Raw genomic sequence first — 72,089 nt, forward strand, 5'->3', positions numbered from 1 at the left:
CTTGGGGCTTGAAGCCCCAGGGACACCCCTTTTCTGGCTGCGGGGAAGCGGCCTTTTGCCGCTTCCCCGCAGCCCGAAAAGCGGCGGATTGGGGCCTCAGCGGCTGCCGTTCTGGCCGCTGAGGCCCCGCTCCGGCGTGGAAAGGGGCGGGGCCAGACCGCCCCAAATTGGCGGTCTATATCCCACCAATGAGTCTTGTAGAACCTTAAAGATGAAGAAGCACCAAACATCAAAGAGCAAATAGCCTCATACCACATCACCGAAGTGAAAGGAAGCAGGAAAAAAATGAAAAGACAGGTGCATAGCCAATGAAGGAAACTTGAGTTTGCAAGATTTTAGCAGAACTGTGGAAGAGTCATAGGGTTAGCATAAGTCAAAGCCAACTTGAAGGCAATTAAAAACAATATATGGTAAATGAGTCCATTAAAAATCAGCACAGTCATTATCACTTAACTTTCCCTGCTCATTTCCCTTTCATTACTTTTCCTATGGTGTAACTTTTTGTGTTGCTAACTTTGAAGGAGTTTCTTAGGACGTTAATTTTGTAAGTAACAAATATACCTTCTGTAGCCAAATGATGACTCATCCAGAATGAAGTTTTCTTTTATTACAATGGATGGTTGGGGAGCCTGTTTAAATATAACACACTGAGAATCACTGGGAGAGGGGAGTGCAGTAACTATGCTCTGATGATGCATGTTTCAGTCTGTATCAGTTGACTTTCAGCTTGATCTCTAAGTACTGGGATGTCACTTCCATTAATCTTCCCTTCAAAAACAAACTAGTGGATTGTATTTTCCAGCCACAACTTGCATAATTGAAGTACCTTAACTAGGGCATTGAAACTTCTGTTAAGTGGTAAGAAACATCCTCCTTAAAAGGAAAATAAACTGATCTCATGCTTCAGCTGCATGTTTCTCTTATCAGCATGAAAAGGTCATAGTATCTGAGATTCTCACCCCTTCATACACTTAATCAGAAATTTAATAGTCTGTTCATTCTGTAGAGACCTCCATTTTCACTGTTGACATCAGCCTCTCAGATATTTGTAGTTTTCAATCACACTAGTTGTTTGCATTGTTTCCTCATGGCATTATGCCTTTGTAAAAGTTACATGATGTAAGGCTATTCCTAGAATTGCAATGAAGATCACTGGCAGTTCTGTTAGAATGGCTTTCCTCCTAATAACAGTAATATTTAAAATTAAAATTAGAAGTGTAATTTGCAGTTGCGCCTGCAAACAATGGGTTTGTGTTCTGCTCCATGTTTCATTAGCAGCAATGCATTATGATGGAATGCTTAATGTCCACACTATTTAATTCAAGCAGTTTTACAGCACTTTGATTCAGTACTGCATATACAGTGTATTCAAGCAATAAGAAACTTGCTACTTCATTATCTCAAAGACTCAGGAGTTACTTCCAAAAGATACATTGAGGCTGAGCGGGTTTTAGTTTATGTTACATGAATTTTTGTCATTGTTAACTGCCCTTGATTTGTTTTGACTCATGGTGACCCTGTGGATGAGGCATCTCTAAGACCATGGAGATTATCATGTGAGGGATGGGGCATCATTGTCCTGTCCTGTCCTTCCTGCTCAGTCGTGGGGAGGACTTTCACACATGACCCAGCATTGACCCGGGAGGAAAGCACAAGTGAAAGTGATAGTGCAAATTACTTTCACTCACATGCACACTGAACCTATTATTCAGCCGTCCAAGAAGCATGAGTGAAAGTGATAGCGCAAATGACTTTCACATAAAAGCAGGCTGGAAAGTGCTTTCAGCTATTAACTGAAAGCACTTTCTACTGTCATTTCCATCTTCTGTAATAATGGAAGAACCCATTATTACCATCATGGCTGAAAGCACTTTTCAGCTCACTTTCATGTGAAAGTGATTTGCACTATCACTTTCACTCAGGTCACAGATGGGATAAGGACAGAGGAGCGATCTTATCCCTGTCCCATCTCTGTGTGATCATCTGGCCCCTGTCCTCTACTGCTCTGCTTAGGTCCTGTACTTTCAGGCCCATGACTCTTTATAATCTTGTCTAGTTCCTTCATAGCTGTCTTTCCCATTCCCAATCTACATTGTAACACATAACAAGTTCCTGGCTGACCACTGAGGCATGTCAGATGTTTCTGCTGATCTTTGCAACATTCTAAGAGAAAAGGTAAGAATGTCCTTTTCCCAGTCCATCAAAAATTAAGACATTCTTTTCCTTGGGACAGTACCATAGCCCAGATCAAGGGCAGAGCACATTTTTTTTTTTTTTGCATGCAAAGTTCCCAGGTCAGATCCTTGGAGTCTTGAGGCAAGCCTCAGAAAGAGGGAAGAGGAGAAGGAGGAGACAATATTTATGGATATCCTGCTTTTTCTCCTCTAGTCTGGGCTAGAGGAAGCAGGTGATCAGGTAGTAGATCTCTGAGGAGCAAGAAGATAGATATGCCAGGTTAAAGCAGGGTGAGGCAAGCCCCCCAAACAGCCAGCCTTAAACATGGGGTTACTGAGCATTGCACCAACTACCAGTTAGCTTGGGGTCACCATCACCATTGCTGTTTCAGGGCCTCCATCTTTCTTCATCCTGAGGGGAAGACCCTTCAGGGAAGAAGATGATGGAGGGGAGAAAGGTGCCGCACCACCATCACCAAAATGGTGCCTGTCTGCTAAGTCTGTTGGACTGAATCAAAAAACTCAACTGAGGAACAGTTGTGGCTCCTCTTACAACTACAGTACAAACAAACAAACAAAAAACAACAACATATCCACAGGGGAGGTACCTGCATTTTCACTTAACGACATCTGAAAAAATGTTCTCTCTGGACATTTTCTAGGTCCTCCAGTATAACTCTATGATCAACTTCTACCAGAAATCATGTATTTCAATAGGGCTATTCATGATTACACATGATTTCACCTTACCATGGTAAGGTCAAGAACTGTAGTGTACTTGGAACATATAGGGCATTTAAAGTGAAAGTCATTACAACAATCAGTTGCTTGAAGTACAGTCATTCCCCCTTATCCACAGATGTTTTATCCATGGATTCAAGCATCCATGGCTTGAAAATATTCCAAAAAAGTGTAAATTCCAAATAGCAAAACTTGATTTTCCATTTTATATAAGGGACACCATTTTGCTATGCCGTTGTCTTTAATGAGACTTGAGCATCCACAGATGGTGTCATGGAGGGTCCTGGAACCAAACCCCAGTGGATAACAAGGACCCACTGTAACCAATTGGTGAATGTGCTTTTTGTTTTTTAAAATATAATAACTCCACAATCACAACACAATAAAAAGAGAAACAAAATGTTATTTAATAATATTCAATAGTGAAACAGCACAGTGTTTTCTGCCTATTAAGAGTAAAGGAAGTTTCTCTGATCTCTCTCTTGGCACTGAGTTGTCTTTATTTAACGAACCAGGTCTTTTTACTTAATTATCAGTACAGCTGCAGGGAATAACTGCCAGTTTCAACTCTTAGACATAATATGGACTAAATGATGTCTCCTAATCAAGTTTACAAAAGCACAGATTACAACCCTGTTGAACAGTTTGTGTAGTTCACCAGATTACTTAAACTGATTGTTAAAACACTCAACAGGTATTAATAAAGGGTGGTTAAAATATGTTAAGGATTAACTAACCTTCATGATCTCAGAAGCATGCCTAACATCCCAATAAACAATGTATTAAGCGACAGAGGAAAGACTGCGAAAGAGCCAGATTTAATAACACTGCAAGCAAATGAGAATGTATTAGTTCAATGGGACCTTCTAATGACTGAGGATGGGTGTGGGTGTAATTAAATATAAATGCAGTGCCATCCTATTCAGTATGGCCAAATGCTCTGCAGGCTTTTAAGGTCTACTGTGTCTTTGATTAAAATGTCATTTCATTGTTTTCTGTTCAGTGAATTTGGGAGATTAGTGATGAACTGCAACTTAATTAGTCACTTTTGTTCCCCATGAGTAGCAAAGGATTTAATTACCAGTTTTCTTGTGCTTTTTCTCTTACACAAGAACAGCACTCTTTTATTAAAGAAGAAAGAACAAGGAGAATGAAGTTAACATCCACCCACACCCATCAGGGAGAGCAGAACTTGACTAATTAAGCAACTGTTAAGGGACAATTCATCACTACATCCCTCTGTGCTGCTAAACATGTAGAAATAAAATGTTCTAAATCTGCAAATGAGAGGTTTTTAATGAATGCTGTAGAGTGGGAGTGAAAATCACTCCAGATGTTGTTGGGTTGCAACGTTGAACATTCTTCACCATTAGATGTACTGGCAAAGACTGCTGGGAGTTGCAACCTGAAGGCCTCCAGAGGATCACATGATTCCCACCCTTGTTAAAGATATGGCAGATCTTTGCTGAACCATCACTGCTCAAGAGTAAACATATGATCTAGGCTATTGCAAAGGACTCACTGTGACAATATAGTATGTGCTATATAATACCATTTTAATTCAGCTATTTATTGAGAATAAGTGCTCATGAGCACTAGTGTGGAAACACCATTTCTCACATGAACTGATTTTAGCTAAGTTCATCAGTCCTATGCATTAATATGGCTAGGTTCTGTCCACAGTTCAGTGCACCTCAGTTTGTGGTTAATAGTCACAAAAAGCCTTAAGCAAGCTCCTTGCTTTATTCCTCTTACATTATTTTATATTATAGCTTAGATCAATGTGCCTCCAAATTGTGTCTGCCAAGCCTGAGCAATCATGTTTTGGGCTTTAAGAGTTTAGGAAATATTATTCCAAACACAGTGACCCAAAGACATTTGTGAAAGATTGAAAGATAGTAATGAAGCTGTTTATTCAACTGTAGCCTCAAAACCATGACAGGTTGGCTAGCTGTGATTGCCAGATGCCTGCTGTAAGCAGTGCCTGTAGAAGAATATAAAGCACATGCATATTTACTATACTATATAACTGTGGTCCTGAAAGCTCCTCATTTCTACTGGCATACCAGAGCATATATTATTCAGTCATATATTTGTATCAGCTGTTCATTGTAAATAAGGAACTTTAAAAAATATTTTCTCAATAAGTAACAAGAGTAGTAATAAGGAGAGGGTGATGAGATTTGGATTTAAGTAACACCCCCCCCCCCATTTGTGATTAAGAAGGATTTACTCAGGTCACAATAATCAGAGCCAGTTCTACCACTAGACAGAGTGATGCAACTGCTTTGGGTGGAAGATGTTGGGAGGACAAGAATGGTAGGTTCCAAAGCTGTTCCTTCTGAACCCACCAGCACGGCATTGCCCTCTCATGGAGGACAGTGTTGTACTACACCCATCCTGCACTCACTAAACTACTCTTTAGCTGTTGTATCTCACTGCCAGTGACTCAGTTGGTATCTCAGTCAGCTTCTGCAAATGAAGTGGGTTGCCATCATTCCCTTCGCCTCAAATAGCAGAATATCTTGGGTCAGTCCTTACAGAAATGCAGTGATGTTGTATTGTGTCCATGAGAACTGAACTCTGAGATCTAATATTCAGGAAAGAGTAGGCATGATATGTAGGCCCACTCTTGTATCAGATTCTTCTGTGCCACACTTCTTGCGTTGATATGTCCAGAGCCAGTTCATATTATTAGATTGATATGTCTCATCTGGACCACAGTGTTTTTCAGCTCTGCTCTCTTTTGAATCTGCCCTCGGAAAGCTGTTTTTGCCTCCATGCTCAGCCATGCTTTCTACTGTCCATTGGCTTGTCTGTAAATAGACAAGAACCTTCTCTGATGCTTTATGAAAGAAAGAGTGTCCCATTTAACACCAATATAAATCATATCTGCCAAACTGTTCAGAAGAATACTTAACAGAAACCTTCTATTTATGGAGCACCTCACTGTAGCAGTGACCAAAGGGTATTATTAAGGTGACAGCCAGTAGATAAATTGTTCTGAGATTATGAGCTTGATGTCAATAGATTACTTAGTAAAGAAATATAATTAATATATATAAGAACATGTCCTCTTGGCATTTGCCAGCTATTATTTCTATAGCTGATCTTTCTTACCTGTCACTATCAGTGAAGACATTGCCTATAATGATTCCAGAATTCTAAACATGAGATAAGAGATAAGCCGCAGAAAAATTAGAGATATGAAAAATAAGTAAACCTTGTAGTTAACAACTTTCTGGAATCAGGGACATGGTAGATGTCGTGCCAAAGGCTTTTTTTAAAATGGAAAGCCATTATAGTCCCATAAAAATACATGTATAATATAGGGGTACCATAACTTTTTTCCTTGTGGGGAGGGCAGATTTTAGACAGAAAAACAGCCAAGGGAAAGGAGCGAAGCAACTCTTCCATGTATCATTTTCAACACTTAAAGTGACATCCTTTTCAGGCTCTTTTTCAATAAAACAAAAGTGGAGATATTGTTGTAGATGTCTCCCATGGTATGTCTAGTATCCCCTAACATGACCACATACTGTCTCCTGGTAACTAGGTAGACAGAGAAAGAGAGAGAGAGAGAGAGAAGGAAAGATTGGAAAACAGAGAATTGTGAATGTGTGCAAAAGAAACACTGGCTGTTTTCTGAATTTTAATTATTTAGAATACTTAATATTTGAAGCAGTCATATTAATATGTTCATTGTATGGGGATACAAGAGGAACAGATACCTCTGTGTCCCCTTAAAGACTAATTAATATATTTTCTTATTATATTTCAGAAGTTAGACCTAACTTTGTCTAAACACCAGCAGAAGATATACCTAGATCTACTAGTTTACTCTAAATAATCAGTAGTAGAATGGCAGGAGTTTCTAACTCCAAAATATCCAGTAAGAGCAAAATGTAAAAAGCTTTCCTTCTCTATATTAATTTGATGAAAAGGAGCACTTGGTGGTGGAAACCAGGAGTGGATTTTTATGTGTTTGGTTATGGAACTATAAGAAACCACTACTGGAAAGCATGTCTAGCATTTTTAACTGGAGCTAACTAAAATCTTCATTCAGTCCACTTTAACTGAACTGTTTAATTATAGAGAGAGTGCTCTTTTTGTTAACAGTCCAGTTATAGGGAAATAGATTTTTAGCCAACTCCAAAAATTTCTACTTTAAATATACTGAAGCCTTTAAAGAAGGCCACTCAGCAAGATAAGGGCCAAAATGACGTTGACTTTTTATAAAACAGGATAATCAAAAAACTTTGTAAAGAATAAAATATAGCCATCAATAAGCACGAAGACTTGTTTCTTCTTTAGCTTGTGGTTTTGGAACTAATCTCAAATTTCCTTCAGACAAAGTAGATAATCAGACAGGGGATGTCTTGTCCTTTTCCATCCTTGTCCCGTTCTTCCCGCATGATCACGAGAAGGACTTTCACATGACGTCACTTTTATTCAAACATTGTCCCATCTGGAAAGTGTGATTGACCTTGATCACACAAAAGGCTTTCCGATGACATTGCACTGTTATTGTCCTGGCATTTTGTATTAATGGGAGTTAACACTGATGCAATTCCACTTCAATAACACGATAAGTGCGACGTTAATGAAACACTTTTATGCAATCAGGACAAAGATAGGAGAAGGATGGGAGAGTGATCCACTTCGCTCCTGACCCATCTTGTTCCCGGTCTGATAATCTCCCAAGATGAATTCACCCATCTGACTCACTATTTGTACCTACCTCTGGCAAGGAGACCTCAAGGTTCTAGTGAAAAATAAGTAATTGTCGTAAGTGTAAAGTCTGCCCATCTCTGTTCCATATGGACAGGGATATATATACTTAATGTTTCTATACACTAAATAGTAATAGAAATTTGATAAAACTGCTGAAACCTCCTTGGCTCCCTAGTTTTAGCAGTTTTATCAAATTTTTAAGGAATCTTGTTATTTGTAGTTTGCTCAGGTACTTAAAATTCTCTGCTAGAGAACTGTAGTGCTGTTCTTCAGGGAAATCAACAGGAGACAGCCAGGATAGAATTCAAAATATCTCATCAACCTATAAATCTCAGGATTACATAGGATTACTGCCATTACAATTAAAGTGGTCTGAAATAGTTGTAACTCTGCAATGTAAATATATTGTTAGATAAAAAGAAAAGCGAGGAAAGCAGTTCAGTTCTCTGTCTTCTTATGTACAACCAGAAAGAAGGAGATACAGGTATATCTCACTTAATGAAGTAGATACATTCCTGGACTATGCTTCTTTAAGAGAAAATTGGTACCAGAGACAGAAATAATATTGAAAGGTAAAGTGTAGATTTCAGTATTACCACAAGAAGAAGAATAGCAGTATCAGCACCAGCAGCAGTTCAACATGTTTCAACAAACAATTCATCCAAAATGAATCACATGTATGTGTGAAATGAAACATGTTGACCCTTCTGCAGATCCATTGAAGGCTTCTTGCATAAAAATATCCAGGGATGACTTTTCCATAGAATCACAGAATCAGAGTTGGAAGAGACTTCAAGAGCCACCAAGTCCAACTCCCTGCCAGGCAGGAATACACAATCAAAGCACCCCTAAAAGATGGCCTCCCAGCTTCTGTTTCAAAACTTCCAAGGCAGGAAACTCCACCTCATTCCAAGGTAGCATATTCCACAGTTGAATAGCTCTAACTGTCAGGACGTTCTTCCTAACTTTGAGGGGGAATCTCTTTTCCTGTAGTTTGAATCTGTTGTTCTGGGTCTTATTCCCTGGAGTTCCAGAAATCAAACTTGCTCCATCTTCAGTATGACATTCTTGCAAATATTTAAACAGGGCTATCATCTTACCTCTCAACCTTCTCTTCTCCAGGTTAAACATATCCAGCAAACTTAGCCACTCCTCATAGGACCCTTCACTATTTTGATCCTCCTCCTCTGGACATGCTCCAGCTTGTCAACATCCTTTTTTAACTGTTTGCCCAGAACTGGACGCAGTATTCCAGGTAAGGTCTAACCAAAGCAGAATAGAGTTATAGTATTATTTCCCCCGATCCAGTCATTATACTTTCAATCACATTGGCCTTTTTAGCTGTTGCATCACACTGTTGACTCATGTTTAACTTGTGGTCTACTAGAACTTCTAGATCCCTTTGATATGTACTGTCAGGTGTCACCCATTCTATATCATTTCATTTTTTTCTGCCTGTGTGTAACACATTACATTTATCTCTGTTGAAATGTATTTTGTTAGTTCTGAACCAGCTTTTTGATCTGTTAAGGTCATTTTACATTTTGATCCTGTCCTCTGAGGTATTAGGATCTCCTCCTAATTTAATGTCATCTGAAATTTGATACACATGACCTCTATTCCATCATCCTCCATGTTTGTTATTATTTCCACTTCCCTGACCAAACTTAGGCGCATCACAGATGGGCAAAAAGTACGTACTAGGTATGTACTAGGGTTAGGAAAGGGCGTCCTTTCCTGTACCTAGTACGTACAAAATGGCGGTGCCCATTCTACATCGGCGCCGTCATTGGGACATCACGACCGCGCCGCCTCCAAACAGAACAGCACAGAAGCGACATCCTGGTGCTGCATGAGGGCGCCTGGGGCGCCCTTTCCACGGCACTGGAAGGAGCTCCGAAATGGAGCTCCTTCCAGGTTTGTGTCGCTGGTGCAGCCTTTACACAGCTGCGCCAGCAACACAAATGAGAAAGGGGCCAAGCGGCCCCTTTCTCTTCATCCCCGCCGCTGTCGGGTAGCCTTGGGGCATGAAGCCCCAAGGACACCCCTTTCCGGGCTGCGGGGAAGCGGCCTGGACAGCGGCGGATCGGGGCCTCAGAGGCTGTCACTGTGGCAGCTGAGGCCCCGATCCGGTGGGGAAAGGGGCGGGAACAGGCCGCCCCAAAAGGGCAGTCTGTAAACCGTCTTATAGATCTATTTTTTAAAGATGCTGGGACAACTGATGAGGCAAACTTACCTGCTTTTCCTTTTTTTCCTCTCTGTTTTGTTGCCCATGTGTACTCAAGAAGGGATTTGAGAGGCAGCTGCTGTTTACCTTGCCTGTTATATGCAGGCATACACAGACACAATGGAATCGGTTCAAACTTTATTTCATTATTTAATACAGACTTAACACCAAGCATCTGTGTTTCTCTGGTCATCCTTCAGATGTCTCCCAGTGTTGCTGCTGCTTCTGCTACTACTAAAACCAAAACAAAACATCTAACTAGGCAAAGGATGAAGAAAAAAGGGATGAGATGGGACAGGTAAGACTGTGCAAAAGGAGCTTCACTTTCAGAGGCTTTGTTGAATGAGGTATACCTGCATAGTCATTCTGTTCATATACATGGTCTATACTTGAATTTTCCTGCCAGAAAATGGTGGAGCAAAAGTAAATTCTGGAACTCAGTAAAAGTTTGTTCTTTCTTTTTCAATATTTGTCCCATCCTAAACAGTAGCTCAAATTAAGACAAGCGTGTTTTTAGATATTGGTGAAAATTCTGGAGCCTGACAAAATTCTCTTTGAAATTCAGATATTTCACCTCAACTCTAACTTACTGAGCCTACAAAGCTACAATATCCATATCAACCCAAAGGTTTTATCTGGAAATAACCACCCCTGTCCAAATGGTGTCACTGTGACACTGTGTCCATCTGCCTATTTGCCTGCATTTCCAAGACACCTACCTATCTTTCTTCTAAATGCCAATTTGAATATAGGAAACAGCTCTCTCTATCAATTCTGGTTTGTCACAGTAGGATTACTGGCAGTTTGCTAAAAAAAAAAAGTGAGCAATATTAGTATCAACTAATACTCCAATTTCTGTTACTAACGCTTCTTCCTATGCTAGTTTAAGACTGTAAAACATAAAATGTAAAGGTTTTTTTGGGGGGGAGGAGCACACCCATTGGTGGTTTATCAAATTTATGTGTCAGTCAAAAAAAAAAATACCCAGTATGCAGTGTTTTTAAAAGAATGGACCATATGGTTTGAGTTACCTGAATTCCCTTCATTTCATTAGATTTTCAGCAACACTTAGATCTCCAGCAATCTTGAATCTGAAGTCAAATAGCCTGAAAAACCCACAAAAAACTAATCTTGAATCTCTTTTTCTTGCTTTCCAAAAGTTGAAACTCCCCTCCACACACACACACACACACACACACACACACACAATTTGTTAGGGGCTACATAGGTTTTTATCTTATAATTTGCATATTTGTGCATGTGGTGATTCACATAATTTGAAAGTGCCTTCACCTAACAGCACATAATACAACTGCTATTCATGTGAAGAAGTCACAAGACTTCTTCACATGACTTTGGAGACAAGACTTTGGAGAGGAGGAAGATTTTGCTATGGTGGCTCACCTTTGAAAGTGCTTGGAAGGAACTGTCCTGATAGAGAAAGTAAAGTGAGAACAATTTTACACCAGGAAAGAGATAGGAGCAATCACTGCTCAGTGTCAGAAAGCAGAATAAATAAATAAAAAAATTGCTGCATAATGTGTAGGGGGAAAACCACCACATTTTGATGTCTACGAATAATTTCCTCTATCACTGATATCACACACACACACGCACACGCGCGCACACACACACACACTCCCCCATATATAATTGACAGGGTTTTCACTTTCTCTTCTTCATGTTTCAATGATTCACAAAGCATTCTTTCAACCCATATAGATCTTTTCCAATCAATCTTACAGCACCAAATTATGCATATTTTCATCTACTTTTCTTTACAAAATATTTTTCAGCTGAAGATTATTATAATAATCTTCCATTGGATCATAGACCAATTTTTAAAAAGGCTACCTTATTTATTCACTACATATGGTAACAATCACTATTTTGGGGCTCAAGTGATCCAAGGGGAATCACTTAGAGCTAGGTTGTGAGGTCAATTTTTACATAACTATATTTTAATATTATCTGATACCTCAAATTCTAAATGAATTTAATAGACCATTTCCCCATTCTCTTACAAATTCTGTCATTACAGACAATTGCATCCTAAGGGATTAGAAAGCAGAGCGTAGAGGTGCTGGCAGTTTCTAACTGCAATAGTTTCAATAAGCAAATATGCCCACACAATCCAATCTTTTCAATTGCACTTTGAAAGAGAACAGAAAATTACTACACGCAATACATTCTCTGCTACTGGGTAAAATCCCAAGTGGCAGGCATCCGAGGAGCAATCTAAGAAAAAGCCTAGGGTACTGGGGACAAAAATGATTACACTACAAAATGAAACAGCTAGGTTTGTCAGATGTTTTTTCTGTCCTTGTTGAGAGCTGCATCTCCTACAGAATGCAAAAACTAAGGCATTCATGTTCTCCTCACTCTGCCATGAGGTGCTCATGGTTCCGTTTACTATGTTGTGATATCTGATCAGAATTTGGAAAAGTGCATTTTCAGGAAGTAGGAAATCACTAGGGTTGGCATCACCTGGTACAGTAACTCAGAGTGTCAACCTCCCACCCCAATTGACCCCCTCCCATGCCACACCATACAGAATCCTTAATACATTTGTTTATATACTAATGTTACTCATGAATCACAATCCCCATATATCACTGAATATAATGGTAATGATTGTGACAGAATCAACCAGCAAAATTAAAATTATATCTTTAACTTACAACATCATATGCACAGCCTAAATGTATTTAAAAGTGCATAGTTTCATGTGCTTAAAGTGAAAATTTGGTAAGATGTGATAAATTTTTAAAAAATTAAAAATAGTAAAAAAAAAAACTTTAAAAAATTAAAACATTAAACTTTAATTTAAAAAAAAACACCAAAAACCTGGGACCTCTCCTTTCTCCTCCCACTGACCCTCACCCCACTTTTAATGAGACCACAGCCTGTTTTTTTATGGGTTTTCGGGCTATGTGGCCATGTTCTAGCAGAGTTTCTTTCTGACATTTCGCCAGCATCTGTGGCTGGCTTCTTCAGAGACTGCTTTGCCTGGAAAAAGTTGGTTGTATATATACTGTGAATGCAGGAGTGATTTGCATGTGTATTGTTCTGTGTTAATGGCCGGCCTCAGGCTGGGAGGCTAATGCAAAAGAGGATTAATGTCTGCTAATTGGTGATCATTTTCTGATGGGAAAGCCCCTGACTCTGAATGGTTTCCCATTTGCATTTGCTGAGTCCTTATTTTGCTATTCCTCAGGACTGGTAGCCAAATTTTGTTCACTTTAAGGGTTTCTTCTTTCCGGTTGAAATTGTCCAGGTGTTTGTGGATTTCAATGGCTTCCCTGTGCATCCTGACATGATAGTGGTTGGCATGGTCCAGAATTTCAGTGTTTTCAAACAGTATTTTATGCCCAAGATGGTTAGTGGCATGTTCTGCTACTGCTGATTTTTCTGGCTGGCCCAGTCTGCAGTGTCTCTTGTGTTCCTTGATTCTTGTTTGCACACTGTGTTTGGAGGTCCCTATGTAGACTTGTCTGCAGCTGCATGGTATGCGATAAACTCCTGCGGCTGTGAGAGGGTCTCTCTGGTCCTTGGCTGAGCGAAGCATTTGCTGGATTTTCTTCGTCGGTTTGTAAACCATTTGCAGGTTATGCTTCCTCACCACTTTGCCTATTCTGTCTATGACTCCTTTGATGTATGGTAAAAATACCTTCCCTTTGAGTGGCTGCTTGTCTTCACGTCTCTGGGTTTTTTCTGGGCCTGGCAGTCCATCTGATGTCTGAGTTGGAATAACCATTGGCCTGTAGAGCCTGGTCCAGATGGCAGCTCAGGCCCCAATCCGTCAGGTAAAGAGGTGGGTGCAGGCCGCCCCAAAGGGGTGGTCTGTATCCCACCATAGCTATGTTTTTGAATTCCATGCCCCTTAGGGTATCACCAGGTGTAGCCCACTCAGTCCTACTGAAGACCCTGGCAAGGAACACAACTCCATCAGACCCTACAAGTTGTAGTCTATAGAACTAACTTTTCAGTGCTCTAAACTGATTCAGTACTACTGTAAGTAAAAGGGAAACAGAGAGACAAGGCAAGCAGAAAGGAGAGTGAGAATACAAAAGTATTAGCCAGATGGGTTCCCTTGCCAAGCTTATTCGTCATCCTTTGTCCTATGAAGCTGTGCATGGAAAGACATATGTGGAGGGATGGCAGCCCTTTTATCTCTTCTAATTCTGCCTCTCACCTCACACAGTGCTCCAGTTATGTTATGCCCCATGCAAAGGACTCTGGTTCTCATGCCAGGAGGACATCAAAGGTGGCCCCTCCACTGCAGTGGCATGCACTGCATAGGTCCTGGATGCCATACTAGACATAAAAGGGAAACATGGAGCTATTTCATGGACAGATAGTGCTGTCCAGGCAAATGCAAATGAACCATGTGCAAATTTTGTGCAGAATAGGTCCCAAGGTACAGATATTTTATACAGGTAACAGCTCTTTCAGTACAATCAAGAATATTACTGTACATAAATGTCATGGCTTGTAGACTGCATTCAGAAAGTCTTTCTGGGCTGGAACCAGGGTTCAAGTCAAAGGCTCTCCATTGTTGAGATAAAGCTTGAGAGCTAAACTCCCTTCAAATAAGTTTATAATAAACAACCCGAAGTATGAGAATATTAAGGAAGCCTTTCTCTTCTCGACCTCGCTTTGATTTCCAGGGACAATATAATGCTTGCAGATTAACATCTCCATCTGCTGAGATGGGAGCATTTTGTTCCTACAAGTTGTTCCATATGGCCAGCCTGCAGACTGGGTTTTAACTAGATTCATTTGACTGTCACCATGTGCCACATTTCCAAATTCACTGGCAAAACTGAACTCTTGCAAAACCCAAATGCAATCTCTGAATGTCAAAACAAGTTTCTTATTTAAAAATGACTATTTTTCATCATTCTGCAAGAGTCTCACATAGGTTAACATCAAGTGGTATCCAGATAATCAGCTCTGTATGCAGAAATGTATTTCTGGATCCTGGCCAATGGTTGTAGGAGGCACCTCACTTATGTGCATACAAGTTCTATATATTTCAGTGAGGTATAGCCCAAGGCTGGGTTACAGCTCTGTATTGCAAAACAGAAGCCTTAAAAGTTGCAGAGTGGCCCCATTCATGGAGTGCACAGAATTGCTTCTGTGTAGAAATAAAAGGGCGGAGGTGGGATACTTTTCACCCTGAGTATTAAAGACATTAGCCAATTCCTCAGAGGCAGATGAATGACCACACATGCTCTTTAGTCAAGATGAACAATGTCTTAATTTGCAAACAGTTTGATTTATTTTCCTGACACAGCTCATAGACTGCAAGACTCCCCTCTGTGTTTAGCACAATATAATTAAAAGAGGAGTAAATAAATACATTTACTGCAGACAAATGGGGAAATGAAATTTTGCTTTATGAAATGAAACAGTTACCAGTATTCTCAAGCAAAAATATTTAGCTAACAAAACAGCCATGTTTCAAATCTAGATGAAAAAATACAATGTACTGAATGTTCTTCATGTCATAGTAGAGGTCTATCAAAACTTTCTTATTATTGAAATATTAAGAATAGGGCAATTATTGTTAATGATTTATTTCATATTAACAAAGTCTGACATTAATGCCATTTTCTCTCCAAAAATGCTAAAGAAGCTTAAAACCTTCCTGTATTGCTTCAGATGAAGAAGCAAGCCAGAAGATGTTACTATCCAGTGAGTTCACAACCAAGTCCAGAATTTGCATCCAAGCTTTTAGCTCAGATTGGGCACTGGCTACAGGGTCTGAGCAAGACCTGAGCAAATCATTTACTCTTCCTAATAGCAAAAGCAGCATCTATGCTACAAGTGCCTGTCAATGCCACTTCACAGGCAGGCTGAAATGTCACACAGAGCTCCAAGCTCTGTACTGATTGGCACCACTATGGTAATGTTTACCCCAACATCCAGTAGTAGCTGGTATGGCAATGGGTGGGGTCAACAGAGGCAAGGTCAAGGGGGCCATGCATGCATTAAACATGCCAAATGTCATTGGGCTGCAGCTCCAACACTACTCAGCTTTAGCTGTGCTGGCTAGGACTGTTGGGATTTGCATTATAGCAACATCAAGAGCATGCCATGATTCTCACCCCTGTATTAGTGACAAGGCAGGTGTCATGAACACACAGGTAGTAATCACCATGTACAGTTTGCTGCTCTGGAGCCTTGCTTGACCTCATTATCAACCAGGTAAATCATATCAGCTGCATTGGCACCAGTATCCCACCAGTAGTGAACTCAGCTCAAGCCCCACCATTTACTCCTCCATGCAGGGGGCAAGTGTAAGGTCTGCTCAAATACTGCAACAACTGCAATGTCATTTAATCTCAATCCCACTCAGATGTGGCAATTCTTTCATCAACCTCTGCATGCCTTCAGCTATAGATATACAACAGCTCCTGCCTATCGCTTCAAAGAAAAAGAAGCTGTTTAACAGATGATAAAAATATTGTCCCTATGTCAACTAGTTGTCAATTTAAAGTCACTCTTGCAAATGGTAGCCTAATAATGAGACAAGAATTCTGTGGTCTGAGGAGTGCTGAGATATTTGAAATCCTGCAACTCATTTGCAAGATGTATCCATCTGGAGAAGTGCTGAGTATCAGAAATATCCCATTCAGTCAACAGTTTTGAATGTATTTTACCATAATGCATTGTAAGCAGTTGGCGTTAAGCTACTGGTATTCTTCAATTATATTTCATGCTGTATAACTACTTTAGGAAAAGATAAATGACTGATAGTTCTGCTATCACATTTGCTACATAATTTTAGGCACATTTAATTGGAAGTAAAGCAACTGACAGTGATAGGGTTTAATTCAAAAAACAATAATGCTCAAAAAGGTAGAAAGCAGAAAGAGGGGAAGACCATATGCCAGTTGGATGGACTTAATCAGAGAGGTCAAAGGCACAGATTTTCAGGACCTGAACAGAGCAGTGGAGGATAGGGAGTCTTGGAAGTGTCCACAGGGTCAGTATGAGTTAGGGATGGTTCGAGCATAGCTAACAACAACAAATGTACTAGGTACAAGATTAGAACACAAATGGCCAACATGCTGCCCTCCAGATATTTTGGACTAGCTTTCCTAAACCTAGATGTGGTCAGAGATAATGGGAGGTATCTAGCTGTAGAATGCTAAAGACATTATTGCACTGTTCTTAAATAGAGGAGTATAAACAGGATTATAACTGTAATTGCAGGATCTTACCACAAAACCTTGTGCCTGGGCAGTAGCTATCATGTCATCAATCCATGCTTGTGCTGCTGCATGTAATGAACAGGAAAATCCTCTGAATAGCTGTCAATCATACACTTAGTCCATTATTGATTTGTGTGTGATAGGCCATTCTGGGGTAATTCAAAGAGATTTAAACAGATTTCCCTGCACCCCCATTCCCAATGAAGGCAAGATTTCTTACTCATGACAAGGCAATCATTTCATCTTTGGCAAGAGAAAGGGGATTTAAACAGGTTTCACTGCACACATCCCACTCTCAATGAAGAGTAGACTACTTACTTACTTACTTACTCACTGACTCTTGGATAGCTGATGAGTAAAAGGAACAGTAGTGTGATAAAATGCATCACCAACCTGTTATCAGTTCGCAATTGCATGGTAATGTGACAAGAATCATTGCTCTTTGGGGTGTTTAAAAAGCTGAACTACAGTGGGCCCTCTTTATCTGCAGACTTGCAATCCACAGATTTCAGCATCTGCAGATGGCAAGCCTGAATTGTCCCCAATGGTGGAGTGCATGCAGCCATGCCGGCATTGGGGACAAAAATCTCTTCCCTCCTTCCCTCCCTCCACCCTCCTCCTTCCCTGCCTCCTTCTTTCCCCCCTCCCTCCTTTCTTACCTCCCTACTGTCTTTCTCTCTGTACCAGCTTGCCTTTGAGAGTGGAGTATGCCATTCATTGGCCGGGGCCAGGGCTTGAGTCTTAGAGCCCCTGTCCCCAGGCCTAGCACTCGGGAAAGGGCCTCTGGGCTCTGAGACTCAAGCCCCCACCCTGGCGCTCTGGGTCTTGATTTTGAGCCCCTTGGCTGGAGGGTGCCACTGCCACTGCCAGGCTTTGAGTCTCAGAGGCTCTGTTTCAGGTGCTAGGCCTAGGGACAGGGGCTTTGAGACTCTGGCCCTTGCCCCAGTCCCTGCTGACTAGGCAGCAGACTCCACCCTCAAAGTCAAGCCAAGGCAGAGAAGAAGGAAGGAAGGAGGGAAGGGGGAAGCAAGGAGAAAGGGTAGAGGGAGTGGGGACTCCATTCCATTCTCTCTAATGGTGGCATGGTCACGTGGCCATACCGTCATTAAAGACAATGGGACTTGAACCTCCACAGATTTTGGTATCTGCGTGGGGCGGGGTGTGTCCGGAATGGATCCCCTGTGGATACTGAGAGCCCACTGTATATCAGGAGGGAACTTTCATATGAGAATCTCCTAAGGGGTGAAACAGACCAGTCAAAAAGGGTGAAGTGGGGCCACCCCAGAGCTGCTTGCCCCAGTGCCATGGCAAACAGATGCACGTGACCCCAATCTGCCTTCTCGCTGCAGTCCCGGATGATACTCTGAAAAGAAGCGGTTTCAGAACAGCTCTTCCAAGTTAATTTTTATTTATATTTCCTGCCTCTCCCTGCAGATTGAGGTGGGATTACAGCAATAAAAACAACCATACAGCAATAAAAACTACATACCATATAAAACGCACTCAATAAAACAGTAACACCACTATAAATACAATTCATTGACTAAAATGTCACCTAAAATACATATCATTATGAATGGGGTGGAGTATTTTTTTAATCTCTTATAACAGATTGGGTGGCTAGGCCTGCCAGAAGAGATCCGTCTTAAATGCTTTCTTAAACGCATCTAAGGTGGCAAAAAGACGGATCTCCTCCGGCAAGCCATTCCACAGTTTAGGGGTTACGGCAGTGAATGTTCTGTGGGAAGTTGTTGTTAACCTGGTCTTTACATGCTCTAATAAATTCTTCCCAGATGTTCTGAGAGTGTGGGGCAGATTGTGTAGGAAGAGGAATTCCCTCAAGTAACTCAGGCCCAAGCCATGTAGGGCTTTAAAGGTAATAACCAACACTTTGTACTATGCCTGGAAGCTGATCGGCAGCCAATGAAGAGATTTTAATACTGGTGTTATATTATCTGACCTAGATGTTCCAGTGACCAATCTAGCTGCTGCATTTTGCACCAATTGAAGCTTCTGAATTTGGTATAAAGGTAGCCCAATATAGAGCGTATTACAGAAATCTAATCAAGAAATTACCAGTGCATGTACCACTGCTTCAAGGTCCTTTTGGTCCATTTAAGGACACAGTTGGCATATCATCCGAAGTTGGTACCATGCACTCCTGGCCATCGTATCCACATGGGATAATAACTGTAAAGATGAGTCCAGGAGTACTCCCAAGCTGCAAATGTTGTCCTTCAGGGGAAGTGTGACCCTGTCCAGGACTGGTTGACAAAATTCCATCCCTGGACTTGGTATATCACGTATACCTCTTTCTTCTCTGGATTCAGATTGAGTTTGTTTTTCCTCATCCAGTCCATTACTGACCCAAGTCAGGCATCCAGAGGAGAGAGCCATTCTCAGTCACTGCAGCAGTCGGAGACCTAGAAATTTATCGCACAGGTCTTCTGGGACGTTCTCAGAATGGCCTGGCAGGAAACAGAACGAGTGGGGGATGCATTTTACCACACACTCCAGTCCCTCATTCATTCCATTCCCCCTTTCTTCTGTTCCCATTCTGTTCCAGAGGGAATGCTTTTTGAGAACTGTTCTGAACAGTTCTCAAAAATTGCCCCCTCTGGAATGGATTAAGAACGGAAGAGAGGGGGAACGGAACGAATGAGGGACTGGAGTGTGCAGTAAAATCCATCCCCACTCCTTCCACACTCGTTCCTTCTCCTTCCGTTCCATTCTCAGAATGGACCCAGGAGGACCTGTGCGATAAACTTCATAGAGAGATAGATTTGGGTGTCATCAGCATACTGATAACACCGTGCCCTATGTCTCTGGATGATCTCTCCCAGCAGCTTCATGTAAATGTTAAATAGCATGGGAGACAGAATGGCACCTTAAGGGATGCCAGATGTCAGCTCTCTCCTAGAAGAGCAACTGTCCCCCATCCTCACCATCTGGAATCTGCCCGAGAGGTAGGAATGGAGCCACTGGAGTGCAGTGCCCCCACTGCCTCAGGAGTTCCAGAAGGATATCATGGTGTATGGTATTGAAGGCCGCTGAGATGTCCAAGAGCACAAGCAGGGTCACACTTCCCCTGTCAATGCCCAGATGGAGATCAGCGACTAAGGTGACCATGGCCGTCTCAACTCTGTATCCCGCCCTGAAGCCGATTTGAAATGGGTCCAGATAATCGGCTTCATCCAAGACAACTTGGAGTTGGGAGGCAACTAGTCCTCTCGATCACTTTGCCCAAGAATGGTAGACGGGAGACTGGTCTATAATTATTTCTTACCAGGGGATCTAGAGAAGGTTTTTAAAGAGTGGTCTCACTATTGCTTGTTTTAATTTAGATGGAAATATTCCCTCCCAAAAGATGGATTAATTATGAGTTGTAATAATGTTTTCAATGCATCCCCTCCCTGAGCTGTCAACCATGAGGGGCAAGGATCGAGAGGGCATGTTGTCTTCCTTATTCTTCCAAGAAGCTTGTCCACTTAATCGATATTTACAAACTCAAAATGATCCAGTTTAATGGAGTCCAGAGTCATTGGACACTTCTCTTACTGTTTCTGTCATAATGCTGGCATCTAGATCAACCCTTATCTGAGATATTTTATCCACAAAAAAGTCATTAAAAGCATCAGAGCAGGCCTTAGTTGGTTCCAATAAAGAGTTTAGGGTGGAAGGCAGTTGAGTTAGCTCTTTAACCACCATGAACATCTCTGCTGGACGAGACTCTGCAGATGCAATATGTGCAGCATAGAAAGAATTCTTTGCTGCATCTATTGCCACTCCATAAGAATCCAATAACTTCTTATGGCATGCCTTATCAGATAAATATTGATGTTTTCACCAGCGGCACTCTAGTCGTTGCACAGCCCGCTTCATTTGACAAAGATTTTCCGTATACCACGGTTTTTTACTTGAAGTGGGCTGGAAAGGACGCTCAGGAGCAATAGTGTCTATGGCCCTGCTAAGATCGTTAGTCCAGGCAGTCACCGTCATTCCTGATCACAAATCCCTCTAGAGCTTTCTGGAACCTTTTGGGTTCCATCAGCTTTCAAGGGTGGACAATTTTAATAGGTCCTCCACCCCCAAGAGGGATATAGGTAGTAGCCTTCAGTCCCACTTTGACCAGAGAATGGTCCGTCCATGACAGGGATATTCCTGAACCGTACTAAAGACCATATCAAGTGTATTACCAGCACAATGTATTGGACCCGAGACTAATTGGGACAAGCCCATGGCTGTCATGGAAGTCATGAACTTTCGAGCTGCATCTGTCAGATCTAATGCGCTGGCCTCGAAGGGGATGTTGTGGTCTCCCAGGACCAAAAGCCTTGGAGACTCCAGCACCAGCTCCGAGACCAGCTGTGTCAGCTCAGGCAGGAAGTCTCTTAGGCTACGGGGTGGACAGTATACCAACAGAATCCCTGGACTGTCCCTAGCCTTCAGGGTCAGATAGATACACTTGATGTGTTCTGTTTTCCAGACAGGTCTCCTAGTCAATGCGATGGTACATTTATGGACCAAGGCTACTCCTCCCCCTCGTCCACTTTCCCTGAATTGCTCCCTGACAGCATACCCATCTGGGAGAGCCTTAGCCCAGGCTACACTGCTGTCTTCCCCCAGTCAGGTTCCTGTAAAACAAGCCAGGTCGGCATTCTCCTCCTCCAGCAAATCATAGATTATGTGAGATTTGTTCCTCACTGACTTGCCATTACAGAGGAGCAAGGTAAGGGTCTGTGGTATGGTTGGGATGACCCTTGGTTCTTTTGGGCTAACAGGGTGAGTGTAGGTATACATAAATGCAACATTGTGTGTTCCTTTCTGCACAGAGGATCATAGCCTTTGAATATGCATTCTAAAAAATCTACCCTTTTACTGATTCCTTCTGGATCACACATGTAGAAATTAAAAGTAAGTAGGCATAATCCTGATCCTCACTCCACTTGTTTTTTGCAGCATTGGGTCTGCAAGATGAAAAGCAAGATGTAAATTGAATCAATCAGTGATTGTATTTGTCAGTTTTTTTACACATGAATTTCCAGGTTAAAGTGTTGGCCAGGAAATGGACTGCCCATTTTGATTGCAACATTTATATTGGCTCTTGCTGGGAAAGGTTTGGACCACAGTAGATCATTCTCTGGTGCAATGCACTTTGTGTGAGGCTGTCTTTGAAGGTGATTTTGAAATGTCACATGATACAGAACAATACTATGCTGCATGCAGAGATCTCCATTATCTTCCCATTCATTGATAGGTTGTTTCTGCTTATCTTTAAAGCTTGAATGTGGGATACTAAAAGGACTGCCTTTGTCTTCCATAGATTTCTTCCACACACTGAGATCTAGCGGTGAACATTTGTTGAAAATACCTTTTTCAGTTATAAAAGCTTTCCCTTTCCTTTTCCACTGCTGCTGTAGCCATTACAAATATAAATGAGAAGGAAAATGAGAGGGTTGGATGTGAGTGGGTAGATGGAGAAGTCTGCTGGGGAAAGTGGATTAAATTCTCTCTAGCTCAGATTTTAATCTGAGCTGGGAAGTACTTTTCATTTTATAATGCTTGCTTTTTGTTCTGGTGAATATCATGAGCCCTACAAGGTTTTCATTCCCAAAGAAAAAGTATGAATTTTGGTGGCATCGTCAATAGAATAAATCTGTCTGAATTGAGTGCTTCTTGTTTAAGAAAGCTTTAAAACAATTTTTATTCAGATGAGTTTGAGACTGCTGACTGTAGCAGTTTGAGCTACAATGCGCATTTGCCATTGCTGTTTAGAATCTTCATTCTATCTTTTTGTTTATTAACTTTGTTTATTAACTTTGCATTTTTAATATAACTATTTAGCTGATTTTGCTATTTCCCACCTTGAAAATATATTAATGGTAATTCTGTATAAAACTCCTCAACAATAAATAAAAACATAATAAACAAACAAAAAAGGAATCATCAGATGGTGCCATTTTGTTGCTGGTAAAGTTTATTTCCCCACCAATGTAACAAATTTAATTTGTCTTTGACAATCCTTTTTCTTTTTCTAATGTATTATTATTAGGTTTGTAATGCTGATTTTCTGAAAGGAGTTGTAAATTTAAAGCAATACTCCATCGCTGGCAGAATTCCCCCTCTCTCCTTGTTATATTGTTGCTTTCTAGGATTTAACTTACAGCTATATTTTATAAAACCACAAACCAAGTATAGAGACCACCAGTACTTGGTTCATAAGTCAGGGGCTTATCTGTTGAGAGTGCAGCTGGTGCCCACTTTCAGCAAGTCAAAGAATATAGGATTTGGGGCATCTCATGTGTCCCCATTATGCAACTAGACGTCAAGTCTCCAAATATGGAATGTCCTGTTCAAAGTGGGACACCTGAGAATCTTAATATATCCTCAGTATATACTCATCACTTTGGAGTATTGACAGTCCATGTACGGCTTACATGTGACTTGTAAATGTCCAGACCTTGACATGGTTACACCAATCATTCATGAAGGATTTCCCTTTAAAGTTCTAACAGGAAATACTGTATGTTATAACAATGCACATTCTATTTCAGGATTGCACCACTAAATTAGATAATTGGTCCTTGATATTGTCAGTGTACTTTTCAGCAGAATACACATTTCATAATTATATGAAATGTACTGCTTTATTCTAAAATAACATTGCCCCAAATTATTGCAAATGCAGGAAAATAGTATGCTCATTTGAAGTAACATTTGCATGAATGTGCAGTTCTGGTGCTCTATTTTGATAATGTGTTTCTTGTTATTTCTAGACCATCAGTCCCCTTAATTTCCTGAAAGCACTGAGGTTCATGATTTACATGAGTTTCTTCCCATCTGTGGAATAATAGAGACAGGAAGGAGGAAAAACATGCACACAAAGAAATTGCCATGAAATTATATTTCTTTCTTTTTCTTTCTCCCCCCCCCCTTTTTGGTCATAACAGAAATAGAACCAACACTGGTGATGTCTAATGTATTCTGCATGCATCTAATCATTAGATATGTTGGTCAGTAATGTACAGAAACACAGATAGAGTGGTATAGTTGTTTGAGTATTGGACTGCACCTTAAAAGAACAGAGTTTGGATCCCTGCTTGGCCATGGAAATCTAGTGGGTGACCTTAGACAAGTCACACTCTCCTGTCCTCAGAGGAAGGCAAGAGCAAACCCCACCTGAACAAATTCTGCCAAGGCATCCCATGAGAGATTCTCCTTAGGGTTGTCATAAGTCAGAAATGACTTGAAGGCACACAACAATATTTGTATGTATGACTGAATAAATGCAACCAATGCCTTTTTTTTACATTTTCCTATAACTCAATGGGAAACAGGTGATTTGTTCTCCATAGTGGCTGGTGATGGAAGATGTGATCCAGCATATCTCAAAGGCACTAGTCTGATGCAACATGGTTAGCAAGATAGCTTCAAATTCCCTCAAGGTAACTAGGTGATGCTGAGTATACTATTAGGTCACAATGTAACTCGCATTTATTAATTAAAATATCTATATTCCATCCTGTTTCATGGGATCACAGGGGAGCAAACATGTAAAATCTTTGTAAACAGTTTGAAACAATTTTAAAAGGTAAGCAATAAAATTATTTGAACAGAATAAAACATATTACACTATTTAACACATTAAAACTGCTTCAAAGGTGAAAACATTTTAAAACAATCTATATGTGCATTTTGGAAGAAATCAAGTAGGCATTAATTTTAAAAAGTAACTTTCCCCCTTGGTGCCATAGCAGAGAAGGCCCTCTCCTATGTTCTACTACTGTGTTTTGTTCCCATCTACAGTTGTCCTAAAAATAACAACAAGGGAGAACAACCATGCATGACACATGGAAGTCCTTAGAAGAAAACCAATATATATTCTAAAGACTGTTTATTTCACAGACTGATTTAGCAAACATGAAGCCCAAGACTGTTTATACATTTAAAATAGGGTAAGCGTCCTAAGTGTGTTTTGAGACCCTGGCACACTTGTGTTGACTAAAATGTTTCCTGAACTGCTAACCTAAATTAGAATGACTTGCTCTTACAATAAATTGAAAACAAGTACACTTGTAAAGAAAGTCAGAGTATATTACTCCAAAGGTATTAATGATAATTTGCCCCTTCTCTTCATTTTAACATTATTGTCAATTTTACTTTGGTGTAGTAAAATATAATATACTTTGGTGAAGTAAAATGGATGTAAACAGCAAACACTTTATTTACAGTAATTTGAGTAAAATATGAAATTTAAAACCAAAGTCAGACTGTATGCAATTCTATTGACTTTGGCTGAGCTTTATTCATTTAAATTTGAATTTTTAAAAGAAAGATAAAGAAATGAGACAGAAGAGTAAAGAAAGTCAAACAAACTTACTGTAAAAAGTTTAGTGAACTAAGTTACAGGGCATAATTGTCCCCTTAATTTGGCTTGTGGTTTCTCATCAGCTCGGTATATAGTTTGTTGTCATGAACTTCTGAACTCCTCTCTCATAAGAATGCCATATGGAACATGGGAAACGGTCTTCCAGCTGCTAAACCTAAGAATTTCCATATACAGTAACCATCCAGCATTCACAGTTCTTGTTAGATCAGGGTCCTTGGGAACAGTCTTAACTGGAATCTATCCCATAACAGATTTCTGTTGTACAGAGTGCAGCAGCAACTGCTGCTGCTGTCTCTTTCAGTTCTTGATAATGGCAAGGTCTAATCTTAAACAAAAAAGAAGCTGGAAGTCTTGGGACTACTTTACACAAATGTTTTTCAACACAAGTTTAATATCAGTGTCTAAAATGTTGTGTTGAACATTGGATCCAGACTTATTCTTGGAGAAAACCCCTGAAATCAGCAGGACTTAATTAATAACACTGGGTTCATTCAAAGTATTACTAAATTTGAATCATGAAGCATAGGCCTGTTGCAGTGTGTCTAGATGCTTCCAACCAAGATATGCAGTAACTTCCCAACATATAAATCTGGAATAAAGCAACTGCCACATGTTTTATATTTCATCATATTTTAGGCCTGTCTTAGTCCCCATGTAGGGAATGTCATGTGGAGGTCAAACATGCAATCCCACCTTAAGCGTGTTTTCTTGAAAATGAGTTCAGTTGAATCAATGAGATTTTGAGCAAACATGCATAAGATAATGTTATTAACCTGTAATCCTAAATTAGCCAGTACTCATTTCAGGGCCAGCCCGTACATTAGGCAAAGTGATACAACTACTTCAAGTAGCAAATGCTGCAAGTAGTAGTGGCAGCCCCCAGCTGTTCCCCTTAAGCAGCTCTCAAAACATTTCCCTTTGTTGTTCCCTTTTTTGGTGGGGAATAGATTTGTAAGGACCACACATCCCGTCAGGCACTAGCATATGAACAATCCCTGTAAAGGATAATTCAATGGTGTTTTTGGTATCAAAGTAAGATTCAGTTGCCAGTCCAGTCAGCTTCTATGTAAAACTTTGTGAAGGGAGATTCTGCTGTTAGTTTGTCTTGGGCAACTCATCCTGGATTACAAGCTTTACACCCAGGCAGATATTTAAGATGAGGGTGTAATAGCTATATGAGTGACTCCTTTCTATTCTTCAAGGAACAATTCACCAGCTCTGTGAGAGTGTATGCATTTTCTCAGAAGATATTGAACTATTCTGCACTAGATTAGTGTTCCACTGTAAGTGATAAAAGAGACTGCCATTTTGGAGGGGAGCCAGACACGTTGAGCTCTTCAAAATTCAAAAAAGCATTTAACAATTTGATGGGTGAGGACAGTGTCTATTCTCATTCTCTTCCATCATAAGAGCTTCACTTCAAACCCCCTCCCTTTATTTCAGTGTAGCTGAAATAAAACAGTCAATATCAAGGTGGCAGAAATGGTCCTTGTCAAGAAAATCCCTCCTTTTTTAATAGGGTTCTAGTGAGGTTTTCATGTGGGAGAGGCCATATATTCTGCCTGAGCAGTGTGGGGGCTAGGCAGGGTAAAAATGCCATAAACAAATAAAAATGTGTTATGCAGCCTTGAAAGAATTGCCTTAAACTATCCAACTGAGCAGATGCAACTATTCTATACAGGCAAAAAGGTAGAACACAGGGTTGGCAATATGTAGTGAAAAGGCAAAAGGGAGGCACCCTATGAGAAACAAAATCCCAGTAAGCAAGTGCTGAAGTTGCAGAAGGAAATTAGATGTAGAAATGGGAATATTTACAGCTGGAATGGGTCATGCGGATATAACAGGATGTTTACATGCTGCTTATTTATTACCTTACTAGCCAACTGTGACCTAAAACAAGACACAGCTGTAGGAATCTATAACTAGGAAGGAGAAAATTGACCAGAGATTTGGTACCTTATGTCTTGAAGAAATGCTTTGCTTATGAGACTGCAAAGACAGAAAGAGCTTCCAGTAAGGAGATTACTACACATGCCTATTAAACCATGATAAGATCTGGGGGGAATGTGGCTTTGGCAATATTTATTACACAAGGAAGCTTCGAAACAGTAGCTGCTGCAAGCCCCCAAAATGATTAGAGAATCCCTTTTCGTTGACAAGGGAAACCCATCAATAAGCTTTCAGTAACACAAGTCCCCAGGTGAGAAGCATCACTGCCAAAACCCCCAAGTCACTGTAAATTACCTTGAATTAGCAGTCACATGGTGTCAGTGTCCCCTTCTCTCCCTCAAATTTCCTTGCTAATTTTTTTTCTATTTCTTCTCTCTCTTTTTGAAAAAATAAATTACAATAAGAGAGCTCCGGAATTGCACAAAAAAGTGTAAGTAACATAAATAAAAATAAAATTTAAAAATGGAAGGCATGCGGGGTAGGGCATAAGGCAGAGAGTTGGAGTTAAGGAGAGTAAGGAAAAGAGTGCAATGGTAGCAGTCACACGATTGTGAAGAATGCAGTGATGGGGTGAGTACAAACAAGTATAATTCCCTTTTAACTGACAAGCACAATGGCAGTGAGAATGGGACTCAGGAGCAAAACCCCCAAGTCACTGTAAATTACCTTGAATTAACATGCATTCATATTGCCACTGAAATGCCAAAGAAAAAATTCTGTACCACCAGTAAAATTGTAGTTCTAAAACTGTAGTGCATTATCCTTTCTAACTAATATTTTGAAATAAAATTATTCCAGGAAGCATACTTTTTACCACAGTATTTGTCATCTAGCCCCATCCATTCTAATTTATTGTCATGAACTTCTGAACTCCTCTGTTATATCCACTTGAATAAGTCATATTTTTCCTTATATAACATCTTCCATTATCTTTTAGAATGAATCCAAAGAAAAATGTTTCTGACCTCTGAGGTTATTCTGAGTTGCAATAGCTGTCCTTGGACTTTTCCATTATCTGATACCTCCTTTCCAGCCTGGACATGAAATACTTGATTATTTTTGCTAAATTCCTATCAAAATTAGATTGAAATTAGTTTCTCACAAGTTCCTACCTACAAGAGACAACACTAACCAGCCAAATCTCCACTGGCTGCCAAAAATGCACTCTAAGAAAGAGATGGGCAAAGTGTACCTAAGAGTCACATGTAACTTCAATGATATTTTCTGACAAACCAAGGCCCCACCAAATCCTCCAAATTCGGGGGAGGGGGATCACCAAAAATCCCCACAAATTGTGTCCCAAAGCCTCTAGAATTACTTCCATTTTCAAAAAGAGGCCCCTTCTGAGGCTAAACATTCAATAGAGAAACCAGAATACAGAGAAATACAGTGGCAGTCTCCCTGTTTCTCCCATTGAATGTTTACTCCCAGAATGATGCCCCACAATCCCTTTAGGATGTGAGGAACTTGAGGGGAGTTGTAAGGTGTTGTTGTGAGGTGTACCCTCAGAAATCCAGCAAATAGAAGATGGGTGCAAAAATTCAGGGGGGGGGATTGTCCTACCAGCGTCATAAAACATACAAAAGTGTTGGTAATGATATATAGAGAAATACAGGGGCAGTACCTCTGTCATAAAATTAGAAAGGACTGGTTCAGCAGAAACAGGTCTCTGTGAGCTTGTAAGAAACAGAGATCTATATATGAAAAAGGAATCGCCTAAATAGCCTAAACACTCCAGATCTTGTCTGATCTTGGAAGCTAAGTAGGGTCAACCCTAGTTAGTTCATGGATGGGAGCCTGTCAAATGCTGTAGGCTTACATCAGAGGAAAGAACTGGAAAAACAACTTCTGAATGTTCTTCACCTAAAAAAATCCAATTAAATTCATGAGGACTTTATAAGTCGATAGCGACTTTAACATGTGTGCACATGCATGCCCACACACATACACAGACATATGAGAGAAAGAAAATAGTTTTAATAATTCCACTGTGAGCCAGAATAATGTATTGGTTTGACTGTTGAGCTAAAATTCTGGAGACAAGGATTCAATCCCCAGCTTGGCCATAAAATCCACTGGGTGACATTGGACAATTCAATGGCATACTTGCTGAACAAATCTTACCAGGAATCCCCATGATAGGGGGACTTAGGTTCTCCATAAGTCAGAAACAACTTGGAGGCACACAAGAGCAACAATCCCATTGTTCATGCCTAAACTAGTGATTAAGAACTAGAAACGATTCTAAAATGCAAAGATATACAACTGAACACAAAGGTTAGAATCGCACTATCCATTGTATTCCCTATTACCATGTATGGATGTGAGAGCTAGACAGTTAAGAAAGAAGATAGGAAGAGAATCAATTCATTTCAATTCACCAAGGAGCCTTGATGGCACAATGGTTAAATGCTGGTATTGCAGCCACTCACTCACAAGCCACAAGGTTGTAAATTCAATCCTAGCCAGGGGCTTCAAGGTTGATTCAGCCTATCATCCTTCCATGGTCGCTGCAATGAGTACCTAGCTTGTTGGGGGTCAATTAGCTTACACATTGTAAACTGCTTAGGAAGTGTTTATGTGAACTTATAAGCAGTATAGAAATGTATGTGCTATTGCTATTTGAGATGTGGTGCTGGAGGAGAGTGCTGAGGATACTCCAGACTGCCAAAAAGACAAACAAATAGATTTTAGATCAGATCAAGCCAGAAATCTCCCTGGAAGCCAAAATGACAAAACTGAAGCTGTTGTACTTCAGACACATCATGAGAAGACACAATTCATTGGAAATAACAATAAAGCTTAGAAACGTAGAACCTCAGGATTCTACAATACCTGCAAGAGACAATGCAAAGTTAATGGAAGATTTGACAGCCTAGCTTTTGGATTTTCAGCTCCCATGATATTTTGCTATTAACCATGCTGTGTGGAGATGATGGAAGCTAAGGATCTGCAACATCTGGAAAGTGAAATCTCCAGCTCCTACAGTACATAGAATGGAGGTGTGCGGCACATTTTAAAAAAGGAAAACAACCAACCAATGAGCAGAGATATTACACAGAGTGGGCAGAGAGTGACACCATTCCCAATCTCTTAGAAAGCCCAGCTCACCATATCCATCACTGATTTTACCAGCTTTGACTCTATAATTTGTGGTTCGATTACACATTTTTTTTAATCAAGCAAACAATTTTCTACAAAACCACAGTGTAGTGCTGATCAGATTACACAGGCTGATGATACCTTGGCAGTATGCAATGGAGTCATGCTTCTGCTGCAGCTAAAAAAACCTATGTCACTATCCCCCAACATTTGATTTATGAAAGCAGGGGAATTTCCATGTGTCTTTAGCTGAGTCTACACTGGAGAAATAATGCAGTTTGTTTGTTTGTTTGTTTGTTTGTTTGTTTTAGTATTTATACCCCGCTCTTCAACCAAAAGGCTATCAGAGCAGCTTACATTGTTTTTATTAGACATTTCCTTGCCCTCAGGCTTACAATTTGACACAGCTTTAATTGCCATAGCTCAGTGCTATGGAATCTTGGAAATTTGTAGTTGGTCTCTGGTAGAGAAGGCTAAATAGCTCACAAAACTACAAATCCCATAATTCCTTAATATTGTGCCATGGCAGTTAAAGTGGTATCAAACAGCATTATTTCTGCAGTGCAGATGCAGCCCAAGAATATACCTGCCCTTACATCAAGGAGAACTCCTGAAGCATTCCATGACAACTACACACAAATACACTCTGCTAAAAGCTCTTTCCATGCTGTATTCTAGGGAATTTTGGTTCCCTTTATTATAAGTATTTACCACTATTTCACACATTTCTTCACACATGGGATGTTAAGTATGGCATTGGAGGTGGTGCAATAATCTTGGTCTCTTTTATATTTGATTACATTAGAGGAGGGGGTAGGAATGTGAATCTTACAGGAAGCTTCACAAACATTTTTGATATATTTAAGGTTGTCCAAAAGGCAGAAGTATTACAGTATTTTTAACATAGTACCAGCTGCAAGAGCCTTTCCCTGGTAAAAGAGAGACATGGGAAGGGACAGCAGTGTACAAGTCAATGTTTCCTTTCCATGCTTCCATATCAATGGTAGGTATTGTCCAAAGAGACACCCTGTGCAAATAATGCAGCCACAAAAGCTCCTCAGCAACATTGGGACCTCAGGTCACAGGGTGTGGGTTTAGTGTTCTCCCTACCACCATACTACAGCTTGCTGGAAATCACTTTTGCATTAGTAATATCCTGTTTCCCACAGTGAACAACTAGAAGCCTGTGGAGAAGTCCACAGACAGGATGTGAGGGCTATAACCCTCTCCCACTATTGCTAATGAAAGGTATGCTGCCTCTTTACTAGGCATCATGAGTAGTAACCAAGCACTCTGTTCCTTAATTCTAAATGTGTTACCTACCCGCACAAAACCATGCTCTTAATAAAAAAGAAGGGAGAAAAATATAGATTCCCAAAAGCTATGCATGCCTGATTTCACCAGGGAGGAGTTCAAACCTCAGGTAATTGGGCTTAAGAAATTAGCCAGACTAAGAGGGAAATGGTATTTAGCATTTTTACCCAGCTACAGCTCCCTTGCACAGGAAACAAAAAAGCCTTAAATAAGGAAATTGCTAATGGTTAAACTCAAGTTTTATTTTATTTTATTTTACTGTTATTGTTGCTTGTGACTTCAAGTCATTTTTTGACTTGTGGCAACACTAAGGTAAAAATTATCATGGATTTTCCTTGGAAAGATTTGTTCAGGGGAAGCTGAGAGAGTGTGACTTGCCCAAGGTTACCCAGTGGGTTTCCATAATCTCCCAGAGTCCAACACTCAAACCACTACGCCACTCTCTGCTACCCCTTTCTCTCTGACTATATTCTCCAAATATCCCAATTACTGCTGGCTAGGGGATTCTGGAAGTTGTAGTCCAAAAGGTAAGTAGCCCAAGTTCCAGTTCAACTACACATTATGTTAAATGAATAGCACACAGCTCAAAGTTATTTTCTGTTTTTACTCACAGCCAAACATATAGGTTTGATTCAGATTGGGCCCACAACACACGAGTAAGGAGGGATAAAAACTTGTTCCAATATTTGTTGTTTAAACCTAAATCCACTCTCCTTTTGCCATATAGGAGTTACAAAACAGAATCTTCATTCGGGTAATATAGCAGCATAGTACACATTTAACATACTGTGAGATTTAACCCTAAGGCAGGCTTCATAATAAATAATAAATAAATAAAAATTTTATTTATATGCCGCCCTTCCTCCGATCAGGGCGGCTCACAACATAATTAAAATACAAACAATTCCAATAAAAACATATTTAAAAACAAACCAACAGTAAAGCCCCAAAGCCCAACCTCTTGGCCACGAAAGAGAGGAGGGAGGCCCACAGGATATTTACTCGGGGAATGCCTGTTGGAATAGGAAGGTTTTGAGGTCCTTCCTAAATTGGGCCAGGGTGGTGGACGAGCGGAGCTCTGTGGGCAGCGCATTCCAAAGGGCTGGGGCAGCTATGGAGAATGACCTCCGAGTGGTGGAGGCCAACCTAGCCCCAGGCACCTTCAGTAGCTGCTGCCCAGACGTTCTGAGAGTGCGAGGCGGAATGTACGGGGAGAGGCGGTCCTTCAGGTATCCTGGGCCCAAGCCATTTAGGGCTTTATAGGTAATTACCAACACCTTATATTGAGCTCGGAAGCGAATGGGCAGCCAATGAAGATCTTTTAAAACTGGTGTTATATGGCTGGTCCTGGACGCACCAGTGACCAGCCGGGCTGCCATATTTTGCACCATTTGCAGCTTCCGAGTTTGGTATAAGGGTTGCCCCATGTAGAGTACGTTGCAGAAATCCAGTCTCGAAGTTACCAGAGCATGTACAACAGTTTCTAGGTCCCTCTGGGCCAGGTATGGGCGCAGCTGGCGAATCAGCCGAAGCTGATAACAAGTGCTCTTGACCGTCGCATTCACCTGAGCAGTCAGGTGAAGCGACGAGTCAAGAAGCACCCCCAGACTGCGCACGGAGTCCTTCACAGGGAGCGTGACCCCGTTCAGGACAGGTGGAACCACCGCCATTCCTGGACCAGGGGAACCTATCACTAGTACCTCCGTTTTCTCTGGATTCAATTTGAGTCGGTTTTCCCTCATCCAGCCCATTACTGACTCTAGACAGGCCACGAGAGGAGAGACGCCATCCCCAGTCACTGCATCAGTCGGAGACATAGAGAAAATAATTTGGGTGTCATCAGCGTACTGATAACCCCGCGCCCCATGTCTCCGGATGATCTCTCCCAGCGGTTTCATGTAAATGTTAAATAGCATGGGAGACAGAATGGCCCCTTGAGGGACCCCAGTTTTAAGGGGCCTCTCATCGGAGCACACGTCTCCCAGCTGCACCATCTGGGACCTCCCCGAGAGGTAGGAACGGAACCACTGGAGCGCAGTGCCCCCGATTCCCACCTCTGCGAGGCGCCTCAGAAGGATACCATGGTCTATGGTATCGAAAGCCGCTGAGATGTCCAAGAGCACCAACAGGGACACGCTTCCCCTGTCGATGCTCAGACGGAGATCATCGACCAGGGCGACCATGGCAGTCTCAACCCCGTAACCTGCCCGGAAGCCAGTTTGAAATGGGTCCAGATAATCCGTTTCATCCAAGACCGCCTGAAGCTGGATCGCAACCGCCCTCTCGATCACCTTTCCCAAAAATGGTAGCAGCGAAACAGGCCGATAATTATTATGTACCAGGGGGTCAAGGGAGGGCTTTTTTAGGATCGGTCTTCATAAGAAACAGTTGAAAATAACATTTGTATAAGAAAGAGCAAGCAAGAAAAGAAGCCCACGAAATCATTTCAGGCATTCAGTGGATGCCTAATTCCCCAAGTAGAATGATAGCCTATTGAACTATTTTATTGGAAGGATTTTATTGGAAGGATAAATCAGGACATGGCCCAGAATTAAGCACTTTGAAGTTCTGTTAATTTTAATGAATAAGAGTTCAGCGTGTGCTTAATGTTTGGCTGGCTCATGCCTCTATTCTAGTAAGTCAAAGTGCACTTTGTTCAATTCCTCTGATGTTTTTACAGATATGTGTGTGACACAACCGCAATATTCCACATGGTGAGCCAAGATCTGTTCTCAGTTATGCCCATAGTATGTGGGAATGTATTGGCAAAGTGGATGGATTGGCCTTCTCAAATCACTGGAAATATTAACTGCAATCCTATGCATACAACTTCCACTGCACTCACCAGGTCTTACTCCGGGGTCGGTAAATTTAAGGATGCCATCCAGAAATGTAATTTTAGAACAAGGAAATGTCCAATTTTATAAGTTAGATAATGGGTCATAAAACCTGATTTGGATATTGTGCCCATAACTCACATAATGCTCTTCTGCAACACTATGAAGAAAAACATCTACATGGTATTTAGACAGCTGTTCAAATTCTGCTCTTTGACTCACATTTTCACTTTCTATGCATGCTTCCAGCTGGCGAAGATGTAGTCTAAGAGGGAACAGACGCTCAGCCAAAGACACGTAGCATTTTGTGTGAGGATCAGCAAAAGGAGTGGCTGAGGGAACAGAAATGCTTTCACAACAGAGAAGCTTAAGTAGCATCAGCGTCCAGTCTCAGGACAGGAATAAAGATTTTGAATTCTATTTTTTAATTCATCAGTCACTCCCAGTCATGATGGAATACTACTGGCCCACTTGGAATGAATTTGTCTCTAAAAGAAATGTGTGAGGATTTTCTACTTTCATAGTTTTAATAAAATAGCACACACAGAATCCCTCAGCCAGCAAAGTCAATCAGTGACTAGGTTGGCTGAGGGGTTCTGGTTATTGTAGTCTAAAAAGTAACTTTTCCAAGTTTAGCCTCATCTGTCTTGTTAAATACAGGATAGAATTGTAGAATTATAGAGTTGGAAGAGACCAAAAGGATCATCCAGTCCAATCCCCTGCCACACAGGAACTCACAATCAAAGCATCCCCAATAGATGGCCATCCTGTCAAAAAAATTTTTTACCAGAGTTGTAGTCCAACACTCAGACCACTACACCATGCTGTTCCTCTTTCACTCCTTACTGAAGACTTTTCTTTTCAGACCAGCTTTTCCTCACAGTTACTGTTTTCAGTATTCCTGGTAGTCAATTGTTTTTATTAATATATGTATTTGGGGTGGTGCTAACTTTTGTATTTGCTTGCTTTAACCTGTTGTGCACCACACTAAAATTTCTGATAAGAAACAGAAAATTTATTTAATCATAAATAAATAAATATGTTTGTTTTGTATTTGCTGCTTCATAAACACCAGACCTCACCTAATACGTAAACACAGGGTGATGAACAGATCATAATTAGTTTATATAGGACACACAGTAATGCCTTCCAACTCATATTTTCCTTGATTTCTATAGTGTGCATGTGTGAGAGTTTGAGAGAGAGTTTATTTTGGACCAAAGCTGGAACTTCTTTGTTTTAATAAATATCAGGGTCACTATTACCATAAGGCAGAATAAGGTAGGTGCCCCAGGCAGCAGATTTTGGATACAATGAAAGGACTGCAAATTGCTCATTTTATAATTGGTTTTTGATTGTATTTTTACTGCCAGAGATGGAGAGAGGCACTTATGGGGATTTTCCGTATATGTGACAAAATCACTTGGATTGCTTTGAGTACTAAACACCTTGACATGGAGGAGGGGCATTTGCTGTTATTCTTCAAGTGGCAAAATGTCTCAGACTGGCTATGATAAAAATACAAGTAGGGCTACAGCACAAGTAAACTCCAACAGTGCCATTGAAAGATATATCATTTTGTAGCAAACAATGGGGGGAGTCAGAAAAATAAGCACAGATAATTTTTTGTTTTGTTTACTTGTTCTTTTGCCTGCAATTATCCAAAAATTAGGAGTCAGTGCCCTTTCTAGAGCTCTTACAATGCTTTTAAAATATTTACTTCTTATATACTCTGTAGTGAGTTGGGCCTCTGCCACCAGGCAAATGAGTTTTGGGGTCCTTGTTAATATCCTAGCCAAGCATTAACAGCTGGCCAGTGGTATAGTAAAGGTTGATTTGTATTAGGGAACTTGTTAGTTACCGTTTTTTTTTTTAAATTGTTAATAATGTGGCCATTTAAGGCTGGGGAAAAATTGGAAAGCTTAGAACAAACTGGAGAAGTGCATTTTCCTCTGTTACTAATCTGCCTGCACAGTTTTCATGACTATGGAGGGAGATGGTTCCCATTTGCATACTTTGATTTTCTTTGTTTGCTTCTGCACCATATAAGCCGTGCAAGTCCCTCTTCCATTGGTCAGGCACTGGGAATTGAATTGTTGGCCAGGGATAGGAATATGTTGTTTAGGCGCCCAATCCTACCATTGGCTAAGTGTGGATAACCCTCAAAGAAAAGGATGGACCAACTCTTTCCAGTATAACATCTACTGGATAATATACCTCCAATAAAATGTATCTTGTAGCAATAACATTTGTCAGTATGCAGCACCAGACGTAGTTTGAGGGAAGCCTGAAGCCACACCCAGATCCAGAATCAAACATACTCACCTTTGTTATGCTGCAAAGGACCAATATTGTTATTAATCCTGCAAAGATTTGCACATGAGTTCTAGTGCTGTATGTTTAAATGATATGAAATCAAAACGTGTAATGTTAAGCAGCTGGTCTGGATTTTTCTGAAAGGAGAAATAAGGCTGTGATCCTGTTTGGTCTTTCAATCCAGTATAATTATACGCAGCTGTGTGTTGGGTGGCAGCCAGTGTCGCCACACTTAACAAGAGTTAAGATTGCAACTACGTACTCAGTTCCATATGTTTGAAAGGCAATTGAAACTAGTCCAAATGCACATGATTTCTTAGGTGGAATGAAATAGCTATTTTGCCAATCACACCTGTACCAAAGATCAGCTCAATGCAGTTTTCCAGGGATGTGGTCTGATGGGGAAGCCATTGTTTTAGCATACCTTGGTATGTCTTTTTTTGTATGGGGCACATGCCCCCAATATGTCCTAGGGGTTGGCCGAGGATGCAGCGTCCAATCAGGCCTCACCCCTAGGACGTACTGGGTATGTAAAAATGGTGGTGCCCTATACATTTTGATGTCATGGACACTTAGCGTCTCCACGTCGCAGTGCAGTAATGATGCCATAAGTGCGCCATTGGTGCCTTGCAGCATCATAACCGCACCTCAAAAAGAACCCGCTTTTTGTGGGTTCTTTTTGCTGCGCCAGGGAATCACGCAGTTTGTCCGCTGCAGTTCCCTGGCGCAGCAAACACGGATGCCAGCAGAGCACCCTTTTTGGACACTCTGTAAGGCGCCCTAGTTTCTAGGCATTTGTGCATTGTTCAAAATCTCCCTGCCCTAGCAGTACTAAAGCCTCATGTGGACTGCCGCTACCACCATTACTACTGGTGTGGAGGGGAGAGAAGGGATAGATGATTTAGATGAGGGAGATATAGTTGGGCTGGTCTCTGAAGGTAGGGAAGAATAGGGTGACCTCTTGTCAGGTAGTGCACCCTGATTTCTTTCCCCCTTGCAGCAGAGGCCAGATACATCTTTCTCCTCTGAATTTCCTCCCTCTCCTTTCCCTTCCTACCAGTAAACAGCAGTAGGTGGACCACCCTGGGCTTAACAGCTGAGATTGGAAAAGGGCATGAAATGACTTTGGGAGAGTGTTACACACTTGCTTGAAACAGCATCTCAGCCATGATTATTATGTTTCACTGTTGCTCAAGTTTAGGGTATGTGTATTACTTAGTTCATGCTGTAATATAGTCCTTCAGATCTTGGAACTGTTACTTTTTAGGCTATAATACCCAGAATTCCCCAGCTAGGATAGCCACTTGCTTTGTATCACTGCCAAATGTCAAATTCTTAATAACAAGGAATTGGCAAATTTACTTAACTGCAAATTTACTTACTAGCTGAACTGTCATGCTTTTTATTTTCATATTCAGAGTAATGGTATTCCATTCCTTCCTAGTACCAATGAAGTCTCAGCTCCATTTTTTAAAAGCTCTCTGGGGAAGCTTCCCCTGACTCTTCTAAGTGATATATAGGGTGGAGTAGAGGGACACCTACAAGATAAAGAGTCTACACAATAAAACATTAGCCAAATCTTCCACTCCCAACCACAGCAATGGCTACTGGAACAGACGAATGGCTGTTTTTTCACTCTGGAGACATGGATTTCAATACTGCACAAAGTAATCTCTCCACAGAATACGTAAATTGGTCACAAGCATCCTGACAGCCTTGCATTCATGAGAATTCAAGGTAGCTCTTTCATTCTCAACTGAACCTCTGGCTTAACTTTTTAGGACTCTTGGATGCCACTTAAATATGTATTTTATATTTATTTAAAGGGATATTTGTCTTATCCCTTTAAACCACAGGCTGTCGGGAGATCGGCTGGCAACTGTTATGCATACTGTTTCCCCATTTAATTTAACCTTTGCCATCAGCAGTGTGTGGTTTTAATGAGATGTACTCCTAGAAGGATAGCTTGGTTGTTTTTAACTAATCAACACAGCACTGGATAAATTAATGTTAATGTTTGTCAGAATCACTTAGCACTAAAAGTTGATGTAATTTGCGTTGACAGCTCCAACTTTAAAAAAAAGTTTTCCTCTTCCAAGGCTGGGGTCACCCTTCCATTCCCTGTTGTGATGTATTGATATCATATAACGATAGGAGTTTTGCTCACTTTGGTTTCAGGCCCTCATCTGAAGCTCCTGCATAGTTTTACCCCTTCAAGGGGTGGGTTAGAAATTAGTCTGCAACTCCCTTCTGTCTGTATCCATCACAAGCAATGCAAGGGGTCAAGAGAGCTGCAGTTTAGCAAGATCTGAAGGACCACATGTTTCCAGCCTTACAACAGACTCTTCAGAGGGTTTCACAGAGTAAAAGGAGAAAAACAACATTCTAACTGAATTTGCATATGATATAAGAAGAATCTGCACCCGAGCTTGATGTATTTTTGTTTTTTTAGGTCCTCTGTGATGTGGCTTATATATTTCTGACTGTATCCAAATTTTCTAGCTCAATGTTTTAAACATAAATGGACTGTATTTGGCACTGATTCACATGCAACCACAACAAAGAACAAGCAGTGCCATTTCTGAAATGTTCACACTTCTGATGAAGTTTGCAGTTTTTGCTAAACTTTGCCATACACGAAATTCAAAGCAAATATGACTGTTCTTCTTCAGGGTAAAACAGAAACAAACACACACACCACTCATGTACCAAAAGGGAAAGCCCAGTGAAATTAGGAATTGGTTCTACATAACCCTAGGCTAGCACTAGTTTTTATCCAAACTGTAATTCCTGATTTGGCTAAGCATGGCAAAAATTGAACAAGTCAAGAAAGACTTGAGTCTATACCAAAGATCCACAAGCTGAGAAGTGATAGGATTTTCCAAAAGATATGCTATACTGTTGGAATGGCAGATCCACCAACAATGTTGACAAATACATGAGTGGAATACTGCAGATAAGCTAGTAGAGTGCTTTGCCTGCTAAGCCACTGTTCTGAGGTATGTTCATTAAATATGAATTTTAGACTTGGATGCATAAGGCAGGAAAGCTGTCTGTTGCCAGAGTCTACATAAATAATTAAGAATTTATACTGTACAAACTGAAGTGGTACTACAACCCACAATCCCAGCCCCAAAGCAGAGGAAATGGTTCCACTGATGACAGCAATCAGTGCTTAAATGTGTTGTCTAACTCTAAGCAATGGAGACTTGCCAGACTAGCTCACACTGGTACACTCCCCATTGTGAGGTATTGTACACCTTTCGGAAAGATTGAGCAAACCATCTGGATTTGAAAGAGGGTAAATATCTACATTTAATTGGCTTTTTCTTGTGCATGAAGCCCATTCTTCTCTACTTCCCAGATCACTTAAAAGTCATTATCAGTACTAATCACATCTGCTGTTTGCAAGCACGTTTTTGGTTTTTTGAACCCACCATAGAACTATATTGAGGTCATGTGTTGACCCATCCAGAGGTGTTCACTTTTACTTTTAGGAGACAGCCCCCAAGTTAGTAAGTGGTTAAATACAGAGATAAAGAGAGAGAGAATCTCTGTCCCAAGCCTGCTTCCTTTCCTCTTGCTAAGACCTGCTTCTGCTGTTCCACTCTCCAGCCATCTTCTTCATGGTTGGAGGATGAAGAAATCCATGTGTGTTTTACTCTGTAGTCCCTTAAGCTTAGCTACAATCTTCTAGCCTCTCTTAGGCCTGTTACAGACAGGCCAAAATAAAGCTGCTTCGAGTCACTTTGGAGATATGGTATTTCAACGATGCATGCGTCCTAAGAGTCCAAAAGCCACACCAAAGCTGCACTCCAGTCCTTAGAACTGGCGCGTGGCTTTGGCGCGGCTTTTGGAATCTTGGGACGCATGCATCATTGAAATACCATACCTCCAAAGTGATTCGAAGCAGCTTTATTTTGGCCTGTCTGTAACAGGCCTTAGATTGGTTAGGAGTAGCTCCCATGCCATTTCCCCTCTCTTTTACTTTGAAAAAGAGCTTGCATTGAATATGGACTGTTCTGTTGGTTTCTACAGCTAGTTTTCCTTTGTAAAGAAAATATATAAAGAAACAATTGGTTTTGCTGCAAAATCTCCTGTTCTTCTACCTCATTCTCACTTGGAATCACTCTGGTTAATTGTTCATAATTAAAATCTTCAGCCTGTAAGGTCTTCCAGAGAGTTAGTGCCTGAAGGAGCTTCCCTCCTGCAAACCAGTAAAACCAGTGCACTGCTCTTAACATCATCCTACCAATGAGGATATACCAATGAAATAGAGTTGTATGCAAGATATAGGTAGAACAAGAGAGAAACATGCCTTTAATGTATGCTATTTCCTCCCACTCAGTGGTTCTCAAGTACTGTAATGTTTTCTTCCTGTGTGGGTCTTGAGTTTGGAATCTGAAAGAACCTCACAGGTCCTGAAAGTCTTTTCAAATCTTACCTTAGCATGTGAAAATTGTAATGACAACATACTGCTGCTAGTGGTCTCAATTCTGCCGTGAGAAGAAGATGCGAAAGTATGTTTGATCACTTTTTTCCATAATTAGTACAAATTATGTCTCCCTTTGTATACTCCTGTTTTTTTTCTCATTGTATAATTAATACATTGGTCAAAAGTTAAGAATAGATACATGATGAAATGATTATACAGTGAGATGTTCACACTTTGCTGAATGCCTAAATGAAGCCAGTATTAACTCTATTAACATTCAAAAGTGGTTTGCATCAAGTTGAGAGAGCAGTTGGTATATACATGCTTTCCTGGAAATCAGAAGCTGGGGTTTTCTTGTCAGTGGTAGCATTCTGTCATCTTCTTAGTCCCTGAACACATATAAAACCTACTTTCATGCTAAAGAGACATAGACACAGGATTATTTTAACATCTCTTTCCTGGTTCTGTGGTTATATGTCTGGCTGAGCTCTACGAAGACATGTAGGAGACTTGGAGAAAGCATCAAGAACTCCTTGTGGGCTTTGATGATGGATGGACAACCACAGTGATTAACTTCACCACAGTGGTTTGTGAATTTCTTTCAGTCAGAAGTAAGGAAGTCAGGAGCATTTTTAAAAAAAGAAAATTGCAACAAGAAAAAACTCAGCCTGTCTTTTCTTGTTCGCCTTCTAAGAAAGACCACTGTGTGGTCATGAGTATCTAATATCTGGAAGAGTAAAACATTCTCAGTCAGTCCTCAGGTGGTTCAGAACCCTTAAATACTGATTAATAACAAGTTTGAAAGCTATGGATGCTATACAAAATGCTATCCACAATGAATTGAGTTTGATGTTGGTGAATCATATAAACACACCCTTTAATTCATGAATATGTGATGATTTCCACAACAATTTTCCAATTACAAATATTTATATATACAAAGACAAATAAACATTTATATCCTTAACATAGCTAGAAAGACTCTCAGGTCAGTTTTTAAAAATGCAGTCCTAGTTGTCTTGTATGGGGGCGCCACCATAATAATCACAGAAGCATATCTTGGAGAAAAAGGCCACAACTTTATTAATTGCAAGCAGCAATAAAACAGCATAGGGTTGGCCCATAGCATGAGGTCAGGATCTGGCAAAATCGACCAACACCCCGGTTGTTCGATACCCAAGGCCTGCCACCAGGCCTGCCATCGGGAAGACCAAGGGGCTATGTACCACTGGATAGCAACCAATCGCTTATCCGTATTTCCAGCAGCCCTTTGTCACTGGGCTGCATAAAAATGTAATGGCCCCCGCAATGGCCATACGTAACCGCTCAGCGTACCCAGGTCGCTAAAGACTCCCGCTCCAGTGCTCCGCAGCCCTGGAGACCAACCATCCCAGATCCTGGCCTATGCTCTGCCACTGAAGCCGTTCCTAGCAAGGAACACTTCTGCCAACCCTAATAACTTAAACCAACGTCTGAACCAAATGTGGCCGAACGTAACCTTTGTAAGCCTTTGACCTCCATCTACCAACTTTCTTGATGTCATCCCCAGACATACCAGCTTGATAAGCAGATGTAGCAGCACCAATCCTGAATGAATAGCCCCCATACTTCTTAGGCACAAGGCCCAACTGCTTTATGGATAATCTAAATACTGCTACAAATTGGTATCTTGTTACCAGTTGGCCATTGGCGTGCACAAAAAGCGATCCATCTCCACCTTACAATATTTTTAATAGCCTTAACTGGGCACAGGAATAACCCTTTTAAACTTCTCAACACAATGGTTGAACCATGGCCCTGATGTTCACATTTGGACCTCCTCACCAAAAAGGTAATGGTATGATGCTTGAAAGCCAAATCTCTAAACTGCAGAGATCTTTGTGATGAATCACTCCTTGATTCTGGCACCAGCTCCCCCACCCTGAAAGCTCCAAAAAATGCTGATATAAATGCAGCAGAAAACAAACAACATTCAAATTGTGAAGAACACACATCAGGCAAAATTAGAACAATATCTCCTAACAGCTTAAAAGTAATTGGCCTTCTTGCATCAGCTGATGGCGTAGCCTGCCGTTTCCAGCCTTCCAATGCTTTCTTTACCAGAAAGTTTGAGCAAGGGTCTGGGAACCCTTCCGCCTTAGCAAAGAATGATATCCCCGCCAAATAAACTGACATAGTTTTTGGGATGATTCCTTGCTTCCTCATCCACACAATAAATTGTAAGACAATATTTTGTGATACAGGCCACACATGAACATGAATGACATCATAAAATTGGTACAGTTTAGCCATAGCCCGTTTGTAAGACCGTAGAGTAGACTCTGCCACAGATGACATAACACCTTGCATTATTTCAGATTTCCAGTTTCCCAAAGGGCTTCTGGGAAAGGATTGGGTAGCAAGTCTGCCTCTGGGGCTAAAAGCCGAAATCTGTCCTCCTGAAAGTGAGAGAGAGTATCAGCGATGGAATTTTTTGTTCCTGGCACAAATTTTGCTGTAAAGGAAATATTATTAACAAGACAACACAATACAAAACATCAAACCAGGCCCATGACCCTGGGGGATTTGGATGACTGGTGATTTACTACACTGACAACCGCTTGGTTATCACACCAAAAACAAACACGCTTGTTTGCAAACAGTGTTGACCAAATGTGCACCGCTACCACTATAGGGAATAACTCCAGGAATGTGAGGTCCCTCAATATATCAGAACCTGCCCACACTTCGGGCCATCTTTGTGCACACCAATGACCCTGGAAGAAAAGCCAAAAGCCCATACTTCCAGCCGCATCCGATTGTACTTGGAGGCCATCCCCCAACTGCCATGGCCGCTGCCATAAGGCCACTCCATTGAAACCTTGGAGGAACATTAACCAAATATTAAGATCCTCCCTCAACCCCTTTGAAACACGTATGAAATGATGAGGCATGCGTATACCCACTGTAGCTTTGGCAAGTCTAGCACAAAATGCCCTCCCAGGGGCTACCACCCTACAAGCAAAATTAAGATGACCTAAAACAGACTGAATCTGTTTGAGCATAGCTTTTTTGGACCCAATGACCTCCTGAAACAAAGCTCGTAATGCATTCAGCTTATCTACTGGAAGGCGGGATTCACAAGCTATGGAATCAATTAAAATTCCCAGATATACCAGTGAAGTAGTAGGACCTTCAGTCTTTTCTTCTGCTAAGGATACACCAATCTCCTTGCAAAGTTCAAATAATGTGTTCATGAGTATGGCACAACCATTTCTTATCTTATTGCCTACAAAAAAGAAATCATCTAAGTAGTGTGTGACCAGTGGAGAAACAGCCCTTCTCTTCACTTCCCACTCAAGAAAAGTACTAAAAGCTTCGAAAGCCGCACAGCTGATGGAACATCCCATGGGCATGGCCTTGTCGAAAAACCAACAATCATTAAATTTGAAACCCAATAAATGGAAATCTTCAGGGTGTACTGGTAGGAGACGGAAGGCCGACTTAATGTTGCATTTGGCCATTAAAGCACCCTTCCCACAAGATCTAACCAAGCGCACTGCATGGTCAAAGGATGCATAGCGCACTGAACATAACTCAGGGGGAATGGCATCATTCACAGAAGTCCCTGGAGGGGAAGACAGATGATGTATAAGTCGGAATTCTCCAGGAGCTTTTTTGGGCACTACCCCCAAGGGAGACACTTGAAATTTATCAAAAGGAGGGGATGAAAATGGGCCTTCAATCCTCCCCGCTTTAATTTCTTTATCCAGCTGAGATTTTACTATTTCCGTCATATCTCTAGCAGACTTTAAATTTTTTGCCTCCACATATGACACAAGGCCTGAAACTGGTATTCAGAAACCATATTGAAATCCTTCCGCTAACAAAGAAGCTGCATCCTTTTTTGGATAAATTTGCAGCAAACATGCCAAAACCTTATGCTGAACCGGTGTGCTTGCAAGCTTGAACGATTGAAAATTGGCAGCACTATTTTGGGCACCCAAGACCCCGGGCTTCAGAGGTGGAGTAACCATCTCTTCTACCGGCAGCTGATGTGGTTGGGCGCCCTTGATGAAAGGGCGTATTGGTATTAGTGGAACGCTGACATGCCACCTTGGCATGATAACCCCTGTATAATTCACATCTGTGATAATATTTGCACTGTGGCCTGGTGCACTTCCCTGCGTTAAAGTCCCAACAAACTAGCCTTCTGTTTTCCTTTCTAAACAGACCTTTCAGTGAGCTTCTAGGCTTGGCCGGTGTGCCCATCTCCAATAGCCATAACTCATTGTGTAGTAGGTTCCACCTCTCCCTAGTATTCTGGGAAGCGTGCTGCCTAAATGCTGCGTCATAAGCTATGGCCGCAGCCTCACCTGCAAAGGCCTTGGCCCTTAACACATTTAGAAGGTGGCTATCTAGGTGCCAAGCCCTCTCGGGGAAGGCCATAGATACCACTGCTCTAAAAATAGTAAAACCTTCTAACCAATTGCTAAATCTATGTTCTGCTGGGAAAGCTTTCTGCTCTTTTGCAGGTTTCTTTGTGGATGTGACAGCCAGAGCCTCTTGGCCTTTTGGCTGAAGTAATGTAAATACATCCACATAACACCCCCTAAGAATAATTTTCCTAGCTTTCTTTGAAAGATGGGAGCCAGGTGGGCACTCCCCTGGCACAGACACAGGTATTGTTGATGCTTGAGGATCCACCCAAACCCCTTGCACTCCTGGACGCCAAGAGCACTGCTTAATAGCCCATTTGGGGAGTCCAGGCACCAAAGCATGTTCCACCCAGTATCCATCTCTGCCGCACGGAAGCTCTGACGATAAACCACCTGGACCCACGTTTTGTGCAGCCAACACCTCTAGAGCCCTGCGACACCTCTTTATTCCCCGTCTTTTCCTCTTAGCAGCTGTAGCAGCCTTGTTGCCAGCATCATCTTACTCAGAGCTGGATGATGAGCTGGTATTACTTGAACTGGAAGACGACTGTAAATTAGACAGACAGAAAGATAGGGCACTATTGGTTAATGAGCTTTGTGACTGTGTCACATCTCTCCCTGTTCCACTAGGATTGTGAAGTCGAAGGCTTTCATGGCCAGCATCCATAGTTTTTTTGTGAGTTTTTTGGGCTATGTGGCCATGTTCTAGCAGAGTTTCTTCCTGATATTTCACCAGCATCTCTGGCTGGCATCTGAAGATGCCAGCCACAGATGCTGGCGAAAAGTCAGGAAGAAACTCTGCTAGAACATGGCCACATAGCCCGAAAAACGCACAAAAAAACCACTAGGATTGTTCAGTTAGTTGCTTGCTAGATTGATCAAACCACAGTTTGCTGTTCCATCATGGCCTGCTTAATTACAGTACTGTATACATTTAGCTTTCAAAGAAGGGCTGCAAACAGCTTGAAAACCTGGACCACAATCTTAGCTGGAAAGGTAAGTGTATATTGTGTCTCTAGCTGGGGCCCATAGAGGTACTTCCAAAAATCAGCAGAGATGATAACAGGACCACAGTCCAATCACTATAGGTCTTGAGGAATGGTCAGTTTGTTTTCTCCAACATTTGAATCTTTCAGATCTGGATCATGTTCCATCTCTAACATGAAGAATTTTGGTAAACAGAAACTCTCATGGAAACTGAACTAAAATAAAAATTGAAATCATCTGCACTTGTCAGATTCAACAGATAAAATTATTCCCAGCATACAGAAGACTGTATTGTGCCTGCTTTTTATCAGGAAGAAAATGTTGCAGTCCTAATTCAGTACCAATTGATTTGTAAGGATGTCTGTACAAAAGAAAGCTCACCCTCATATCAGCCATTTTTTTTAATTGTCATGGAAAACTAGATAACAATGTTATACTAGCCAAACAGATATTGAAAAGATATTCAGCTCACATTTTCAGAAGCTGAACTTAGAAAAGTGGTGGGTTGGGAGTTTTCCTCTTTTTTCTTCTTCTTTTTTTCCCCTTTTTCATTGGGGAGGGATTTCTCTACAGTTGAGAAAATTCATGAAAGTGTGGTTTAAAAGAAACCACACAAACCCTTTTCAAGCTCTGTTCAGAACTCAGTTTTCAAGCGAACAGAATAGATTCACAGCAATCTGTTCAGAGGCTCATGTAACTCAGCATCATAGCCTAGTGAAGTTTAATGGTACATTTTGGGGAGGGCAAGGTACTGAAGCATGTGGTAGCTTTTTCAGTGTTTCCTAGATAAAATAGATTATCTAGATCCATTTCATTCTGGCTTCAGGCCTGGTTGTGGAATGGAGATAGCTTTGGTTGCCTTGGCAGATGACCGATGCCAGGAACGGGACAGCAAGTGTGTCCTTGTTGGTTTTCCCTTGACAACTTTTGATACTATCAACCATAGTACAGTGTGCCCCTTGCCTTACGTGGGGGATCCTTTCCAGACCCTCACACACATGTAAGGCAAGTACCACATATGCTTGAGCCCCATTGAAAATAATGGGGCTTGTGCATGCGGTGGTGGTGGCATGCAACTTTCAGCGTAAACTGAAAGTCACATATAGCATGCCGGCGTATGATGTGGGCGCACTGTATTTTTCTTAGTCAACTCACTTGCATGGGGTTAAATGTACTTTTTTTTCTACACCATGGCTCCATTCGTTCTCAGTGATATTCTCAGATATTATGCTCAAAGCTTCCTGTACAGGTCCTTGGCCATTGGCCTATGGAGTCTCTCAGAGTTCTGCCTTTGTCCCTATGCTATTTACTATACAGTGAGCCCTCCACATTCACCCCATGAAAACAGAAAACCCACAATTTAAAAATAAAAAACCACTATATTTTTAGCTGAGGGAACACTTCTCTAGGGATCTCTGTTCCTCCAACATAACTCTGTTATCAATATGTGTCAGAGGCTGACCATAGAATTGCACTGGAGGACCTACAAATGCACTCAGTTCCCTTGTTGCAACAGCTCCACTGGCTGCTGCTGTAATTCAAGGCACAATTCAAACTGCTGGTTTGGACCTATAAATCCTTGTATGAGTGGGTCTAGGCTATTCAAATGATAATATCTGCCCATATGAGCCTGAGTTCTAAGATCTTTGGAACAAGTCCATCTATCTGTCCCTCTAATTTCCCAGGATCATTTGGCGGGAGCAAGGGAGAGGGAGTTCTAAGTTTCTGTCCCCAAACTTTGGCCCTCCCTCCCTAGGGAACATAGGATGGCTCCCTGAGTGATTTCCGTCCATCAGCAGGTGAAGACTTTCCTATTATATCAGCCTTTTATGAGTTGACTATGAAGAGCTATTAACAGTGTGCCCTTTTTGACTTCTTGTATTGCATGTTTTAATGAATTTGAATTCTAGATTTTTTTTTAAAAAAATGTATATTTTTAATCTGTACTTTAAAAATAATTTGTAAGCTTCCGTAAATCCCATTATTAAGGGAAAGGTGGGGTATAAATGAATAAAATGAAATGAAAATAATACTAATACTAATAGGAATAATGCAGTAGTCTGCTCTTGTATTCAAATCAGTTTCATTTGCAAGCTATGTCTTCTTTGCTTTAATGAGAATTACAAAATTGTTATTGTCAGCTCCACACTGTAAGTATCCCTAAGCTTCCCAGAAAATATTTTCTCTTTTTTCCTTGGCAGTTCAGTGAACTTGAACAATGCCAAATTTTATTTGCCAGAACTCCAGAACTATCTTTATCCATGGAACAGAGAGCAGGAGCCAGGAACAAGTGATACATAAGTTCACCGCTAGAATAAGTAGGCACATGTACCTCTCCATATGTATCAGGCTTCTCCATGAATGCCAATGTAAGTGCAGTTCTTTGTATTAATTTATGGTGTGGACATGCTCTAAAAACAGGACTCTGTAGCAGCCAACAGAAACAAAAGGGGCTTGATTTAGATTGTAAACCTAAGCATCTGTTCTTTTTCTCTTTTCTCTCTCTTTTTAAGCCCCATTGAGCCCCATGGAACTTACTTTCATCCAAGCAGTGCAGGTTCCAGGTTTTGGTGAGCTCTTAGACGATATACTTTCACAAGATGCATTCATCTCCTAGTCACAGTCACCACTGCCTGTGTATCTTTCCTCTCCCTTCTGGACTGTCAACTGAAGAAAATAATATAAATATGATATATAGAGGGTTATATCCCTGATCAGACATTTTCCTTAATAAGCAATGGCTAAACATGTGTAGAAGGTACATGAGATGGTGCAGACTTGTTTTCTTTCTCTCTGGAGGACGAAATAGAATCTGTGGGTGGAAACTGAAGGGAAATAGATTTCAACTGAACTTTAGGAGAAAATTCATAACAGCATGGGCCATTTGGCAGTGACACATATTGCTTTAGAAGGTGGCAGGTTCTCATCTACTTTAAGCAGAGGTAAAACAGACATTTGACAAGAATGTTGTAGGAGTATCTTGCTTTAGGGAGTCTGTATTGAACAGAAGGTTGGACTAAATGCTCACAAACCTTGTGACCCCAATGATTATGCACTTTCCCAGAACAGATGCAAATGAACACCATGTGTGTACTAAGACACAGTGATCACTTTCAAATTAATGAAGCATGTGAAATTGCACATGTGCTGACATGCAAAGCTGATTGAACATTTGCCCATGGTATAATACTTGCTCATGTAACAATTATTTTTTTTAATAAAGGCACCAAATATACAATATAAGAAAAGTGATATTTTATGATCTGTCTAAGTTTTTGAGTCATGTGCTATTTCACATGGGTGAACATGCACAGAACATTGGGTATGATAATAGCATGCCACAAGTCCTATAACAATATTTTTCTTAGAAGCAGAAAATATCATCCAAATGTAGATCTATATCCCTTGATTATGTTCTTTAAAAACACACAACCACACCAACCACTTTCTACCTGATAACAAAAACGTTTTGCAAGTTTCACTTTTCAGCTTCTATGTTCAGACAATAAAGCATGCAAGAGAGCTTTCTCTGATAGTCAAGACCTTTAGCTTTGGTCTTCTGACAGCAGAAATATCAGTATTTCATGAAACATTACCATCAAGGCACATTCCTCACTGTTTTGTGATGTTCCAGCTTAAAAGTCTTTTAGGGAAACAGGGATATGACATTCAGTGTGATATAAGTTATTACAACACTTAAATAACCTGGCTTACCTCTTCTGAACTGAAGTCTAATTCAGGAGGCAGCCAGGCCTTATTGCAAGGATTTTGCTGCCGAAGCCACCAGGCGAGTCCAGCCCAGCTGCAGCCACAGCCACAGTCACACTTCAGCAGCCTTATTTCAAAACCAGGAGCATTCCGGCAGCAAAAATATGGCCACCGAAGCACACTGGGGACCCAGGCTGCAGCTGAGCTGGACTTGCCTGGTGGCTTCAGTGGAGAAATTCTTGTGATAGGACCCAGCTGTAGTCCGAATTAGACTTCAGTTTGAAAGAGGTAAACCATGTTATTTAAGTGGTGTGATAAGGTCCTCAGTGACTCACAAAGACATTGAATAGAAGGGTATCAAAAACAGGGGCGCCAAAAGGAATGACCGCCTCAGAACTGGTCCCGGCAAAATGTTTTCTAGGCTTCTATGGCCTAAATTTTTAAAACTGCATGCATGTACTCACAGCATAACTTCAGTAACCAATCATTTTATTTCCATACAGGTCTCCATACCATCTTTTTTCACAAGGTCATGTATTCTGCTGTTAACTGCCATTAAATTCACTTTGATGTAGGGTGACCCTGTGAGTGAGAGACTTCCAAGTAACCCTGTTATCAACAGCCCTGCTTAAATGTTGCAGATTCAGGCAATGGCTCTCTTGATTGAGCCTATCCATTTGTAATGTGGCCTTTTCCTACTCCCTTCTGCCTTACCAAACATTATTGTCTTTTCTAGTGAGCCATGTCTTTTCATGAGATCATCAAAGTATGACAGTCTCAGTTTAAACATCTTGGCTTCTAAGGAGAGTTCAGGCTTGATTTGCTCTAATACATATATATTTGCCTTTTTAGCAGTCCATGGTATCTGTAGAACTATTCTCCAGCATCAGTTTTAAATGAGCTGATTTTCTTCCTATCAGCTTTCTTCACAATCCAGCTTTCACAACCATACATAGAACTTGGAAATACAATAGCATAGGCAATCCTAATGTTAGTATTCCATGATATATTTTTATACTTCATGATACTGTACAGTTCCTACATAGCTGTCCTCTCAAGTGCTAGCCTTCTTCTGATTTCTTGACTGCAGTCTCCATTCGGATTAATGACCAAGCTAAGGTATGGAAAATCATGAACTATTTCAATCACTTCATCATCTGCTTTAAAGTAACATAAATCAACTGTGGTCATTATTTTTGTTTTCTTAATGTTCAGCTGTAAACTTGCTATTACACTTTCTTTCTTGATTGGCTTTAGTAACAGTTTCAAGTCTTTCCTGTTTTCTGTGACTGGTATGGTGTCATCTGCATATTTTAAATTGTTGATGTTCCTTCTTTCAATTTCCATGCCCCCCTTTTCCAAGTCTAATCCTGTTTTATATCTACTTTATTCAGCATACAAGTGATAGTGTGATAAAAGGCAGTCTTGCCTGATCTATAATCTTTTGCCAATTGGAAACCATTCTGTCCTGACAGTAGCCTCTTGTCGCAAGTACACAATACACGTCAAGATAGTGAAATGTTCTGAAACACCCATTTGTTTAAGAGTGATCCATAGTTTTCAATGAGCTACACAATCAAAGACTTTGCTATAATCTATAACGCTTGGGCATGCCAAGTAGAATTGTTAGCTTCTTTTCACTGTTTTGAACAGCAGACACACACACTGTATCATAAACTACTTTTGAAAGGCGACTTGGGTTCATAAAATGTTTTCTCGGGCACCACAGGAGACTTTGGTTTAAGAAACAGAAATGAAAGCCCCAGAGCAACTTTTGCTACATGTAAGTAGATGTAGGGTTCTTTGGATTCTGGCCTACTCTAGCAGAGGCAAGTTCCAGCAGTAAGCTGCTGATGAGAACACACCCTTCTTTTTATTATTTTTTTCTTCAAAAATGTTTTAACCATTAACAGTTCTGATTATACAAAATGTGAATTCCTCATTAGTACAACTCCAGTGTTCAGTCTAATGTGGCATTTTGGTATATGTCAAAATACACGTACAGACTGCTCTTTATCCATGCAAGTGGCAATTTCTTAAACAAAGATTAATCCTTTAAAGTACTGGTATGCAGGCTAAAAGTGTTTATTTTCATGCTTATGGAATGACTTCATGTAAGTTTTTATTGCATAGTCTGGGAATTAAAAAAGAAAGGACCAATCTTAGAATGTAATGTGAAAAAACAGGACCATTACTCCTTCAGTGTCTTGATCTCAAAACAGTTTCAACATTTCACAAGGAAACATCTTTGGGCAGGATTATCAGCCACTCTGTGTATTGGCATGTGTGAGAATTTTAATCGAGTGTCGACTGATATTTTTAACACTCCATGTAAAAGTTTAAATAAGCAGTGGTTGCCCATGATCATATCCATTCAGATAGCAACGGCTGTGTTTATAGAGAAATGAATTTATGCGATCGAGAAAATAACTGAAATAATATTTTCAAGGGTACTTCTCATTTCCTGTACACAATGAAGCATTACATCACAAGGGATAGGCAGAAATTCTTGCCCATTATTCAACCTCAAATTTATTTAAAATAGCCCCACTCATCGGAAAGAATTTATTACCTTGCTTGTTTTACTGAAGACTGCAGCCGAAAGCCTCCAGGGGGTATTTCTCCTAGCTGTCTGGGATTTTTCAAAAACTTCCAGGTTACTCTGATCTGCCAAAGGCAAAGCTCTGAAACAGGCATTAAAATAATGATAATTAAAAACCTATCTGAGAATCAAGATGAAGAATAATGTGTTGACTCATGTTTCAGTTGTTAGGTACAGAGGGGGACTGGCTGAGTGGGTAAAGGAGGTAATCTATGCCTCCCTACAACAAGGCAGAATTCCATCCTGCCTAAATAAGGCTATTGTGAGGCCTCTGCTTAAAAAAATCATTGGATCCCACAGTAATGAATAACTATCAGCCAGTGTCTAACCTACCATTTCTGGGCAAGGTTTTGGAACGTGTGGTGGCTTCCCAGCTCCAGGGGTTTCTGGATGAAATGGATTATCTAGATCCATTTCAATCTGGTTTCAGATCTGGCTATGGAACAGAGACAGCCTTGATCGCTTTGGTGGATGACCTATGCAGGGAACTGGACAGGGAGAGTGTGTCCCTGTTGGTTCTCTTGGACCTCTCAGAGGCTTTTGATACCACTGATCATGGTATCCTTCTGGACCGCCTCTCTGGGATGGGGCTTGGAGGTACTGTTCTACAGTGGCTCCCTTCCTGGAGGGGTGAACCCAGAAGGTGGTGCTGGGGGACTCCTGTTCGACCCCCTGGCCATTGACCAGTGTTGTCCCCTATGCTGTTTAACATATACATGAAACCGCTGGGAGAGGTAGGCCATAGTTTTGGGGTACGGTGTCATCAATATGCATATGACTCTCAACTCTACTACTCCTTCCCACCTCAATCCTAGGAGGCTGTCCTAAACCAGTGTCTGTCTTCAGTAATGGACTGGATGAAGTCAAACAAGTTGAAACTTAATCCAGACAAGACAGAGGTGCTCCTGCTCAGTCAGAAGGCAGATCAGGGAATAGGGATCCAGCCTGCATTAGATGGGGTCACACTCCCCCTGAAGACACAGTTTCACAGTTTGGGCGTAACCTTGGACTCAGCTTTGAACTTGGAGGCCCAGGTCTCTGCTGTGACCAGGAGTGCTTTTGCACATTTAAAACTTGTGCGCCAACTATGTCCATTCCTTGAGAAGCCAGATCTGGCCACAGTGGTACATGCCTTGGTTACGTTTGGTACATGCCACAGTGGTACATGCGTTTGGCCTACTGTAATGGGCTCTACATGGGACTGTCTTTGAAAAGTGTTCGGCAAATTCAACTGGTTCAAAGTGCCACTGCCAGTCTGTTAACAGGGGCAGATTACAGAGACCATACAACGCCCCTGTTGAAACAGCTTCATTGGCTGCCAGTTTGTTTCCACACACAATTCAAGGTGCTGGTTATTACCTACAAAGCCCTACATGACTCAGGTCCATACTATTGGGCAGACCATTTCTCCTGGTATGAACTCGCCTGGACACTCAGATCCTCTGGAGAGGCCCTTCTCTCCATCCCAACACCATCACAAACACAGTTGGTGGGAACACGAGAGAGGGCCTTCTTGGTGGTTGCCCCTAGACTCTGGAACTTCCTGCCCAGGGAGATCAGAATGGCTCCCTTCTTGATGACCTTCTGCCGGCAGGTGAAAACTTACCTGTTCAAACAGGCATTTAAGGAATTGCTATAAGGACAGGCTGGGATATTGGACTAGTTTAATAATTCTTTTTAATGTACTTTATTTATTTATTTATTTATTTATTTATTTCAATGTTTTTAATTGTACTGTTTTTTAATGCTGTGAAGCCACTCTGAGTCCCAGTCCTGGGAAAAGAGTGGGAAACAAACAAACAAACAAACAAACAAATATTTCCTTGGGATTTGCAGTCACCATTTAGGGGGGAAAGAGGGCATTGTGGCCCTCTCTCCTGCGTTCCAGATCATATAGAAGCACATACATCTTCAGGAATACATGGGGGGCAGCATATCAGAAGGTTTGGTTCTCATATGAACTGGCCATCATTTGAAATACTCAGTAGAATTTCTATTGAACAGACTGAGGGCTAGTCTACACATTTAAAATACTCCCCATTCAAATCAAATAGAATGTGATCTGGCCACACATGATTCGCAGGATTTAAGAATATTTTTTTTTGTGAGGGAGGCTGTAAAACTCCTTAAACTCTGCAAAAAAGAGGCTTTGCCATTTTTACTGGAATATTCACTGAAGTACACAGAAACGCACATTAACACACATGTTGCTGTCCATCTGCTTGCACGCATTGGAATGGCTGCACATTTTTGTCAGAGAGAGTGTAAATAGCTGTGAATAGATGTCAATTTGCACAACAAAGTGAAGACAATTAGCCATCAGTGTGAATGTGTGAAAATGTGCCCCAGTGTGCATAGTACATTTATGTATAGACTAGTCCTGACATGGGGCTGGTGGCAGCTGGTGGCTTCCATGGGTGCTGAATCTGTTCTGAATTTTAGTCCAGACTTTAAAGACAATATCCAAGGTGCTGCAAACTACTATTCAAGAAAGTGCTACACCAGCTCCTTTAAAATTAAACTCCAGAGCAAAGTCACTTTCCTACTAATCTGGGAACCAGCAGACAATGCTGGATGGGGCACAAGGGGACTCCTCATAAACCTTAATGGCTGTCAGGTAGAAAAAATATAAAGATTTATTCTTTGTAGCCCCAGAGAGCACAGTCAAATCTAACTGGGACTAAATTACATTTTTTATTATTATTACTATTACTATTACTATTACTATTATTATTGCCCTTTTCATCAAAGGGCGATACATCAGAACATATACAGTACAATAAAAAACCACTCCACTATATATAGCTATAGCAAGCACATTTCTATACTGCTTATCAGTGAACTAGCACTCCCTAAGTAGCTTACAGTGTGTAAGCCAAACTGGGTACTCATTTTACTGACCTATGAAAGGATGGAAGGTTTTAACCTCCCCCAATATAATAAAAACAAACAAACAAAATCCTCCTCAGCTGCTACCCATTTTGACCATTTTAGGCATGCTCAGCAACTTAATCTGGTGATTCAGAGAGGAAGGTGTTCAAACCTTTATGAAAGTGGATCAGATCCTCCTCCAGCCAAAGGTGCAAAGGAAGGATATTCCACAAATGCAGACCCAGATCCTGAAAGGCTCACAGTCTTGATATAGCTGTATGCACTGGTGGAATTGCCAATAATCCTTTGTTTGCAGATCTTAAATTTCTAGATCGGACTCATAGAATCATAGAGACATGTAAATATTTGGGGTGATTTAAGACAACCCAGACAACACTGTTCTGCATTAAAACCAGAGGAGTAAGAGAGCAGGAAAGAAAACCCATCAGTAGGCTATTACAATAGTCCAGGTGTGAAATAAATAAGGCTTGGGTAAGCAAATGAGCAGTCTCAACAGTCAGAAACCTACTGATCCTAAGGATATTCAAAAGATGGAATTTTCATGCCATAACAGTTGCCCAATAAAGGGACATAAGGACAAATGATCATCCAGCAGGTCTCTAAGGTTTCTGACAACTGAGATGGGGTCAGTGTGTAACCCTGTAAACACAATGAAGGTCATGAAAGTGGGGCTGCTGGGTGGCCAGGCTGAAAGACTAGAATCTCAGTTTTGTCCATATTCAACTTACTATGGTGAGTAGCCATCCCGTGAACATGGGGTGGGGGGGTTGTCAAAAGTAAGAATAATTCAACAGTAAAGCCAATTACCAGGACTGCGGCTTTCCAGCACTTGAGATTTCAAACCAGAAGATGTTTCCTAGGTCTAGATTATCTGCATCAAGCAAGGAGTTCAACTAAATGCCCTTGGTGTGGTAAATGAGGACAAATAACCATTCTTCCTCCCCACACCATTATTTTTGCCTCCAGTCCCCTAATTTCTAGCACTGCACAGCTATAGCACATATTCTGATAATATACAGTATAAGCATTCAGCACTTCAGAGAAAAACAAATTTAGTAATTTAAAATTTAGCCTTTGAAAATAATGTATTTAAAGGCATTTCAAGTGAACAGTTTCTCCACAAGTCTGCTAAGAAATCACATCTCATTATACTTTTCTAACATTTCAAATCCGTATACAGTAGTAGGATAGAAAGAACCAATGTGGAGTAGCGGTTGAGCTACAACTCTTGGACTAGAACTCTCGAGACCAAGATGTGAATTCCCACTCCCATGAAAACCACTGGTAAACTTGACCAAATCATATTCTCTCATTCCCTTGTGGTTTAGGTTGGTTGTTTGCTTGGTTGCTTTCCAATCTTTCTATGTACAAACATAGATGGTTCTGCATATCTACATCACTGGTTGAATATACAGAATATATAGAAATGGGTATCTAAAATATCTTATATATGACCAGTCTTATTTTGCTACTCATCTGTAAAAAAAATACTACTGGACACAATGAGAAAATCCAGTTTTATACTTCTCCAATTTTTCTTTTGCCTTTCTTAAACTCCTGCCCTTTATTTAATTATCAACACATTGTAGATCTCATAACTGCACTTTTTCTTGCCAGATGTTTCTGTAATGTTAAAGACCAGCCAGCTCTTTGTTTGCAACTGTATATTTTAGTTTTTAAAAATGTTAGCACAATTAAATTGAAACTATTCTTCATATCCACCCATGGTTTAAAAGAGAGATTCGGAAGTAATATGAGTTTCCCACCAAACTGTTGAAGCACAGCTGAAACAATATCCAAGAGATCTTCTGTTTTTGTGGGCAAATGTTTTGAGGCAATTTTCTGAGGAATGTGGTGACAAACATGAGTCATAGTCTTACCACTGGATTATCAAGAGATTAACTGAACAGAGAGGAGGCATTATAACATAGAATTCTGTATCTCTGTCCTCTTGGCATTGCACAAAAGAATTCATTTGGTTCATATTCTGGCTGCAAATCTGGAATTTCTGATATAACAACAGAGACACCTGGAGAATCTATGAGGTATATCCATTGAATTGGGTTCCTCTGATAGTAGGGTGGTGCCATATATATATTTCATTCCCACACTTCATTTTCTTATGATTAGTGGCCAGAGATATATTTCCTGAATTGTTAAATGTGGAGAAGTTAAGATTTAAATGGATACAACTTGTTACATTAATGTGCTTCAGGGTGAAAAAGTGACTACTAAAATTTGTTCTATACAACTAAATGCAGACAATAAAGGCATCTGACTTCACTTAGCTTGCCACAAAAGAGGTCATTCCCATCACCCTTCCTTAGCTTTGTTGTTGTTGTTGTTGTTGTTGTTGTTGTTGCTGTTGCTGTTATGTACTCTTAAGTAAATATATGGCAACCTTATGATAGAATTTTCTTTGCAAGATTTATTCATAGGACATTTGCCATCTCTTTCTCTTTTCATGTGAGAATGTGACTGACCAAGGGTCATCCAAAATGTTTCCCTAGCCAAGAAGGATTTAAAACTCTGATCTGTTAGGGTCCTCCTACTCCAGCCTTCAAATTACCATACCATACTGGTTCACTATATACCTTTGCTACTACTGCCATAAACATATGCAAGTAAAGTAGAGTGGTACATCACACTGAGCACATAAACCATGGTAATGTGATGAAAAGATGTACCAACAGAGTATGGCAACACCATTGATTAATGGTATGGTGGTGCATCTTTAAGTCACCATAGTATGAATATGAGACATTGAACAGTGAGATATTTGTGATGGTTTGGCAAGGCTACAATGGCTGTACCACTGCTACTAACTGCAAACAAGATGGGAGGAGAGACTGTAGGATTTGTTGCCACAAAATCCACTCTCAGAGTGCATCTATACTGTTGAAATAATGCAGTTTGACATTACTAATTGCCATGGCTCCATTGTATAGATTGCTGGGATATGAAGTTTTGTGAGGCACCAGCACTTTTTGCCAGAGAAAGCTAAAGACTTTGTAAAATTACAAATCCTATGAACCCATAGAATGGAGCTACAGCACTGGAAGTAGTGTAGAGGCATCCCCAGTTATACAGCTGCCCCTGGTTGTATTGGAACTTTCCCAGAGATAGAAGTACGTCAGCAACAGAAGCTATCATTTGGATCACTACTGGAGTACCTGAGAGCATTTGTTAACCCGAGAGTGGATTTACTCATCCCACGGTAGTGGTTCCATAGGCTGTAGCTATGGCAACTCATAGACGTAAGCCGAAAAATAAGCAACCTAATAAATAAGGAGCTCTGGACCAAACCATGACAGTTATAGAAAGCCATGATGGAATGAAATTGAGGGGAAACTATGATCTTTCAGTTGGTTGCTGACTGGAGTACTATACAGCCAATATATATAACAAATATTAAAGGAGCTGGACTGACTGCAAATTCACTTCTGGTCTAAATTCAAGGTGCTTCTCATGAAATTTAAAGCCCTAAACAGCTCGAGGCCTCAATATTTGAAGGAGTACCCACCCCCCACCCCCTCTCCCTCTCCCTCCCTCTCCCTCTCTCTCTCTCTCTCTCTCTATATATATATATATATATATATATATGCCCAAGAACTGAGGTCTTCAGGGGAATGTCTCTTTTGTGTCCTGCTAGTTAGAGCAACACAAACCAAGATGACATAGGAGAGCACTGTCTTTGCTGTAGAACTCTGATTATGGAATGCTCTCCCCTTGGAAGTCCAAACTGGTTCCTTTTTATTGTGAAGCTAAAGCAGGGCTTTTTATTAAAGCCTTTGGGGACAAATCTTTTTCAAAGTATATATGCACATAGTTTTAAATTGGTCTAGTTTTTAAGGTGATTTTAACCCTTGTTATATTTAATATGTTTTTACCTTTCTAAAATTAATAATTATTTTAATCTGGAAGTATTTTAAATTATTTATAGTGTCCACCACCCTGAAAGCCTATGATAAAGGGTGGAATGGAAGTGCATGCTGGACAGACAGGCACACAGCCAAAGAGACAGAGTGATAGCAATAGTAATATCCTGCTTCCTGGAAAGATTAGACTGGTTCCCTACTTGCTTTTCCTCTGTCAGCAGATAAAGACCTATTTACTCAAACAAGCTTTTGGGAACTGACTGTTTTACAAGAAAAATGACTTTCCCTAGTGTGTTGTACTCCTATTTCACCTTTCTTTTAAATGGAGATGTTGAAATAGTTTTAATTCTATAGATTGCTGGTTTTAACATTTTTTTTAAAAAAACTTACTTGTATTTCTTTTTATCTGCTAAGCCATCCTGACTTCCACCTTTGGGGAAACATCAATACAATATCATACACAACTTCACAATGGCACTAGTACCTGGAGTGTGTACATCATTGTTTTTAAGCATATTGCCCACATTATAATATTTAGATTAATCTCTGGAGAAATAAAATAATTAGGCAGTAGCTGGATAGCTCACACAACTACTGGAAAACCTCTGTAACCAATTCAAGATGTGGAGTCAAAGGTCTTCATGTTATTATATGACCCAGGTAGAGAATCCCCACTGCCTTGATTGGTGAATGATCAGTCAATATTTATGTAATTTCCATTGGTCCAATGGGTCTAACAAAGGGATTCAAGCCTAACTTTTACATCAACAAAAGGACCCACATGCTTCACAACTACCCTTATGACTCCCATGCCTCCATAGCAGGCCTTTGCAGCAGACACAGAGAGCATATTTTGCCTTTGCTTTTATCCAGAGGAAAAAAAGCAAGCAATTTATGCAGAGCACCATGTGTTTGATAGGAAGGTAAAATAGACCATGGAGAGCAGTTTCAAAAGTCTTAGATTATATTCATATTTGTCTTAGAATCATATTGCATTTCAAAAATGGTGGGTTCTTCATGTAGCATGTGATCTTTACTCTCTGTGATATCTACTTAAAAGTGTTCACTATGTCTTTTAATATAGAGGGGAAAATACAGTGGTGCCATACCTAACACTATAATTAAGATTGTGTCAACTTTTCCATTATATAAAGCACTTTTTGTGAGGTTTCAAACTCAGCTGTAAAAATTCATTCCAGCTTGGAACTTGGCAAAGGAAGCCAATGCATGGGGTGTGTTTCTTTTTATAAAATATGAGAAAAATGTACTTAGTCGTCTTTATAATTTTACAGGCCATGTAAAACACCATAGGTTGGGCTTTTAGGAACACTATATACTTTGAAAGGAGAACTTTCAAAGTCCTAATGGACCACCAGATCAACTGGAAATTTGGATAGCCTGAATGCCTTGAAAACCAGACCCTGCTCACTTTTTGCTAAACCATGAACAAAATGAATCTCCTATTATTAAAAAGCTTCATTCACACTGTGGCATCGATAGTACTTTTACAAGGAAGGGTTCAGTGTTTTACATATGCAAACTACTGAAGATATTTAAGTTGAGCTGGTCCATTGCTGCTGTGAGAAATGATACACAATATGAAGTTAGTGGCTTTGACCCAGTTCTCAATATTTGGACAAACCTGGGGCCAAAACAGATGTCAAAACAATGGTTCTTTCTAGTTAAACATAGGGTGTCCCAATCACATTGAACAGAGATGGGCAAATGGTAGTCACATAGGTAATTTTGGATTGCGGCTCCCAGCATTCCTTACCATTGCCTATGCTGATCAGGGTTAATGGTAATTGCAGTCCAACATCTGGAGCCCGATACATTGCCCATCACTGACAAAGAAAAACGAGAAGCTGCTCTGAAAAGCAAAAGAGGATTTAAGTCAGGGCTTGGAAGCAGTCCTTGGGAAAAAATGTTGTTTGAGGAATTCTGGAAGCTATTTAAAAAAAAAACTCCAAAAATAGTTCTTCTCATCATATGAAGTACAGTATAGAAGTGCCTCCTCATCTGCCACTAATTTAATTGTCACCTACAGTCTACTTGTCCTATGAACATTGAAAATCTGTGGATACATAGTCTACAGCACTGGGATAATTTCCATTTTAAAACATATGGAAATGATAGAATTTGGTCTTTATAGAGGTCCTATTCATTTATATTAGCTTTTTTATTCCTTGAGTGCTTGATTTGTAACAATATAACTGAGATAACTTCATGGAAAGAAAATAATATGTATACTATTCATTATGGGCACATCTAGTAGAATATGGAGAATAATATGCCATATAATTCCTGTTACCCATTCTGTACAGAGCTCAGTTGTACTTTTTTATGCATTTAAGTCTTCCATTCAACATCATAATTTCTTGATTAGCAGCCCAGAGATTGGAACATTAGTAGCAAAAGGCTTAGCAGGTTTTGTTAACTGTTAGTGACATTTTTTTTAAAAAAAAAAATCCATTTATGACATCATTGGCTGCTGAGAAATTATAACACATTAAGTTGCCATTGTGTTAATGTTCACATTAGGAACTATAGGATTGACTAGAAAAGTGGAAAATGACATATTTGGTCGACACCACTGGCTGATGTGGAAAATTTTGTTGCTGGTTCCTTCAAAGGTTTGTGGCCTTTCCAAGTATGGCACTTTCCAGATGTGGACAAATCCCACAATCTGACTGCTGGGGGATGATGAAATTTGTACTCCAATCTTTCAGTAAAGGGCTTGGTTGTGAAAGGCTGTCATAAAGCATGACATTTAACCATAGGTGCACCTATAGTGTAGAAATAATGCAGTTTGACATCACTTTAACTGCCATGACTCTATCCTACAGAATTCTGTAATCTGTAGTCTTTTGTGTCCCTAGTAGTCTTTGGCAGAGAAGATGAAAGACCTTGTAAAATTACAAATCACAGGATTCCATAGGATGGAGCTACAGCACTTAAAGTGAAGTCAAACTGCATTATTTCTACAGTGTAACTGCACCCTTACTTAGGGTTGTAAAGAATATTTGCAAACTTGTGCTTGTAATGAGAAGGGATGCCTCCATTCATTGAAATACCTATTAACAACTTTGAGATTTTTTCATATGTCAGAACTTTTGGATAAAAACAAGATTATTTTCCATAGAGGATAGTGCTGTTGAGAAAAAATACAGATTTATATTCAATTCCCTCCAACAGAAAAATGACAATTTAGTTAAAATGGCTTATTTTAGCAGAGGGAGTCCCAAAATTAGAAAAGATTGAAACATTCAGATAATCTCTCATAGCCTGGTAGGGAGAAAAGGTTCGAAGTTCTTTGTTGTTAGCGATGAGAACAAAATGTGCAAAGATTGGCATTCCTCCAGCATACACATGCTATTTTCTTTTCTATCTGTTCTCCATCCCCAGAAATATTTATGCTATTCATTCACCATGGGTTAAGAAAGAATGGAGCAGAAAAATTGGGAAAATGTTGTGTCAAAATGAATTATCTTTTAAAAAAAATAAAAAATGAAGTTAATTAAATCTATTGTACATTAAACTAGAACAGATAATGTTCTGAGCACTGACAGGGGTAGTGTGGCCCTGCTGGTGCTTTTGGACATCTCAGCGGCTTTCGATACCATCGACCACGGTATCCTTTTGGATCGCCTGAGGGAGTTAGGTATCAGGGGCACTGCACTCCAGTGGCTCCGTTCCTACCTCTTGGGCAGGTCCCAGATGGTGGTGCTGGGGGACAGTAGCTCTTCAATAAGAGAACTGACATCTGGTGTTCCTCAAGGCGCCATCCTGTCCCCCATGCTGTTTAATATCTACATGAAGCCACTGGAAGAGATCATCCGGAGACATGGGGCGCGGTGTTATCAATATGCAGATGACACTCAAATCCATTTCTCTATGTCTCCGACTGTTGCAGTAATGGAGAATGGTATCTCCCCTCTGAATGCCTGCCTTGAGTCAGTAATGGGCTGGATGAGGGAAAACAAACTCAAGCTGAATCCAGAGAAAAAGGAGGTGCTAGCGATAGGTTCCCCTGGACTGGGAAGGGAAATTTGTCCACCTGTCCTGGATGGGTCACACTCCCCCTAAAGGACAAAGTCCGCAGCTTGGGGGTACTCCTGGATTCGTCATTACAGCTGTCATTGCATATTGATGCGACAGCCAAGAGTGCCTGTTATCAACTTCGGTTGATACGCAAGCTGCGTCCCTGTCTGGAACAGAGGGACCTTGAAGCAGTGGTACACGCACTGGTAACCTCTCATCTTGATTTCTACAATGCGCTCTACATGGGGCTACCTTTGTACCAAGTTCAGAAGCTTCAATTAGTTCAAAATATGGCAGCCAGACTGGTCACTAATACATCTAGATTCGACCACATTACACCAGTACTAAAATCACTTCACTGGCTACCAATTAGCTTCCGGGCACAGTTCAAGGTGTTGGTTATTACCTTTAAAGCCCTACATGGCTTGGGCCCGAGTTACTTGCGGGAACGCCTCTTCCTACACAATCCGCCCCGCACTTTGAGAGTTTCAGGAAAAAACTTTCTGGAAATACAAGCCACCAGCTTGTGCATAACCTCTCAAAGAACTTTCACTGCTGTTGCCCCTAAATTGTGGAATAGCCTGCCGGAAGAGATCCGTCTAACTACCGTCTTGGACACTTTCAGGAGGGCTGTCAAGATGGAACTCTTCCAGCGGGCATACCCTCCTGATGCTGATTAAGACACCATGTTATCTCTCAGACTGATTCCCTGTAATTGACCACTGTAGCATGTTTTGAATTTTTACTGTTCCTGGATTGTGATTGTATTTTAAGTATTGTATTTTACAGTATTGCATTTTATGATTGTATTTATGGTTTTATCAGGTTGTAAACCCACCTCAATCCGAAGGGAGAGGCGGGGCAATATAAATAAAACTTTTATTATTTATTATTTATAATGCTCCCAGTCATTAACTTGCTCATCAGATGGGACTCCATAGTGCTCTTGTTGCCAGGAGAGGGGCTCATTCATCATGGCTAACTATGTTATTTTAACTCATTAACTCCTATTTCTGCTTCATCCTCAGGGAATTCTGCATGGGCCAAATGAACTGGTTTCCCCGTGTCCTCACGCCGCCCTGTGATCATGACACCAGTCAGAGCCCCAATTTGAATGTGGACTGTCTTCATGATGTTAGGCCAGTTCTGCACTGAATCCAGCCCATCCCTCCCTTAAATTGGATTTAAAATACTTACCTTTTGTTCTGAATTTTCCAGGAAAATCCAGAGAGCTCCAGAGCAACACTGTGTGTGGCTTTTTACACATGCATCCCTCTGTGCTGCTTGGCACTGTTGCCATTGGCACAAGTCACTTCCTCTGAATGACACTGGGCACCTGATTTTCAACTTTCAGAAGGAGTGACATGTGCCAACGGTGACAGCAATGGGCAGCACAGTGAGATGCGTGCTACCCAGCATCACTTTGGAGTACAGAGGTAATGGGAAGAATACAGGGCAGCTTTGGGGACAGATTACTCAGGAGCAGTCTGGAGTATTCTGGCCAATGTAGAACTGCCCTCAGTTTCTCTCAGTTACTGTATCAGTAAAATGGAAATATCTTTGGATGGTACCAGCCCTCAAATGCTGCAAAAGCACTTTGTACATCCAAATTCGCAAACTTTATAATGAATTAGTTTTTAGCTGAAGTTTGTTTTAACATGCCTTATAAGCCATAATGGGTCTTGTAATGGGAGAAAGATGAGATATTAATCCAGTCAATTAAATAAATAAATAAATAAATAAATAAATAAATAAATAGGCTTATTACATACATAAAAGACTGTGATGCATGGCCATCTGGGGGCTGAGCCCAGAATCAGCTTGAGAATACTAGCAGTACACGTCTAAGAGCAATACCTCGAAAGAACAGTTAAGAACACAGGATTTATATCTACAGCTCTCAGTACATTCCATTGGCACAAGCTTTAAGTATCAAGCTGTTGTAATTGAAGCAAATGGCCTTTTAATCATCATATGCTTCACTGTATCTTCTTTAAAAACTTAGTCTAAATATTTGGCCATGTATGGGGCTTAATTTAAGTAGTGTTCATAAACATAACAACTCCCATGAAGCACAGGACTGCCAATTCTACAAGTAAGAATTCCTAGACAAAAAAAATAAACAAATGCAAACAGCTGGTATGTGATCGAAACGGTCCCCAAGGGTAGAATGGCAATAAAATGCTATCATACCCACTAGAAAGAACACTCTTGTCCTGTGTTTTCTTACATAGCTACTGCTCTACTTTCTCAAATCAATGTTTCTAGTCAATTCTACTAGTTCCATTATACACTCCTCCCAGTCTTCTCTCTCAGTATTGACTATGGTTGATGCTCCATTTCTCGAGTTTGGTGAGTTTGTTGTGTGGACTTCTTCTGCTCTCTACACTGTTACCATTTAAGATAACCCTTTTCTTATCTAAGTTGCTACCACTTCAGTGAACACTGAAATAGTTGCTGTTGCTTCTTGTAATAATCATCTTTGTAACTCTTTGTGTGTGAATTCATTTCCCACCTCCTCCATCACTTACCAAAGATAGCAATCATATTTGCACATCTGCTGCCACCATAGACACCACTTTGATGAATCTAAACTCAGTGTACCAAACCCATAAAGCACACGATCATACACAAAATAATTTATTTAACAGAAGATTATAATGAAACTCTGTATGATTATTTGTTGTTCAAACACTTATGGTTACAATATAGTGTTATGGCTTAGTTGTTACAGTTTGTTATACACTTATATACTTATCCTAATTAGCTCTCAACATCCACACCTCATTGATTCCATTCTCTACTCTAGTCTTATGACCATAGCTAATGACCTTCTTGCTCTAATTCCTCTCTTTCGCAGACTTATTTTCCAAATTAAGTAATTTAATTCTGCCTAAGAGCCAGTGTGTGGTAGTGGTTTAAGCATTGGACTGATTCCAGAGACCAGGATTTAAATCCCTGATCAGCCATGGAAACACAGTGGATGACCTTGGGCAAGTCATATTCTCTCAGTCTCAGAGGAAAGCAAAGGCAAACCCCCTCTAAACAAATCTTGTCAAGCAAAACCCATGATAGGTTAGCCTCAGGGTCACCATAAACTGGACATGACTTGAAAGCACACAACAACAACAATAACAACAACAACAACAACAACAACAACAACAAAACCTGACTAGTTTTACCACTGTCTCACCAGTAATTCTACTGTTTAACTCTACTAACTCACTTGCATTTTCAAAAGCACATTCAGACTCCCAGCCAATCACCAGTCACCTTCAACATTCCTTGCTCTTAACCTCTCCCAACAAACCACTTACCCTAATATAGTATACATATCATACCCTAATATAGTATACATACCAATTACTTTATTTTCTATAATATAAACACAACTACCTCTGTACAAGTTCAGAACTTCACAATCATGCAATTTTCCATTTTATGGCTCAGAAATATTGATTTTGTGCTGTTCTCCGTTATCTGAGATAAGCATTATGGCTGCCCAAGTTCTTCTCTGACTCATGTTTTATCCAAGGCAGAGAAGAATTCAACTCCTTCTTTCTTTTTTCAGTCAACCTAAACCACCTTCCAAAAACAGGAGAGACACAGGAGCTAGTTTGGCTTAAACATGGGCTGAGAATAAACACAGCTAATTCTGGGCTTTTCAGAAAGAACTGGAGAGCTCTGTGCTGAGGAACCATTTTATCCCACACCACCCGCCATCAACTTGGGTCCAAGCCGGGTCCCAGCCATGCTCCGCCTGAATGTTTTAGAAGCTGGAAGCTTTCCATCTTCTAAGAAGTGCTGGTGGAGCATAATCCGGGCTGATGGTGGGTACAGTTCAGCAGCAATTTAGCAAGCAATACGAGCTTGCAGTCCATACGAGCTCCTTCCTTCTTCTTCTAACAAATAAAATTTAGGATCTTTTATAAGCCAAAACTAGCCTAAGGGCAAAGGTGTTTGTCCTACATCAAAAGAAATCAAATCTACATTGTAAAGGATGGCTTGGTCTGGCAATGTCAGGGTGAAAATGGAGTTGTAAATCAACCTTATTTGGCTTGTCCGGCAGAACATGATGCCTGTAATCACCTATCTTCCTGATTCTGGAGGTGTCAACATTTCTCATTTGCAACTCCCAAACTTTTCTGTTTGATGTGCTTATGAGGTAGTGTGGACATGACTATTTGCCTCAGAGATCATGGATATTGACAGTACAGAATCCATTTGGGGCCATAGGCAGAATGTACACACACCAAAATTCAGAAGATTTCAGTTCTGGTAACAAGTTTTAATGGACTTTGCAGTGCTGTCATAATGCCTGAGGCAAGGGACAGCATGACATGCACTCTAGGTGCTGAAGATAAGTAGACTCACAACTGGGTTTTATTTCGAGACTTGATATGAGTCAGTATCTGAACCAACTACTGCCTATTAGGAATGCAATGACAATATGGCTCAAGATGTGGATCCCGGCATGGCACTAGAATTTCTGTCTGGCCATTCCATAATACAGGAAATCTACACAGGGCATGTCATGCTCCATCCTAGACTAACAGCATGGAGGAATTACCCACGTTTGTTCAGCTGGCCTCCACATTGCTGGAATGATGTGTAAAGTATAAGACAAACAGGGATTTGTCTACAGGTATGAGGCTGAGGGTGTGAGAGTTCCATAATAAGATACCATGTTCTTTGGTCTACAAGTTTATTGTGGTAATATTGACTTTTTTAAAAAGTAATAAATGATGATACTAGCTGAATCAATAATGAAAATGAATTATACTTTTAAAATTTTTTTAAAAGCTGCTTTCTGTCTTGCTGGTATTTTTTTTTTTTAATTTAAGAATTTTTCAGCCTTTCAGTACATCAGTGCTATCCCACAATGAAACCATAAAACTGTACTTTTGATAACACTGCCTGTTGCTATGGAAATAATAATATTCATTTCTTGCCTTCACTTGGGAATCCAAATATATCCATATGTACTGTACAAACATGAATTAATTTAGTCTCACATCAGCCATGGGCAAGAGGCTTAGACTGTACAGATGGGAAGTATTAGGCACAGAGGAAGTTTGTGGCAGAGCAGGGAATAAAATTCTCATGATCTGCCTCTCAGTCCCCTTCTTTATCCACCAAATTACTGTCTTTCTTACCATACAAATGTAAAACTTTTACATCAGTACAGGCTGAACATGAGATTTTACTATCATTTGCCATATCAAATGATTAAGAATGAATTAGATCATTTTAGAAAGCTGTGCTTCACAACATTTTCTAGAGCACAGTCCTTTACTCAGAAAAAAATTCCATTGAGTTCCACAGTCATAGGGCCAAAGAAAAAAAGTGTGGCTCAAAAGAAATCCCAGCATATTTTATTTCAAGCTGTTACTGCTGGTAACTCAGCCTTAGAAAAGGTGTTTCAGACCTTTAGGAGGGGATGGGGAGAGAACAGACAAAAAAACTAGACAGCAATGATGTCATGAGGATGCAGTTGAGCCTCTAGGAAACCTCAGAGGGGCCGATTTGAATTCCGGGAAGACCAGATTCAGAACTAGGGCATGAGGTCCCCAACTCTTAGCCTAGTCACTCTTAGCAGTGGATACGACTCTAATGTGCATATGCAAGTATACACTATACACATACACTGAGCTGAACTGCTGAAGCACCTGATACTGATTTACAAATTCATCAGCACAATTAAGAATATTAAATGGCACAAAATGGACATATTTACAGATGGCAAGACCTGTACAGAACAAGTCTAATCCAATATAATCTCCCTGCTTCACATTCTGGGAGCAAACTTATGTTTACAAAGGGAGCTGTCACCAGTCTGTCAGCAGTTACACAATTTAAAAAAACAACAAATATCCTGTTTTATAGGTTTGCAAGTTTTTATAACATTGGTAGTTTTCAGTCTATATAAATTCATCTATCAACTACTTATACCCAAAAGGTACTGTATTGGGGGTGGGGGTGGGGACAGAATAATGGGAAATTATTTCGGTTAGGCAAAATCTCTACAGCAAGGATGAATTTCTTATCTAGACTTTTTATTTCAAACAACCCCATTACTTCTGTCTACTCCAATGTCAGCCAAATTGCAACACATTAGTACTGGTTTTTATCTGGTCAGGATGGAAGCCAAATTAAAACTAGTGACTCTAAGCAGGCCCTGCAAAAAAGCATGGGGGGGGGGGTAATAGCACTAGATATCAAATTTTATTATGCTGCTGCAAAATTCAGGATACAGCCCTCCTCAAATTAGTGTGGACACAGATAGGTCTGAAGGTTAACATTGGTTATCCAGATCTTGTTGCAAGCTGCACACACACACACACACACACACACACACACACACACACCACTGCTGGAATTTGGCAGTGTGATGATAATTAAAAGATATTTTCTTCCACTTTTGGTTGCGGGTGGGACATTTCCACTGAAAGTGCAGCAGAGCATGTTTCATCCTTTTGAATATAACCCAGGATTCCTGCATAGAGACTACCTTAAGCAACTGTATACAGCAGTTTGCATAGCTAAGAAAATCCCAGGAAAATTTAGGGGGTTGTGCATGACACAGTCTTGCCTACTAATCAGAAACTTGCAGTGCTTCAGCCCTACAGCCTCTGGTACAACTAATGAACATGAAATAAGATGTTTCATGAAAGAAAAAGCAAATTGTAGGAAGTTTCATGACAACCTGGTACCTTGGATTATGCCAGAAGCACAGCATGTGGATCACACAATTGCTCCATTGGGTCATATGGGTGGTTACAAAGCTGACACAATGTAAAGAGGATTTTATTTATTATTTATATCCCATTTTCCTCCCAAATAGGGACATGAAAAGCCCATCTGGTTTGCAAAGAAACCCCATATGATGTTTCCTACATTTCAGACCTGCCTGTTACAAATCAAGTCCAATTGGTGCCACTATATCTTAAGCAAATGAGCATAAATATCAGTTCCAAGCATCAAAACAACATGATGCTTGGAGCTGAAATCTATTGCAACAGGCATTTGATGTGTGATGGTATAAGGCTCATCTTACACAATACACTCAATATTGCTAATTGTTGTGCTAGTGTGTGTGTTTTATAGACATATGTTTTAACCTGGTTTTAATTTTTTTTTCTAATTGTTTGTGTTTTAATATTTATTTTTTGTGGATTTTAACAATGTTTTTTAATCATTGTAAGCTGCTTTGAGTCCCAATCTGGGGGAAAAGACAGGATAGAAATAAATATAATTAAAAAGTAGAAGAGGAAGAAGAGGAGGAGGAGAAGGAGAAGGAGGAGGGGTGAGGGTGAGTGGGAGGGAAGGTTTTTAATATTCTTTCCCTCATCTGTTGTTACTCCTAGCACACTTGACTTATTAATTGTTATTTATTTACTTTTTGTTGTAAATGTAACTTCAATAAACATTGTGCTTTGCTGTGGATATCAAGGTAACATGAAAACTATTGCGAAGAGAATATATTTAACACTACAAGTCAGAGGTTTATGGTATTTTTAAAGTAATAATATGTAACTTTTAAGGACTGAGAAAATAAGTAACTTTTAAAATAAGCTGCAGCTATAATGATAATGACTTTATTATCTACTATAATCATAACTAATTACTTTTAAAAGCAACATTCCAATTTCTGGTGTTAGTAGTATTATTTCAGGAATACTGTCGGTGCAAGGCATGAAAGTATTTCAGAAAACTGTGTAAAAGCAGTCACAAAACATGGTTTTGGCTTGAATCCAGACTACAATCTGTTAGTGATTCTAGAATGCTATGGATATCTTCCCAGAACAGAGTGGAGAGAATAGGACTGAGACTGTACTAAGGCTGGGAGAGTAATAATTTCATTCTGTATATCATGACTAAAGTCTGAGGATGGTGTGTAAATGTCTGTAGGGGGAGAAAACTCTTCTTGGAGAGATCACAGTTTACAATGACCTCATCTAGGAGAAATCTAAGTGCCATATGTTCTGTTGGCCTGGTTTTGATTCTATGGATGCTTTCTGAATGCTAATACTCTTGAAGAAAGAAACATTTAATAAAGTGATTGCAAGATTGCCTCCTCCTATGCCTTGTTTTGCTCGTGTTAATTTTTAATCAGCTCCA

The sequence above is a fragment of the Sceloporus undulatus genome, chromosome 5 (genome assembly GCF_019175285.1).
Source record: "Sceloporus undulatus isolate JIND9_A2432 ecotype Alabama chromosome 5, SceUnd_v1.1, whole genome shotgun sequence".
In the NCBI taxonomy this organism is placed as follows: Eukaryota; Metazoa; Chordata; class Lepidosauria; order Squamata; family Phrynosomatidae; genus Sceloporus; species Sceloporus undulatus.